This window comes from Dioscorea cayenensis, chromosome 13 (genome assembly GCF_009730915.1).
Source record: "Dioscorea cayenensis subsp. rotundata cultivar TDr96_F1 chromosome 13, TDr96_F1_v2_PseudoChromosome.rev07_lg8_w22 25.fasta, whole genome shotgun sequence".
Taxonomy (NCBI): Eukaryota; Viridiplantae; Streptophyta; class Magnoliopsida; order Dioscoreales; family Dioscoreaceae; genus Dioscorea; species Dioscorea cayenensis.
In genome coordinates, this window is record NC_052483.1 from 7408560 (window position 1) to 7480648 (window position 72089).

Here is a 72089-nt window from a genome sequence, read left to right on the forward strand (position 1 = left end):
CCATTTTCTTGGTGATTTAGTATAAATTCAAAACATATAATTATTTTAATAATCATTTTAACCACTTCAATAACTAAAGTAATTGTTTAATTTTTACATCAATTTTTGAAAGTTAATATAGCAAAATTTGAGCTAGGTATATATAGGACACCATCTACATTGTATAGATTTCAAGTTAAATGAAGAAAGTAAATGATATGTGCCAAGTTGCAACTAATTATGGCCATTTTATGAATAATGAAAATGAATAAGAAAAGTAAAATATACTGACGTATTAAACATTTTGAAAATAAATGGAGAAAAATGTAGAATATAATAATCTATATAAATAAAAAATGATTTACTCTTAAAACATTATGGCAAAAGAATATGTAAATTATCACGTGATCTTGTCTCGATATAAAGGTGAGATAAAATATTTCAATTAATGAAAAAGAAGTACAACCAACCATTAGATGTGGCACATGCTAATGAATGTACAGCACAAAATGAAACACAAGCCAACTACAAGAGCTACAATAAAAGGGGAAAACGCACACCAGGCTGGAACCCAGCCCAAACCCCACAAACTCAAGACAATCTAGACAATGAACTGGTCCCTCACCTCCTCGCCCAACAAGTCAACGCTAGCCTGCTCCGAGCGCTGGCCCAGCAGCTCCAAACTTCGTCTAATAGTCGAAACAGAATCTTCAAGCTTCTTCTTGCCACCTTCTGACTCTGCTGAATACCACGAAATAATCAAGCGATTACATTTCAACATAACGGTACCAGCAGGCACAACTTTATCATTGAAAATACGATCATTTACAGCAAGCCAAATATTCTACACAATAGCTTTTACCACCAAATCCCCCATTACCCTACACGGTTGTCTTACATGGGAGCGCCAAGTCCCCCAAATTTAACTCATGGGCAACGGAGGATCAGGTAGATAAAGCAAACGAATAAAAAATTCCGGCACAGAATTAGCGAATGGGCAGTGGAGAAAAAGATGATCAACATATTCAACTCCCCCATGACACATGACACAAGTTGCAATCGGCAACTTATTGCATCTTCTTTTTTCAAGATTTTCAAGAGTGAGAATCTTGTTTTTCCAGACCAGCCAATTGAAGAGGTTGACTTTCCTTGGACACCCTACCACTCTAGAACCATCTAGCAATCGGACAGCGAGACCCCGATCATTAAGAAAGTTATAGAAAGATTTCACCGAGAATACCCCATTCGAAGTAAGCAACCACCACTTCTTGTCTTTGTTACCCACATCAACAGAAAATAGCATGTCCGTAATTTGTCTCGTTTCAATGCATACCGAGAAAGGGGCTTCATCAAGCAGATGTACCGATTCCTTGAGCATGGTCTTATGATTCTGGCAATTACGAAACAAATCTGGCCACAGACACATCGGTGCCCTGCAATTAATCAACCTATCTTGCCAAAAGAGAGTCTCCTCACCATTGTGAACAATTTGACTGATACAACTCTGCAAAGCTGATAAATTGTTAGTTACTCCTTTCCAAAAGTATGAGATCCTCCCAGATTGCCTTAGGGATAAATTACAATTATCAGTGATAGAACCGTAGTTAAGTTGAATTACGGCAGCTCCGCTCCAACTTTGATCAGTTGTGAATTTCCACCACCATTTCCCCAGCAAAGCTTGATTGAAAATGCCTAAGTTCTATATACCCCACCCCCCTTGGTCTGCAGCACAACAAAGATTTCTCCAACTCACCAATCTGCACCTAGACCAGAGATCTGGTCCACACCAAAGGAAATCTCTCCTTAAATGATCTATGTTTCTGATGACCCAGCAAGGCAATTTAAACAAAGACATCCAGTAGGTTGATAGGGCCGATAGAACAAAATTTATCAGAGTGAGTTAACCTCCTAATGACAGATGTTGTGCTTTCCAAGAAGACAATCTCCTACTCACATTCTCTATTAGACCCTCCCAATCCTGCCTACGGGGCCTTCTCCTTGAAATAGGTATCCCTAGATAGGTCATTGGTAATTTTCCAACCTCACAATTTAACGTGGCCTCAGCCTCAAGACTAGGGAGCCTACCCAAAGAACTTGGGTACAGGCAAGTCTTGGAAAAATTAACTTCAAGTCCAGACATCCCTTGGAAGACAAAAAAGATTAGCTTAACGATATGAAGGTCCTCTAGACCCCCCGTCGTTAAAATTAGCAAGTCATCCGCATAATGTAGGTTACACTTGTTACCCAGATCTCCAAGAGGAACACCCACTAGAACCCTAGAACGCAAAGCATGTGAGAACATTTTGTAAAGTACATCCATTACCAGAACAAAAAATAGAGGAGATAACAGGTCTCCTTGATGAAGACCCCTCTGATAGCGAATGTAACCTTTCTGGAATCCATTGACAAGGATGGTAGCCTTTGAAGATAGCAAAATATTTTTAACCCAGCTCACCCATCTTCCCATAAATCCTCTCATGACGAGCAGGTCCAACAGAAATTCCCAATCTACCGTATCAAAAGCCTTCGCAAAATTCACTTTTAAAATATGCCCTAGTAGCTTCTATTTGTGAATACTAAAAATCAGTTCTTCTTCTATTCTAATGTTATCCAAAATACATCTCCCCTTTAGAAAAGCTAATTGTGTATTGTCAACCAACAAGTTCATCACCTTTCCCAACCTAGTTGCAAGCAATTTTGAGATGATTTTCAAAGAAGAATTTATAAGACTAATGGGACGATAGTCACCCGACTCCTCAGGATAAGGAACTTTAGTTATAAGGGCAATACAAGCCCAATTGATCCTTTCAAGATCAACACACCCAGAATAGAAATCCTCACAAAGCTTCAGAAGAACCCATTTTATCGTATCCCAATGGTTCTTGAAGAATTATATAGGAAAACCATCCTATCCTAGCTCTTTTTCACCACCCAGCCCAAAAACCATTTCCTTGATATCTTCCAAGGTGAAATGCCGATCCAATACAGACAGATCGACCGGCATTTTGTTCTCCAACAGCACCTCAAAACCAATCCTACAGTGGAAGTCCCTTTTCCCCAAACAGTTAACCAAACTTCGCAACAAAATGTTTCCAATGTCCTTTGGATCAGTAAAAATAACATCACCCATTGTTATCTTTGGTATGGAAATTCCGATTTTTACGTCCATTTGCAATCGCATAGAAAAATTAAGTATTTTCATCACCCTTTTTTAACCATTGCAATCTTAATCTTTGCTTCCAATAGATCTCTTCTGGACCTCGGATCTCTCCCAGTTTCTCTTGAATTTTGGCATCCTTTCTAGCCTCAACTGGAGAAAGACATCTAGATTCCTTAACATTGTCCAGCTCTTCTAACTCATGCAACAAAGCAAGCTTCTTGAGTTTAATAAAGCCAAAATTAAACTTAGCCCAATGCCGCAGTTTCTCCCTTAAGAAGGAAGGTTTTTTTTTTGAAAAAATGTACACCACACAACCCACCAACATAGGGTCCGACCACCACTGATACACTAAGTCCTTAAAGTCCTCAACCGTTGACCAAGCCAATTCAAACCTGAACTGTCTGGGAGAAGTCACATGGATACCCACTTCAAGACGGATTCGCCCATAATCAGAACCCAATCTAGGAAAACAATTTTAGATCATTCTAGAAAACTGATCCGCTCATTCGTTATTCACAATAAAGAGATCCAAATGGACCCAAATTAGGTCCATCTATCCATTCGTCGACGTAAACCTCTTCCCACCAAAGGTGGCTCCCTAAGCCGTAAGTCCTAGAGAAAAGCGTTAGCTTGTCTCAAGTCCTCCAAATTGGGTATCACGGATGCTTTATCTTCCGATGTGAAAATCGCATTAAAATTGCCACACAAAACCAAGGGTATGCCGGGCGTCGGCGCACATCCCCTCAGTTCCTCCCAGAACTCCCTTTTACGGGCTCTCACAATAGGTCCATACACAGCGGTACATCTCCAACAGAGCCCGTTTAAAGTCGAGCAAAAATCAATAGAAATGCTAAACACTCCAACACTGGCAAGACTACCCACGTTGACCTGGGAGTTCCAACCAAGAATTATTCCTCCTGCTGGACTCCTTGTAGGCAGAAAATGAAAATTGTTAATTCTAGATCCTCCTACCTCCCTCCAAGTTGATATCGAAATCTCTTCTAATTTGGATTCTTGTAAACAACAAACATCTGCAAAATGTAGAGCAAAAAAATCCTTAACAACACTACAACAAAATTGATGATTAGTGACAAATTTGGTTATGACATATTAGTTTTTTGTCACAAATAAATGACATTAAGTGACAAAAAAATATGGTTTTACGTAGCGCATTTCATTAGTTCGAGTATTTTAAGTGATAATATTTTTAAATCGTCATAGGGATGATGTCACCAAATATTTGATGTTGTATCTTCGACTAAATGGAGATGGAGAAATTTTTTTAGTGGCGACTTCAACATTGGGTGACAATTATATTAAGTCATTAATGCAATATTTTTTTGTGACGAATTCTAAAAATGTCTTGCTTGTAAAAAGATTAATATAATGTCACCAATATTAATATTTACTATCGGTGATAATTTAAATTTGGTCATGTATCTTAATTATTTTTTTATGACATACAAATTTAGTCACCTAAATATAAGTAATATTGACATTATATTATTACGTCACCTAAATGTAAGTAATATTGGCATTATATTATTTTCCCGAGATACATATGCCATTAAAGGATGATATTAGCAAATGTCACCATTTATTAATTAATTTAATGACATTAACTATACGTTACTAATAAATTTTTTTAGTAAAAATTATTAAATATTATTGTAACATTTCATAAAAGCTCATGAGTCACGAGAATCACCAAAAGGCGTGAGATATTTCACTCATTTGCTAGATTATTTAAAAAAACTACACATAATGTCAAAACATGAGATCATCAAAGATAGCATTCATTTTGGATGAAGGCACTAATGATGTGAGATTGACATGTTTGGCACTATGAGTACAAACACTTTTGAGAGTCGATAGCTTTGTTTTCCATGGAATATTTTTTTCCATGAAAAAAATTTTTTTGTGAAAAAAATGAAAAAAATAGTCGTTTGATTGGTATTATTTTTCTAGCTATTACTCTTATTTTTCCACGAAAAAAATGTAACATTTTCATGGAAAAAAAGCACTCGTTTCTTTGTTTGATTGCATCGATTTTTCCTAGAAAAAGTCACATTTTTCCATGGAACATTTTCTCCATAGAAATTGTATTTTTGGCTATATAAAATGCTATTTAATCCCAATCAATTGTTTTTTAAGATTTTGTAATAGATATTTTTTATGTACACAAGAATTCAATCTCAAAATTGTTTCAAATTTTTACCACGTGTTTCACCTGTAGTATATATATTAATTTGAGCGAGATTTTCATACTCACAAAAAAAAAGGCTTATTTTTATTTTTGTTCGCATAAGAGTAAAAGAGGAAAAAGAAAGGATAAGTCATGGGAGTAAAAAAAATTTTAAAAAAAGTGATAATATTCGGATATCCAAAATTTATTTGAAAATTTAAGAAAAAGAAAACAAAAGGATAATTTAAAAAATATATTCTAAGAAAAATATATAATCTCTAAATATTTTTTTAATTCGGATAAATAAAAAATATATATCCGTATGCAAAGATGGTTAGGATTAAAAAAAAAAGGAAAATCAGAATTTTATTTTTTTAAATAAATCCGGGATTTAAAAAAAATCAGATTTATTATAATAAAAAATAGTAAATAAATAAATATATACTAAAAAAAGTGAGGATAAAAAAATAATAAATAATAATAATGATCTTGATAATAATTCGGATTCCCAAAAAAATAAAAAAATAAATAAAATAATAGATATAAATCCGGATATTCAAGAAATGGAAAAAAATAAAAAAAAATTCAAATTAAAAAAATAATAAGAATGAAGAGATAATGATAAAAAAAATATGTATTTAAAAAAAACCTTATTGATTCCATATTCACACATCATCTCATAATTTCAAATAAACAAAAAAATTAAGCAAAATAAATAAATTAATTAATTTTTTTTTTTTTTAAAATATGATTGATTGATGGACTTAAAAAGCTCTCGTTCTTTTCATTTGGGAGAAACATGATTGATAATGCCATCCACGAATCCATTGATGGACTTAAGAAGCTCTCGTTCTTTTCAGTTTGAAGAGCAATAGATTCAGAGGAGAAATACCAGAAACTTTAGGGAACCTTAGTAAATTATCACTGCTTGATTTGTCTGAAAACAAATTCATTGGAGTGATTCCTGAGTCATTTAATCTTCTAACAAAACTCACTTCATTCAAATTAATTAATTAAAAAATATGAATATAAACCCAAACCAATATTTTTTGTTATCATAAACATTATTTTTTATTTTAAAAAATTGTTAAATTTATTACAATAATTTGATAAATAATTAAAATAAATTTAAGTTTACTTAGACTATACCTAAATATAAACGGCTTCAAAATTGGGATAATCATTTACTTTAGGTAATTTAATAAATAATTAATATAATTTGTGCGTAATCATTTACTTTAATTTGTTTAAATTGAATTATAAATAATGACTACATATAATTATATTATATTATATTATATGATATTATATAAATCGATTCTATCCTTTTATTTAACCATAATTTATGGTAGACATGATTTTAATTATAAAAATTAATACGTTCAAATTTACTAATGATTTAGAGATTATTATATATTTTTAAATTTTAATTTATCTAATTGCTTTTTGGCTATAATATTACTCAAATATTTCTATAAAAAAACAAATCTAGAAGAAAAAAACTCTATTATTCATACTAGTTATTTAAGAGTATTGGGTGTATACACAGCGGAAGATTTTGCACTTGTTGAATTTCTAAGGTAATTTTTAATTTATTGCATATATTTTTTTATATTCATGCAATTCATTTTTTTATATTTATTTAATAGTTGATTTAATATCAAGTAATAAAAAAATTGTTTATGTTAATTTGATATGTACCAAAAATTATTTTTCGACATATGTCTAAATAATGCAAGATTTCATATATTTTATTGACATAGGCACAAGTAGGGTGAGGCTTCAGGTGGGGGTTAGGGTTCCGGTGGGGAAGAGGGTGCCAGCCAGGTTAATTGTTATAGAAATATTTTGCCATTTTTCTTTGATTTTTGCATTAAAATTTTTAGTTTGGTGTTTTTAGGCGAGATATTTGTAAAATTTTTTTCTTTAGTTTTTATTTTTTTCTCTTAAAAAAATAATTCTAGCTTGCCTTTGTTCTATAGCCTTATTAATGAGGCGGATATTTGTAAATTTTTTTCTTTAGTTTTTATTTTTTTCTCCTTATTAGCGAGATATTTGTAAATTTTTTTTCTTTTAGTTTTTATTTTTCTCTTAAAAAAATAATTCTAGCTTGCATTTGTTCTATAGCCTTATTAATGATCTTAAAATTTTTTTGCATTATGTACCTATATTAAGCTTTTTTTTTTTTTGAATGGCCAATCCCACAACTTTAAACTTTGTTTTCTTCCCTTCCTCTTTGATATGGTTATATACCTTTCATAAAAGCAAAAAAACACTTGATTATTTTTTTAAAGGAATTTTATAATAACAACATATTCATTTTAGCTTTATTGGGCATCTAACATGTTTTGACAAAGCAAAACATATTGTACACCCTTGTTATATGCACCATTTTGTTGACCATTATAATGAAAACAAATAATCACTATTCTAATACTCATGTAAGTTTGTTGATTTGTACTGTATTCAGGTTATTAAGGTTATTATTGATTTCAATTGATTATTTTTTTAATTAGATGGAATAGGTACAAATGTATATCATGACTATATTTGTTTTTTCATTCATTCAAAAATAAAAATAAGGTGTGAAATCAACCAAAGGGTAAGACAAGCAGTAAAGTTTACTCATAATCAAGGATCGAGGGCATTTGTTGCAAGCCGCTATGCTTTGGTAAATTATTATTGTTTACGTATATTATTTAATTGTCAGTTTTTGTTTGAATGATTAATTCTATGTAATAATTACTGTTTATTAATTTTGGAACTATATTGCGTAAGGATGATCAAGAACCAAATAGTATGGATTTTTTCAAGTCGACTCACTATTCGAGAGAGTAAAGGATGGTCAACATCTCGAGGGCTCAAATAGCTTATGTAAGATCTTTCACAAGAAGAATTTATTTTTTTAAAAAAAGATTGCTTGTTAGTTAATATTCTTTTTAATTTTTAGGAAATGATGGAGAATAAATTAGCAATACTTGGTGAAGAAGGATCACAACCAGAAAACATTAATGCAATAGTTGATGAAGTATTTGGTACTACCTCAAGATACAATAAAGGACTTGGATATGGACCTAAGCCTATTGAAAAGGTTTCAAATGTAAGCTTTGCTAAGTTAAAAGAAACTCTTACAAAGACACAAAATGAACTCCAACAATATAAGTCAAATTATGAAGTGATTCGAAATCAAATGCAGCTATGACTCAAGCTTTATTAGCTGCTGGAATCCAAGTGCTCATTCCTCAATTTTCAGGTATATGCATAATTAAACTTCCTTGTCTACTTTAAAGTTCAACTTTTTTAATTTACCCTTGTTATGAATTAGTATTATCATTTGTTAAAAATAATTGATTTCAGGTCATAATAAGACAAGCTCTGATTCGACGAAAGTACCATCAACACAGGATTTAAATTAAGAGTTCAAATGAAGGCTACTGGAAATTATCTAATTTGATTTGCATCCTTAAAAGCTCTAAGATTTTAATGCCATTAGGACATTTGATGATATTTTAGTTTGTTAGTCTATGTTACTTATTGATTTTATTATTTTGAATAAAAATATTTATTTTATTTACTTATGGTACATTTGACAAATTACTTATAATAATGCAATGCCTCTAATATGTATTTGTATCATAGTATTATTTAATATTGACATTTTTATAAAAAAATAATTTTTTTAATAAATGACATTATAAAATATTAATTTGTGACATTTTCAAAACTACATGTGTCACAAAAACATAATAGTTTGTTAGATTAAAAAATTATCAAGAATAAGATGATATTCAATTAATTGTGACATCGCAAAAAAATTAATATGTGACATAATAAAAAGTGTCATGAATGATATTATAGTCAATTTTTTTATGACATTATATAACATTAATTTGTGACGAGTTTTTTTAATAACTATACATGTCATAAAATATTTATTTTCTTGTGACATTTATATTTTTGTCACGCTTGACCAAATAAAAAAATTGTATTTAATGACAAAAAAATATTTTTTTATTAGCGACAAACTGTAAGCATCACTAAAAATAACCTCCAAATTACTAACTATCATACTTTTTTTATGGCGCTTTTTGTTGTACAATATGTGACAAACATTTGTATCATTTATTATGTGATCATTAAAAAAAGTCACAAAATTTCAAAATTTTACTTCATATTTAGTGACAATGTATAACATTTTATTACGCTTTTGTAATACAATATGCGACAAACAATTTTGTCACGTATTATGTGATCAATGGAATAATGTCACAAAAATTTAAAAAAATTTAACTTCATATTTAGTGACAATTTATAGCATTTTTATGACGCTTTTTGTTGTACAATACGTGACAAACATTTTTCAGTTACTTATTATGTGAAAATTGGAATAACGTCACAAAAATTTAAAAAAATATAAATTCATATTTATTGACAATTTATAGCATTTTATGACTCTTTTGTAGTACAATCTGGGACAAAAAATTTCAAAAGTCACGTATCATGTGATGATAAGAAAAAAATGTCACAAAAATTCCAAATTTTTACTTCATATTTAGTGACAATTTATAACATTTTATGACAAATTATCATAATATTTTTGTGACAACAATAAATGTCACAAATAATTGTCGAATTTGTGACATGTCATAATTTTTGTCATATAAAAAGTTATGATTGCGTGACAAACATGCAAATTGTCACATTAACCCTTTAGCGACGGAGATTAGGCGGCGACACGTGGTGACGGCAAAAAACGTCACAAAAATATTTTTTTAGTGACAAAAAAATATGTTATTTAGTGACATTATTATGAATGTCCTTAATTGACAAATTTGTTGTAGTGCAAGAAAACGCTTTGCCGGTCTCCCTAGACCCCTAACATTCCAGGATATTATATTCATAAAAAAGAATTAGCACTCGCGGCCTCAGAAGAGGTTCCCTCCTGATGGACCTCCACTAGCGTCTCCGTTTGTCCCTCCACTGGGACGCCTTTTACCGATCCAAGGTTACGGATATAATTGATACAATCAACCAGATAAGATTCAGAATTAGTAAAAACAATACCACAAGCATTACAATAACTTGAAATTTGTGCATCTAACCAATCAAAAATAAGCAACGGGGTATAGGGCATACCTTCCAAAGTGCCTTCCTTTGCTGATTTCTTTTTCACTAATCGTGGAGGCGCAGCAACAAATCATGCGTCCTTGTTACATTTGGTGGAAGGCTTCTTCTGCCTCTCACTGAGTCTAGTACCCATTTTTTGGTCCGAGTGTACCGCAAAAGAACTCATGCAATCCTGGCATCAACTTCCTTAGATTCCTTTCAGACTCTGAAACTGAGTCATCCGACTCAAAGTCATCAACAGGTGAATCCCGTCCAAAGAATTGTTGCCTTTGTCGCCGTCCCTATCCTCAGACCTACCCCTGGTAGGGTCTGATGTGCCTTGCGGATCAATGTCCTTCGGGGCTTTTTTTTTCTATGATAAATCAATAAAAACAATGAAAAAATTAATTACAGAAATACTAATGGAGCAAAATATCATTTATAACTGGGATAGAATATGTCTTATATTATTTTAAAAAATTTTGCTAATATGTGATTAAATAATTAATAAAAGTAAAAAACAGTAACAAGCTCGATTATTAAAACTTTTCTTTTTGACTTGTTTGATCTATAAATTAAATAAGTTATACAATTATTGATTGGGAAAATAAATTATAAGTCTCTAAAAGTTTCAAAACATCTCAGATAGACCCTCTGACATTTAAATTTGCTAGTCCTCATTTTTCTGACATCTTATTTTTCAGTTAATGTAGCTCACTCCATTATTTTATTCTATCTTAAAATATATACTTTACTCTTAAAATGTATAGTTTTTGTTTAACATTATGTGTTTTTCGTGTAACTACATAAGTTTTCACTTAATATATAGTACTTTTTCTTTTAATATTTGACCTTTCCGTTTAATATCTGGCATTTTTCTTTAATATTATGTGTTTCCACTAAGAAAACTGAGAGACATTTCCGTCAATATCAGTTACCTTTATGACAGAAAAACAGAAAAGAATATTGTCAAAAAAATGAGGGACTTCTTGGAAATATCCAAATTTAGTTGGACAATTTGTGAATAAATGAAACTTAGAGGAATTTTAAAGGCATTTCGGATTATTGATTTCACATAAAATTTTCTTTTATCACTAGCCCAAAATGCAGACATTATTATTATTATTATTATTATTAAATAAGTTATACAATTATTGATTTGACAAAAAAAATGTTTTTATCACTAGCACAAAGTGCACACATTATTATTATTATTATTATTATTATTATTATTATTATTATTTTCCAGATAAGAAAAAATAGTCCCTATCAAATCTTGGAATCTTATAACTAATGAATAAATAGATACTTTTTTTGGAAAGCAATTGGACAGAAAAAACATTTCCATAAAAATCATTTTTACAAACAAGTCAGTGGTTAACTCAATTTCTTAACCTTTATTATAAAAATGTTTTAAGAATATCATGGGCAATTTTGGATTTATATACAAAATTCTAAAGTCCTTTTGCTTGTTGTATTTTACTGCAAAGTTTATTTTTATTCTTTGTATTTTTAAAATATTTAATATGACTACTGTATTTTATTTTTTATTATATTATTTCATTTAAAATAGTGACTTCGCTTGTGATTTGGCCTAAATAAGAAACATATATATATTTTTTAAACCACGACACTAATTATAGTAATTGTTTAGTTTTTACAATAATTTTGGAAATGTTAATATAGAAAACTTTGAGCAAGTACTATATATACGGCACCATTTGCATGGCTTTAGAATTTCAAGTCAAATGCAGAAACTAAATAAACTAATCTATTTTTTTTTTAGATTGTAAAAAAATATACAGATCATATTAAATATTTTAAAAGAAATTAGTTAAAATATTATTATACTATAATATATAAATCAAAGATGATTTTATTCTTAAAAGGAATATTATGTCGAATTACCTTCAAATTGAATCTATAATGTAAAATGACAACCTTTACTTATTTTATTTAAAATTTGATTAAAAGAAAATAATAAGTTGATGTTTAATCATATGTTAATATAAAATATTACTCGGGAAAATGTGGTTCTAGTTTTCAAGCATTCTGAGATATTATATCTCCACAAAGAATATGTGCAATATGAAATAATTATAATTAGATAAATTCTCTCACTCTACATCCATAGCCTTATTTTTCTTTTTATTTATTGTGAATAATTCGATCATTACATATAGTAACCAGGTAAAAATTAACATATTTGTTTTTTACTCCACGTAATTCTTCCTCACCCTGGCATGAGCAGAAGTAGAGTAACTACAAGTATTATTAGCATAGCAAAAATGTGTTTCTCATCATTGTCATTAATATGTTTACTCATCGTAATTGTGGCCTATAGAGAGAATCGATCACTGCATCTTTGATATCTATGTCATGGTATTTCATGATTGAAATTGAATCAAGGATGTTTACAATTTTGGAAGTTTTGAAACAATCTTGTTGGTATAACTTTTCAAGCAAAACAAAAAGTTGTTTTTTTTTTAAATCTCTATAATCGCTTTTGAAAGATTTCAAGGACATTTATTATGCAAACTAAAAAGTTGAATTAAAAATTTTCAGTTATTAATAATTTACTATAAATAAAAACTTAAATTCAATAAAAATTTTAAATTTGTTCTTTGTAACTCTCTGGGAGCAAATTATACATCTACTTTAATAGTATATATGTAGATAATAATGATGATGATGAAAACGAAACACAATAGGGAGAAAAAGCAGTAAAAAAAATTCCCATTATCGCATGATCTAATTATCCATGATAAATGATAAGAGCTTGAATATATATGCTTTTGTACCTCAAGTTAATGCACTTCACTTACCCTTTTGAGCAATGAGTGTTTTTTGTACTTAATTTATTTCTTTTTCATATTTAGTCTATAAAATATATGTTTGAAGCAAAAAAAGTGAACTTGGAGCAATTTCTAGCAAAAATCAACCAAGGATTGGGGCTCTAGGAGGCTAAAAGGACATCAATACAACCATGTACTATAGCATGATAATGTAGCAAGATGTCATAGAGATTACTATATCAATTTAAGAGAACAACATCACCATAAATAGGACCCTATGCTGAGACCATATTCATCGACATCAAGGTCGTGTTTCCTTCGAGAATTTGCAGGGTTCTTTGTTCAAGTGTAAGAACATGTCCAACAACATGCCTACATGTTTAACCTTTGTTTGGGCTGGGTCCTAAATCTGGACTATAGAAGATAAACACGATTTAGTTTGGAGACTTTGGGCAAAGCTCAGCAAATCTCCTAAAGGTTTGTTTGAAATGGTTTTTGGGTAGAACTTCAGTGAATCTCCTAGAGGTCGAAAGGGTTGCAGATAGGTGAAATCTTTGGAGGTGATAAGTGTACACTGTTCACGTATTTCATATCTATTTGTACACTCATTTGGCATACATTAGAACCATAATATGAAATTCAATGCTAAATATCATGTGTTTTGCATTAACAGGAATAGAGCAGTGCTTAAAGTCGAGAGAGATCCAAAAGAAGCAATTTAGACCGAAAATGATGAAGTTAGAGCTCTCTTAATATCATTAGAACAAGGACAAGGAAAACTGGGTGGCTTATGGGTAGCTTACAGTCCGTTTTATGATGGTAAGTATAGTATAGACCATGCGGGTATGCTTATGCCCGTAAGGAGAATTCAAAGTCAATTTTGAGGACCTTACGGGTAAGGCTTTTGCCCATAAGGATGCCCGTAAGGACCATCCAAAGAAGCTTACGACTATAGTGTACGCCCATGATAAGTGCTTGTGTGATATTAATGCGAAGCATTGCTCTTCTCGGGTTTTTACACTAATAAGTGTGTTTTTATGTTACTTTTATGCAGGTAGGGTTGTAAGGCCGAGTATGAAGGAAAGAAGCCAATGTGGATCATAATGCACCGATTTTGGAGGAAATCTTGCTAAGGTTCAAACGCGAAGACATAGGTCGGTGCGAGATGCTAGAGTGTATGCCAACCTCCTCGTATTTGAGTTAGCACAACCATTTGGAGGGGCACAAGGACAGTCACACTCAAGAATTCTGACTTATGCACATAGAACAAGATCTCCACCAATTTGTCCGTCAATAAAGAAGCAAGTGATCCACGACGTGAACGTGTGCCCGTTTGCGTTACCCCGATGAAAGCATGGATTCGGGAAGCTATTTAGGCAGATACTGTAGCTGGACACTGTAGCAGCACTGTTCACAGCCGGCCGAGAAAACAGGAATTCAGAGAACCCACACGGCTGTGTGGAAATTATACACGTCCGTGTGGAAATTCCACATAGGCGTGTGAAAAATCCACAGGCCCGTGTGGTCGCCCGATTCCAGCCCTATTTAAAGTCGATTCGGCCCCAATTTCAGCATTATTTTCTCCATCTTTTCCTCAACTTGAGAGAGAGAGCTTCGGCTAGGGTTTTCAGGGGTATTGGCTAAGGTTTTGGAGAGGTTCTACAGCTCCGACATCGTCATTCCTTAGGAAGAAGGTTTGTAGGGGAGCTTCCGTCGAGGCGTATCCTATACCGGACGAGGGAATCCTTGGACGACGAGTAGAGGACTTTCCACAAGACCATCGACACGACCATTGAAGGGGTTTTTTTATGGATTCATTACTTTTACATTCTATTTCTTTGATTGTACTTAGCTCCATGGAGAGCTAAACCCCTAGTGGGTGCTTGGGTATTTGTAAACCCTAGGGTGTATTTATTTGTTTCATTGAATCTCTTTATTATGCTTTCAATTAATTGATGTTTATTGTGAGTTCCAACCTTGAATGCTTGATTGTATGAACATTTCCCCTAGAGTGACACTAGGGTTGAGAGTTCTTGTTGGTAACCTTGGAGTGAGTGACACACCATGAGCATTAGACAAAAGCTAGGTTGGAGAGGGTTGAGAGGGTGAGTCGAGAGGGCACAGGGAGCGTCCCCTTTCCCTCCCGGTGTGATAGATTCTACCTCGTTCCTCGAGTTCTTTGCGGCCATAATAGAGTGAATGGTCTAAGGGATGACCCCTCAGCTGGGCTTAGTTGCGCGTGCAACGGAGTGAAGCGTTGAGGTGATCTTAGTATCTAGGGCTTAATCGTGGTTAGGGGACCTTCCACCGGAACAAAGGGTTAGGTCTATAATTAGGAAGAGATTTATCACTTGGAATCCCTAGAGCTCTTTGCAACTCTATTCGAAAGTGCGAGGTTGAGAGGGTTATCTAATCTCCTCCGGGACATGTATAGAGTTAGGCATAGTTGACCTTAGATTTGGGACTATGTAATTAAGGATTTCCACGACTCACCATTGCATTGATTAGGAAGCATAATAAAGGGTTCTTGCACTTGAAACAATTATCCTAGGCGAAGCATTATCCGAGTACCCCATCTTTATCGATTGCCTTACCTCTTCCTTTACTCGTTCTCTCTTACTTGTTGCTTTTACTTTTGAGAATTGAATCATTGTCACACTTATCACTATTGATCTTTCACATAGCTAAGAAGCGGATTAAGTGTTTTTATTCTCTACTCCCTGTGGAATCGATACCCGCTCATCCGGGATTATTACTTCGACAAACCCGTGCACTTGCGGGATATACGCAAGGGCACCTTGTCAGCCCATAAGGGCAGTAGAAAGAAGCAAACAGAGAATCTTATGATCCAACGTTTACGGCCATAAGCTGGATCGTAACATATTCAGAAGACCTTACGGATGAAGCTTACGGCCATAAGTGTGCCCATAAGGCTCACAACTATCTTCCCCACTTACCTTACAGCCTTACCCTTACGCTCGTAAACAGCCCATAAATAGTCAGGTATAAATAGAACTTAAGAAGAATTTTAGGGCATCATCTATTCTATCTCTCTATTCTTTGGGTGCGATTCTTGGAGGTGATATTGAGGAAGAAAAGGGCCGAATCTCCATTATCTTAGGAAAGATTTGGAGAGGGATTTGGCCCGATTTTCAAGGGGATTGGAGATCATAGTTGTCAAGCTCATTTTGATGGCATGCGTGGAAGCTACCTCGATGACTCTGCATCCTATGGATTAACAAGTGGGTTTTCATGGATCCTATGTCTAGTCCTATTCTTTGTATCTTGAATGCTTGCCCTCCATTAATGGAGGGCTAATTTGTAGATGTTTGGGCATAGTTGAACTCTAGGGTTCACTTTTATGACTTTGGTTGTTGGATCTTTGATGCTTTAATTGATCTCTTATTTGTAATCATATCTATTTGAATGTAATTGCTTGTTTGAATGCTTGGTTGCTAACAAGGCGAAAGCCTACTAGCTATCATGTTTGATGTGCTACGTGACGAGTAGAAATACCCACCTAGCATAGACATGCCATGATTAGAAGGAATTGTGAGTAAGCCTGGGTATAGGGTACTTTGGAGACTCCATCTCCCTCAATTCTCCCGAGTGAGTTGTTGATAATCTCTGTGCTTTTTGCAATCAAGTGGAGTGGATTTAAAGAGAAATCGCATTTCTACTCTATATTCGGATTAGGGGTAATCTCTCTTTCTTTGGGGTAGATTATCTACTTAAGAGATTGTCATTAGTCCATAGTGATATTTCATAGAGTGTTAATGTGATTGTGTGGATATCTGTATCAACTCTGCACCTATTCAGTTACTCTTCTCTCGAGAAATTGGGGTTTAGTGTAATTTTGGAAACCTCTCGATTCAAATAGAATTGCATACCTAGACAACCTTTGTCCTATAATTCATAACCCTCAATAGATACTATGCTCAGACATCGTCTCTTCCCTTGATTTCTTTCTGGTTTTATTTCTATATTTCTTAGTTTTCTTTTTGGTTTTGTTTACACACACCACTTCACTTGTTAGGCTAATTTTCAGATTTAAAGTTATTACTAGTATTCACCTCCATCCCTGTGGGCTGACACTCTGTACTTCAAGCACATTTTATTACGCGATCGGCATATACACTTGAGTGCATCCCCATCAGGAGGCTATTTGGAGGAGATATCGGTAATATAATGTTGGGAATTATATTCCCACCTATAATCGAGAGATAAAGAATAAAGGCAAAAATCAATCACACAAAGACAAGATTTACATGATTTGGGAAGATTGCCTACGTCCAAGGCCGTACTAGGGTTTCCTTTCAATATCATAAGCCAATTACATCTTACAAGAAACTGGCTATATACAGAAGAAATTTGAGGTATATCTGGATTAGAACTCTGACGCATATCTGGATTAGAACTCTAAGGCATATTTGGAAGAGGGTAAATCATATCTGGATCCTAACTCTATATGGATCCTAAACTTATCCAGATCCTAAACCTATCTGGATACAAATCCTATCCGCATACAATTTTACAAGATTATCAAATTGTAATCCTAACCAGATACAAATTATCCTTGTATCCTACTGTGGGGCATACCCCCCGCACCCCAAACCTATTATACCAATGCTTCCTTGCACCCCTGCCAACTCAGCGTGGAGTTGGATCTGCGCCTTAGGGGGTGTCACACAATCAAGGCTCCACATACCTAACAATCTCCCACTTGGAGACTGATTTTCTTATATAAGCAACTCTCTTATAACCCTCATCTCTGTAGATCAGATAATGCTCTTAGTGTGCTGCCTTTTCTTCATCAAGTAACTTGGAGCCCAATCGAGACCATGCATAGCCACAGTTTCTGGATTATTACACTCTTTGTCAACATGTATGCTTGATTCTCTGCACCAAGTACCTTCTTCAATGGTATTGTCCCATTCTCAATCAACCGCTAAAATGCCATCACCACTAATCGGTTCTTGTACCTTTTATTACCATCATGCTCATCCTTGACATGGTATACCCACTTGTTCTGTAAGAGTTTCTTTCCATTTGGTAGCTTAGTCAACACCCAAGACTGATTCTTCTCTAGGGAGTTCATCTCCTCTTTTATGGCTAACTCCTACTTGAAAGAATCTTCCACTTGCATAGCTTCTACATAGTACTCTGGCTCACCAACATTGTCTGTTCTTAGACTCTTCACACTCAAGCCAGTTTGATTTTCCACCTCTACTTTCACTTATTAAAAGTAGTAAACACATTAGATTTATTCTTAAGAAAATAAACCATACCTTTCTAGTGGAATCATCAATGAAGGTGATATATAAGTAGTATGAGCCTCAAGAGATCGTATTGGAGCTAGCCCCTATACATCACTATTCATCAACTGTAGCTTTTCTGCCTTTGATACTTTTGCAAACTTTGAGAAACTGACCCTTTAATGCTTCTCATAAATACAGTCTTCACAAAGACCTACATCAACCGACTTCAAATATGGTAACTTTCCTTTTGATGCTAACAGTTTCATCCCTTTCTCGCTCATGTGCCTAAGTCTTCTATGCCATAACTTTGAGTCAACTAAAGAATCTGTAATTGATATTGTATCTCTGCTCTCTGAAGTCATGTATAATGTTCCCATCTTCTTGCATTGTACAATAGTCATTGCACCCTTGGTTACTTTTCATGATCCTCCTCTAAACACGGTAGTGTATCCGTCAATCTAACTCATGAAAATCAAGTTCCTTTTTAGGCCTGGGACATGCCTGACTTCTTAGAGCTTCCACTGTGTTCCATTGGCAGTCCTTATGTGAACTTTACCCTTCCACGCAATCTCCAAAGGTTCATTATTAGTGAGATAAACCTTTCCATAATTTCCTGTAGCATAATTGTGTAGCAATTCTCTATGGGGTGTTGAGTGAAACGACGCACTTAACTCTAGAATCCATGACTCAATAGGACTATCAACACAGTAAACAAGAGCATCATCAACACTTCATTGGTTAAATTTGCAGAATCATCATCTTTTGATTGATTCTTCTTATTCTTCTTTGATGGCTTACATAGATTACTTAAGTGGCCTTTCTTTTCACAATTCCAGTAGGCAATATCTTTAAGAACCTTTTTCTTACCCTTATGTTGACTTCTTTCTCTACTTTATATGCTCAAAGCTAATCCAAATGACTCTTCTGATTCTTTTTTGTGAATATCTTCACTCAGAATCAAATCTCGGATATCATCCATCTTTAATTTTGCACTTCCTAACGAATTGCTCATTGCAGTTACCGTCACAGACCAACTCTCCGATAGGGATGATAGCAAAAGCATCTTCTTTACCTCATCTTTAAACATGATCTCCACTGAACTCAACTGAGTCATAATCACATTGAATTCATTGATGTGATTTATAACAGACGCCTCTTCCAACATCTTCAAGTTAAATAAATGACTCATCAAATAGACCTTATTCGATGTAGGATTTCTCGTACATATTTGATAGCGCCTTCATCAGATCCAAGGTTGTCTTCTCTTTAACGATGTTGAAAGCTATGTTCCACACCAATGTTAGATGAACCACTCCAAGCGCTTGGCGATCAAGCAGATCCCAATCTGCCTGTATCATCTTCTTGGACTTCTTCTTTGATAGCAGTTCGTGAAACTTCTTCTGGTAGAGATAATCCTTTATCTACGTCTTCCAGAATCTAAAGTCCTTGCCATCGAATTTCTTAATTTGAACCTTGCCTTCTTCCACCATTGCTCCCACTCTTCTCCTCAACCCTAGGCTCTAGTAACAATTGTTGGGAATCATATTCCATTGATGATCAAGAGAGAAAGAACAAAGGTAAAAATCAATTAAAAAAAGAAAAGATTTACGTGATTCGACAAGATTGCCTACGCCCATGGCCGTACTAGAGTTTCGTTTCAATATCATAAGCCAATTACATCTTCCAAGGAACTGTCTATATATAGAAGAAATTTGAGGTATATCTGGATTAGAACTCTGAGGCATATCTGGAAGAAGGTAAATCATATTTGTATCCCAAACTTATCTAGATCTTACACCTATCTGGATACAAATCTTATCTAGATATAATTTTACAAGATTATCAAATCATAATCCTAACCATATACAAACTACCTTTGTATCCTGAGGGATGTTGCCCCCACACCCCTAACCTATCATACCGATGTTCCCCAGCACCCCCGTCAACTCAGCATGGAGTTCAATTCACACCTTTGAGGATGTCACATAATCAGGGCTCCACATACCCAGGACATAGCACTAGAAATGAAGAAGGGGTCAAGTCTCCTTTGAAGAGACTCCATTATTTAAGAGAAGCGTGGAGTGCGAGGGAGTTTTTATTATTTTTTTTTATTTTTATTTTGTTTATCTTGATTTGAATTGTGAACTTTCATAAGATAAGGAACTAAGCATCCTAGGGTATTCGGACATAAATAAATCCTAGAATTTGATTTGAATTTTTCCTTTGAATATCAGTACTATAATGAGTTTATTTTGATTGAGATTTAATTGCATGTTACAAAATGCCATGTTTCTCTTATAGCAAGAGTTGGATTCAATATTTAATACATATGTGAGTGAATGAGAAATCCTTATGTATAAATATACCGCAATTGAAGAGATAGTGAGTGAACCTAGAGTTAAGGAATTAATACCACAATTCTTCCAATTAGAATTAATCTTATCTTCAAATTTCATTGAGTGCTCATGCAATCATAGAGGCCTAGATTGGAGAGAATTCTCAATTTAGCTTAAATTCATATAGGATTAGTTGCTAGTTGTCTTGAGAAAGGGACTACCATAAATAAGGAAGCCCAAGTTTAATCCTCTTTTTGGGGTTTATGGAGTGTTAACGCAATCGTAGGGAGTCAAGATTAGAAAAAAAAATATCAATCTAGTTCTATATATGATTAGTTGCTCATTGTCTTAAGAAAAGAATGAACATATTTAAGGAACACTTGCGGTTCAATTTACTCAATGTCAATTTGATATCCTCGTCTAGAGCTTCATAGAAAATTCTAAAGGGATTCCTTGTCTAAATATCTCTTTATTATGATTGATTGCCTTACCAACAATACCTATTGTCCCTATAGTTCTTGATTTATTCTCCCTCAATTTATTACTTTTGATATCGATTGGCTAGATAATAGACGAGTAGTTAGTACTAGTACTTTAAGTCCTCGTAGAATTGACAACCATGTGTTTATCTCACACTTTATCGCTTGATACGATACATGTACTTGTGCTAAATGGCCATTACATACATTGCGAATCAATAAACCAATATAAACCAATAATAACGATGAAAAAAATTAATGACCAAAATACGAACAAGCAAACTAGCATTTATGTTTTGGATAGTATTTTAGGAGAATAAATTTTATATTACCTTAGGAAATCCGTTAAAATATGATTAAGACCTAAAAAAAAGGAATAAAATCAATAATTAAAATATTTTTTGAATAGTTTTATTTTTTAAATAGGCACCAATCACTGAGTAAGTTATATAATTATGAGTAAACAACCAAAATGGTCCTTTAACTTTGGGTGTGTTACTATTTCGGTCCCCCAGTTTTAAAAATTTATGATTGATTACTTATCTTTATTTTTGTTACGATTTAGTCACTCGAGTGAACGTCATTAACGGTGAGCAGACGTGGCCTATGACGTATCACATTTTTCCAATTTAGTAACATCATATTCTATCTTGGACGCCCAGGTGGATGCCAAGTCAATCATCTTCAAGCTCTAAAATCCTTTAACCACCTCCATGGCCATCCTTCCAAGCTCCTCCATCTTCTCCCTTGTTCTCTTCCCCTTCTCTCCCATCATTGATTCTCTCACTCCCTCCTTTATCTCCTTCCTCTTTACTACCCACCTACACCCACTTTCCTCAGCCTCAAACCAGCTTCAAGTTCATCAGCGATCATCTTCTCATTTAGTACATGATCAACAATCATCGGTCATGTCAACATCGGCACGACAATGACCATGCTCTCTAGTACTGAGTTCAACCCACAGTGACTAACAAGCTCTCCTACTGCTTCATGCTGAAGCCTGACACATTGTGGTGCCCCATCAGATTATCTTTCCTCTCTTTCTAGTTATCCTCTCTAGTGGTCGCATGAGCGTCTCTCACCACCCAAAGGTACCCACACTTCGCCACCTCCTTACATTGCTCCGTGCGTCAAGTGTGTTTAAGTCCCAAACACCATGTAAACCATGGAGTTTATTTCCTTGTTTAGCAATCGGAGACAGTCACCCTCGTCGGTGAGACTGGCCAAAGAAAATAGAAATAAATGAGCCATGCAAGAGCTCCTTTATGGAAGAATGATTCAAAGAATTTATATACTCACATTCAATATGCTCGGCTACTACTGCTTGTGTTGTGTTCTGTGAGGAAGAGAGTTGTAGGGTCATTAGGGTTATTGGAGTTAAGAAAGATGGTTGGGACTTGGTGGCAAGAGATGAGAAGAGAAAGAGGAGCACAAAGGATGTGGAAGAACTCGTTGGAGGAGGTGAAGGACTTGGTGACCAGAAAGATGTTAGAGATTGAAGATAACTGACTTGGCATCCACATGGGTGTCCAAGATCGGTTATGAGGTTGCTGACTTGGAATAAATGTGACACGTCATGGGCCATGTCTGCTCACTGTTAAAGGGCGTTCAATCAGGTGACTAAATTGTAACAAAAAATAAAGATAAGAAACCAAATCATAACTTTTTAAAACTGAGGGACCTAAATAGAAACACATCCAAAGTTAAACGATCATTTTAGTTGTTTACCCTAAATTATTGATGCCACATGAAAAAAGCTCTTATCACTATCCTAAGGTACAGGTTATAGCCAAGAATGGAACCTAAGACCTATTGCTCATGTATTGAAGCTCTTACCAACTGATGAGGTTTAAATTCTTATGGTAAAAATTTTAACAATTCATCATTTAATATTACAATCCTTTTATAAATATTTTTCGTTTCTATTATTAATATTTTTATAGAAAGATATTATATGAATCAAAATAATTTCAATGGTGTGTAATGGTCTAAATGTTAATTAAAAAAACTATAATTCTTTTCTACAATATTTTTTTATGTATTTTTTTAATAAAAATATTTGAAATCTTGTGTTTTTGGGTTTGAAAACAATTAATTTAAAAATTTTTATTAAATTAATAAAAACACTTTTTACTCCAACATAATTTAAAAATTATTATAAATTTTTTTATAAATCTTCATGTTAATAATATATTTTAATGAAAGAAAACTAAATTACGATAAAAAATATTCATCATAACATATAGTTAAACAACGGTAAAAAAACATTATTATTTTATTTTTTAAAGTTTCTCAGTTATATGTTTAATTGCTTTTTATGGAGAAATAAATTTCATATATAATAAGTTTTTTTCAATTTGATCGTCTCATGTTCTCTTTTAATCAAATCTATGATTTTTGAAGAGATTTAGATTTAATCCTACACTAACTAGTATCATCTTTTGAAAACATTATCAAAATATTCAATAATAAGTATTTAACAAAAAATAAATTAATAATAATAAAAGTTTTTAATTTTCATGATTTATTTAAAATTATGTTAAATAGTTTTTAATATTTTAAAAATTATATTTGATTTAAAACAAAAAAAAACAATTGTGACTACCTATAAAACCAGTCATACCCACTTTTTGTTTGTTCTTACTTGTTTAGTTGTTTTGGACATTTTGTTTTATATTTAAAATTATATTTATAAATTTATTTAAAATGTTTAAGATTTTGTAAAACCTGACGGGCCAGCCTGTGAAAGAGCGGGTTTCGGGCTGGGCCGTTGGTTTGGCACTATGCCCCGGGTCGGGTCCGGGTCACCCTCCTATGACCAGCGACCCGCTGGGTCGTCCCGAACCAGCCCATGCCCATGCAGAGCATCACAAACAAAGGGCTTGTTTTGAGTATTAAAATAATTATAATGATAACATAAAAAATAATTTTACAATGATGTCTCTCATATGCTTTGAATTAATGAATCAAATGCAAAATATATAATTTAGATTTAAATTAATAAGTTCAAAAAATTCAAATTCAATAATAATAAGTCCTTTCATGATACTTTATAAATCATAGTTATATGGTGGTAAAAATAAGTTGGAAATAAATTTTAAAACTGAATTTATTTTTATAAAAAATATTTACTTAAATAATATGTAAATAGTGAGAGGTTTGACATTTCATTTTTGTCGTCAACAATAGTCGAAGAATATCTATACTTAAATGATACCTCGTTAGTAAGAGATTTGGCATTTCATTTTTCTCCTCAATAATAGCAGAAGAATATCTATATTGTTAAAACATAAAAATTGAACACTAAAGTTTCGAGAGTTTTGCTCAAGTAACCTGAGTCAGTGAGTCACACTAACCAGTGTAACAACTTTTTAATTTAAATCATATTCATAGAATTAAACTTCAAAATTAATTAACTAGTAAAAATCCAATATAATCAACACTAAATAAATACAAATTTAAATATATCTTTCTGAATTATTGCCATTCTAAATTACCTCCACGGAGCACTACCTTTTCAAACCTATTGTTCACATCTCCACCAAAGACAGACAATTATTGCCCCTCGACCATCTATGATCTGTCCATCCATAAGAAAAATGAGTTTCGTCAGATGTCACATGCATACTTGGATGATCTTTATTGACAGTAGCATATAATAATATAAAAAAAACATAACCAAACCCTACTGCCACAACATTATAAATACCTCCTCAAGTCTGTGCACTTGAAGCATCCCATCAGCCATCTTTTTGTCTGTGTGTGTGTGTGAGAGAGAGAGAGAGAGAGAGAGAGAGAGAGAGAGTGAGTGTATAATCAATATAAGAGAAAAGAGAAGATGATGAACATAGTGAATTCCCTAATTCCAGGGAAGAACAAAGGAGTGGAAGTGAAAGGCACGGTCGTGCTTATGCAAAAGAATGTGCTGGATTTCAATGACTTCACTTCCACTGCCATAGATGCTGCCTCTGAGTTGTTAGGCCAAGGAGTCTCTCTTCAATTTGTTAGCGCCACCGTTGGTGATCCTAGTGAGCTCCTCCTAATCTTCTCTCGCACTCACATGATCCCTATAATAATATATGCTCCAACTGCTCTCTCTCTCAATCACTTTTTTTTTTAATATATATCTAATAAAATGGATAATAAAATAAAATATATAAATGATAAAAATACAAAATGCTAATTTTGGCCCCTCCCACTTATATGAATCATGTGCCATGTATATATATTAAATGGCGACAAGCATCTGTCTCTACATATGACGCGTGAGTGAGTTATGACATCACTCATGAACTAATTCTTTTAATGAGAATTCGAACCCTTACTACTCCGCACGCCACACGACAGACTTATTTTCAGTGCCGCTAACCATGGTTTTGGTAGTTAAAACAAATAAATAAATTTATATATTCCTTCTGTTTTTTTTCTTTTTAGTTGTCATATTTTAGAGCTCTTATATGTACCTTTTTATTTGTCACATTAGAAATTTTGTACAATATTAATTTTTTCTTCCAATTTATCCTTAATTTAATTTAATATATTGGTACAATTTTCAATAATCACAATCAATTACTCTCTCCGTTCTTTTTATCTGTCGTGGTTAACCGAATCTCATATACCAAGAAGCTTAGTTATTTCACAAAATTTTATAAAAAATTAATTATCTTTCCAAAATTACCTCTAATTTATACTTTTATATTTAATTACCATATCCAAATAAATATATTTTTATTGAAAAAAATTAGAATAAATAATCTTTAAATTTAAGTCAATTATACTTTTAAATTATATATATATACACATCTTACGAGTAATATTTACTTATATATATCTGCAAATTATCTATAGTATCTAATAATAACTTGTTATTCCTCCCAATTCCCATCACCTCTCTCACACACACACACACACACACACACACACACACACACTCACACACACATTCTTGCAAATTAAAAAAATTATAAAATTTATGATACATATATATACTCCTGTTCTCAAAACCCATCTATTTTTATTTTTTTTTTTCAAATTATTTTATAGACAATGGAAACCGGGGATTAATTGGAGAAACAGCTTATCTTCAACCAATTATCACTATTTTACCATCGATCACTGCTGGAGATACCAAGTTCAGCATTGTCTTTAAATGGGATGAAAGTTATGGTATTCCTGGCGCTATCATTATAAAAAATCATCATACATCAGAGTTCTTTCTCAAGTCTCTCATCATCAATGATTTTTTCGGCAAAGGCCGTGTTCATTTTGTGTGTAATTCATGGGTCTACCCTACAAACAAATATAAGTACGATCATATCTTTTTTACAAATGATGTAAGTTATGTCTTCATATATTATCTCTTATACCATTTAGAATATTTGATGATTGATTAATTATATTATTGTACTCTTTATAGACGTACTTGCCAGAAAAGATGCCAGGACCTTTGATCCCATACAGGGATGAGGAACTCTTGCACTTAAAAGGGGATAATGTCACTGGAAAATTCCAAGAATGGGATCGTATTTACAACTATGCTTACTACAATGATCTCGGAAGTCCTGATCTTGGTTCTAAATTGGTCCGGCCTATTCTTCGAGGATCAGAAGAGTTCCCTTATCCTCATCGAGGAAAAACTGGCCGAGGACCTACTTTAACAGGTAAATTTTATACTCCTCCGGTTATTTTTATTGGTTTATTTTAACCAATTCAAACACATTATAACAATCAGTTAAAATTAATTATTGTTTTAAATTATAACTATATTTGGTTAATTTCTTATTATAATTTAATTGTATTTTGATTATCTCAATATAGTGTTTTAGTTTCCAAAAAAATACTGAAAAATGTAATAGTATATAAAAAAATAAGGGTAAACTACCCAGATAGTCCCTAAACTATGGGGTTGTTCCTATTTTGGTCACTGAAGTTTGAAAAATTTCAATTGCATCCCTAAACTATCTATTTCCTTTCAATCAAGTCCTCCTGACGAACGGCATTAACGGCAAGCTGACGTGGCGAGCCACGTCACTGGCAACTTTCCACGTCAGCTTGCCCATAGTTAATTCATTGGCAATTTTATAATCTTGAGTGACCAAAATAGGAACAATCCCATAGTTTTTATAAACTTGAGTGACCAAAATAGAACAACCCAATAGTTTAGGGATGAAATTAAAATTTTCAAAACTTTACTTGCCAACACAAGTCATAGGCTGATAGCACAGATTTTTGTTTGAAAATATATATTTATATTAGCAAAACATAACTTCAAACATTCAAAAATTGATAGTATAATGTGATCTGTTTCCACCTATTTAATACATAACCTTCGTAATTGTAGTTTAATAAAAAAACAAACAAAAAAACAACAAAATCACTTAAGCATTGTAATCCAAAGATTAACCAAAGCTTCCACATCGTGTACAACCTCCCCAGTAGCAGTCCTTTTGCTCATGTGCACCCTTGGACAAATCTTTCTTGGCCTGTTGTTGAGCATTTTCAACAGATTTACACATCTTTCTTTTTCCCAGCCCTAACTTTGCAGTTTGAGATAACCCTTCCATATATCTTGAAGGCACTTGTCTCCATTGCAGCTTTTGTTGTTGCCTTGGTGGATTTGTAACCTGGCTTTGTTGTGTATTCATAGTTTCAGAAGTGCCCTATACAACCCCGAATATCACAAATCATCAAAGCAGAAAAGCCATTGAAAGGAAAATTTGTTAATGATTAATAACAAATCATACTTACATCAGGCATCCATCTCACAGTTATTGTATGATCTTGAGTGGATATATTTTGCCCAACTGGACTTGGCATCTGACTTGTTGAAATACAGAATTAGTATCTTACACAATTTAAAAAAACTCTATGAAAGTAATACAGATTTTTTACCTCATGATTAATATTCTGACTTTGTGGTTGAAATGAGTTATCTTCTAGCTGAGAGGAGTTATTTTGTACAGCTGGACATGGACCCTGATTGAGAAAAAAAAAAATTAGTGTATCACAAATGTGAACCATGAAACAAGACTATATTTACCTCTTGCACATTAACCTGATGCAACATTTCAGACCTCTCTTGGGTTAAAGCTTGAGAATGACCCTATAAATTAATTACACAGCTTGAGAATATCATATTATTATCCCATGAGACTTGATTTTCATAGAGTAGTAGGCATACCTCTTGGCTTGCACTTAGTTGAACCCTTCGAGATCCATGTTCAGTTACAGTTTGTGAAGAACCCTATATACAAGCCCAAAAATCAATAATCACCTATTTAAGAATCATTACAGCAAAAACATAAAGGGCTTAAAACAACAAACTCACATCAGGCATCCACCTAACAGTAGTTATAGAACTTGGTTTGTTTTCCCTTCTCAAAGGAGCCCTCTGATTTGCAAAAATAAAATTGAATATTAAATTATCATAACCAATTAATTAGAGATCTACAATTAATGTTTACCCTTTCATTGCCAGGTTTCTATGTAGTCTGTCCTGTATTGCTTCCACCAACTCTGTTATTCTACAAAGGATGATAGCAACATATCGAAGCTCTAGCAATTAGTATAACATAATACGTACTGGAGTAGCTCTAAAAATGAAGTATAAAATACTTACAGACTTTTTTTTAAGTCTACTATTAGCACCAACTTCACCCTTGCATGTCCTAACATTGTGCCCTGTTTTCCCACATTTTGCACATGTCAATTGCACTCCTCGCTTAGATATCTTTGATTGTCTTCCACTTGTTTCATCTGCTTCCTTCCTTCTGTTCTTTTGTGGCCTACCTGGAGGCCTTCTCAACATGGGAGGTAGAATAGGCTCCATGTTCTCCACATGACTCCACTGTTTAGCCCTTTTAATTGGTTGGATGTAATGAGAATAAATTTGCAGTTGTGTTTCCTTGTAATAACATGAGTTAACAAATTTCTCAGGTCTCTCTTCTATACTGGCCATTGCTGCCACAGCATGAATACAAGGAATGCCATGAGATCCCATTTTCGACAAGAGCAACTATGGGCCTCCAAATCAATCACATGTTGGTCTATTGGTCCACAACTGACTTGGTACTTTGCACTGCCAGCATGCTTAGCCCAACATTTATTGGACTCTTCAATGATCTTGTCAAGCTTCCTTTGAATTTTAGGGCATAGAATTCCTGTGTACTTTTCAGCTGCCTGCCTTTTCATTGCAACCCTCTCCATCAATTTGGTCCTTATAGTCTCCATTATAGTTAACACAGGCTTCCCCCTTGCCTCCAAAATATACTTGTTGAAGCACTCACATAGATTATTCAACAACATATCGCACTTACACATTGTAGAGAAATGTGCCTTGGACCAGTGCTTTGGGTCTTTCCCTTCCAACCATTTGTAGGCAGCCTCAGATAAACTCCTCAGCTCCCTCATTGCATCTTCGTACTCTTGTAGGTATGTAGCTCTAGCAGATTTCCACAAACAATCTTTCAATGCTTTCCCTTTGTTGGTTGGTTGGGACTTGAAGTTGCTATACAGATGCCTCACACAATTCCTGTGTTCAGCATCAGGCACTAACTCCATTAAAGCATCCACAAGTCCTTGCATAGTTCCACAACTGAATAAGTAATAGAATCACCAACATCTAAGTTAAGGTTACATAATAATTAAAACATAAGCAAAAGAAAATACCTTTTGTTTGTCTGACATGAAAGACCAATTGTAAGAATTCACTATCTCAAAATCTTGTATCAACAACTGAATGAACCAACACCATGATTGAAAATTTTCACTTTCAACAGTAGCAAAGGCGAGGGGATACATGCAATCATTGGCATCAATGCCAACTGCCACCATAAGATGTCCTCCATAATAACCTTTCAAAAAACATGCATCAAGACTAATGATTGGTCTGCAACCAGATTTAAACCCATCTTTGCATGCTTGCAAGCAAACATACATCCTTAAGAATAACCTACAATCCAAGTGGCAAATTGTTGTAGTTCCTATATTCGTTTGCCTAAGCTCTTGCAAATAATCATAAATCTTTGCATATTGCTCTGTTGCATTCCCACAAACCTTTTCTAGTGCCATTATTTTAGCCCGGTAACATTTACTCAATGGGACCAACAAATTAAAATCTCTCCTCACATCTTGTTGTAGTGAGCTGATGGAATAATTTTGATCACTAGTAAATTTGTGCAGGTAGTGAGAGGCCATCCATTTTGAGGTGACATTCCTCTTCTTGATAACCTTGGAGCATGTGTGCTGACTAACATAGGTTTGTATTTGCCATGTGCTATCCAAATTATCTCTTGGATTCATTTTCGATCCCCAAACTGCCCATGGACAATCCTGCTTACATATAGCTTTAATTCTGTCTTTATCATTCTTGACAAACTTGACATTGTATCTGTTCCTTCTACCATACTGCCTCACTGCTTCTTTTAGTGTCTCTCTACTAGAAAAAAATATCCCTTTTTCTAGTTTTGCTATTTCCATATCAGTGTCATTGTTAAACTCCGGCCATCTTCTCTTTGAACATGCACCTACATCATTAGGATCATCCACACTATGCAAGGAATGTGAACTATCATCCTCTGAGTTTTCAATTTCATGCATTCCTTCTGTCACAACACCAAGTAAGGAATCTGATTTGTCATTTTCCTGCACATCATCCATATCCCTTTCTATCCCAAGATCAACATTAATATCATACACTTGGTCATCATCATCCTCCATGTCAAAATCACTTTCATTAAATTCAGAGTCAGAACTATCAATGTGAGACCCAATCTCTTGATCGAAAACTACATTACACTCATCTTCTTCACAATTAGACAGTCTCTTTCGTCAAACCCAAAAGCAAGCGTAAATTACCCTCCGGGACGAGTTAGCATCAACCTGCAATTTTTTTAATCATATGCCACTATCATGCATTGAAAGAATAAAGTTTAGTAAATTTAAGTACATGTATTAACATTCTAAGACATATAAGAATATAAGCATAAAAAATTTAGTAAATTTAATTACTTATAAGTACAGGTATGTAATCTAAACACCCTCATTATTTTTTTATTTGGTAATACATAAAGTTGGGTGACACTCTGACACATGGAGCATTAACATTCACAATCACTGCATCTTATGAATTAGTAGCAAGATTTTGATAGACTAATGGATGAACTAAAACCTACCAATATTTGACCGATGAACTATCTATGCATCAATGCCATTCACTAAACAATTACCATATCCCCAATAATATTGAGAAAACATACAAAATATAGGCAACTAGATTAGAAATTTCTTTCCACAATAAAAATTTTCTCTGAATTTGGCTACAGGACTCTCATAAAAATACCTAGATTTTTATTACATTACATAGAGCAAACAAAAAGGCATGCAGTGGTCACCTCCAAGCTTGATTTCATGAGACAAAAATCAACACTTAAATCACCTTGTTCTTCATGTTTTCAAAACAACTTGACAAAAATCAACACCAAAATCAGACAACAATGTTATTCTAGGGCAGGGAAAGAGAAAAAGAAGGGCTAGCTTCGGGGAAGGGCACCTACCTCAATATTATTCTCCTCCGTCACACCACTCCGGCGATTGCTCCGTCTCTTCCCTGGTGCCATGCTCATCGAGTCCTTCTTTCGTGGATGAATGAAAAAGAAAGTGAGATAAAAGGGAAAGTAAAAAAGGCTCACTGTAGAGGTGAAAGAGATGAAGGCATGTGGCAACTATGGGCAAGCTGACGTGGAAAGTTGCCAGTGACGTGGCACGCCACGTCAGCTTGCCGTTAACGCCGTTCGTCAGGAGGACTTGATTGAAAGGAAATAGATAGTTTAGGGATGCAATTGAAATTTTTCAAACTTCAGTGACCAAAATAGGAACAACCTCATAGTTTAGGGACTATCTGGGTAGTTTACCCAAAAAATAAAGGGTAAAGTTAGAAAAACGATTTAATATTTCAAAGCTTTCTAAATGAACATGTAGAAAAATAAAAAAAAACTTATAAATAAAAAAAAATAATAGGATCCGAGGGAGTAAATAATATAATTTTTTATTTAAAAACCAATGGGTCTTTAATTTTTTTTTAATAATTTTGACATGATATTATTAGATCCAAACTCAGAAAGCAGACTACTACTAATCAACAGTTTGGACATTTACGTTCCACGAGATGAGAAATTTGGACATCTTAAAAAGTCAGATTTCCTTGGATATGCAATCAATATCTTGGCGAATTCGGTGTTTCCAGTACTCAACTCCGTTTTTGCTGCAAATGAATTGAACTCTTTCCAAGATGTGTTGGACTTGTATGAAGGTGGATTGAAGATTCCTCAATTGATTCTATCATAATATTTTTTGGAACAGTTTCTCCTTATAATGTACATCATTGAAAATGATTTGTATACATGATTTTAATGATATATATATAATATCTCATTAACATATATATTTTTACTCAATTTAAAATATTAAAAATACTTTAGAAAAATACATCCATTCACTTACAAGTAGAGGTGGGCGCGAGCTGTCCGGCAACCCAGCCCGGCCCATGCCCGCCCAGGACCAGCTTGCCGGATCACTGACCCAGCGGGCCGGGCCAACAAACCGTAACGGGTTGGGCTTGTCCCAACTTGTGGCACGGCTTAGAACCGGGTGCAACCCGGCCCGGCTCGCCGGACCCAACCCGTTTTTTGAATTTTCTGAATTTTATCTTTTTTTTTCTGAATTTTCTGAATTTTTTAATTTTTTTTTAATCGGGTGGGCCAACCCAGCTCGGCCAGCTGGCCAAACCGGTCGGGTTGACCCACCGGCCCAACCCGCCCGACCAGCCCAGCCTGCCAGGTCAACATGGAAGCCGAGCCGGTTCCGAGCCCAGTTTCCTATGACCCTGACTCGCGCGGTTCGACGGGCCAACCCGGCTCGGCAGGTTCTACACCCAACCGGGCCAGGTCTGTGTCGATGGTCCGGTGAACTACAACCGGGCGGGTCAGGCCCGCCGGGCCGGTTAACCGGTCGATGCCCACCTCTACTTACAAGTATATAAAAAATGCAATTCATTGTTTTTCTTTTATGAAAAAGATTTATTGTATTTTGCACCGTTACAAGTTCAACTGTCGTTTTGCATGTGTTGCTATTCAAGCATTTAATTATGTGACTATTTATTTTTTAAAATAATATTTTAAAATTTTAGCAAATAAAAATAAAAGAAAAGGGCTTAGAGTCTATTGCTATATTACACACAGGATGAATGGGCATGGAGGACTGATGAGGAGTTTTGCAGAGAGATGTTAGCAGGAACGAACCTAGTCATCATTCAACTTCTCATGGCATATCAATCTAACCTTTCATATATATATATATATATATATATCTATATATTAAGTTTTTATATCTTTATTTAATGACTTATTTGGGTAATATTTGCAGGAATTTCCCCCAGCTAGCAAGCTTGATCCTGACATATATGGAGATCAAAGCAGCAAAATAACAGCTTCTCACATTGAAAAGAATTTGAATGGCCTTTCTGTTGATGAGGTACAAATGAAATAATGTAACAATCACCACATTAATTTTTTATGAACTAATTAATAACAAAATGGTAAATTGTTCTTTAATAAATCATATATATATATATATATTTCCTGCTTAATTTCAGGGGTTAAAGAAAAAGGCTTTTAATTGTCAACCTATTTTAAGTTTTCTTTCAGTTGTCACCCTTGAATTAAAATTATTTAATTCTTTTATGTGTAAAAAATATTTATGTAACCAGCTGAGTTAACTCGTGTGCTATATATATATATATATACGCATACAGGCATTGAGCAACAAGAGACTCTTCATCTTGGATCACCATGACATGTTAATGCCCTATGTCAACAAAATCAATTCAATTGTGGGCACTAAAATATATGCAACAAGAACTCTTCTCTTCTTGCAAGATGATGGCAATCTGAAACCATTAGCAATTGAGCTAAGCCTGCCAGAATCTCCCAGAAAAATCTACACTCCTGCTCAAAATGGCATAGAAGGAGCTATTTGGCAACTGGCTAAAGCTTATGTTTTAGTGAATGACTCTGGTGTTCATCAGATCATTAGCCACTGGTATCTATATTTTGCATTTATTGTTTGGATTAAATAATTTTTATCAATCCTTAAAGTACTTTATAATTTTACTTTTAATTTTTTTTTTAGGTTGAACACTCATGAGGTTATGGAGCCATTTGTCATTGCGATAAATCGACAACTTAGTGTGGTTCATGATAACTTAAAAGAAGAGATGAAGAAAACCTGCACACTTTATTCATAATCATTGAAGCCTTTTAAAGGCAAAATTCTAAAAAGATAATCTCTACTAATTTGAGTTTTAATCAACACACAACTAACTTAAATATTTAAATCAAAGATATCTTAACCAAACTAAAATAAACATCATTATCTTAACACCCTCCCTTAAACTTATGTTTATCTCATAAGTTTAAAGTTATCTTCCTTGCATGAATGCTTTCATTTTTGAATTGAAGTTCTTCAATAATATTTCTCAACCACCGTACTTGAGAGGCACATGTTGTTGCTGCTACAAATTCAACCTCAGTAGTTGAAAGAATACCATTATGTTGCTTTTTTGATGACCATGAGATAGCTCCAAAATCCATCATAAATACATAACCGGATGTACTTTTCCGATCATCTAAATCTCCTGCAAAATTAGTATATGTAAATGTAATCAAATCTGACATCTCTCCTTTCTTTAATTTTGTTTTGTATGCCCACTTTAAACCAATTGTTTTTTGCCCTTTGGGAAGTTCAGTCAACTCCCATGTTTTATTTTTTTTTAATAGATGCAATTTCATTATCTATAGCTTTTTTCCACTTTGAATGCTGGATCGCTTTTTCAAAAGATAAAGGATCACAATTTAAAAATAAAGCAAAGTGAGTAGCAAGGTCTTCAGATTGGTTGAAATCTGTTACTTCATAATCTGCTTTGAACATATACCTTGAAGCTTTTAAATGCACTAAAAGCTTCTGATTTCTCCTGTAAAAAATAAACCCAAGTTTTCCGAGAATAATCATCAGTGAAAGTAATAAAATATCTTTTACCTCCATTAGAAGTAGGATTTATTGGTCCACAAATAGCAGAGTGAACAAGTTCTAAAACATCTTTTGCTCTCCAAGACTTTCCTTGAGAGAAAGCAGTACGATGTTGTTTGCCAACAACACACTCTTCACAAACTTGGGAGGGAATAGTGATTTTAGGAAGCCCTATCACCATATCCTTTTCTTGGAGTGTCTTCAATCCACCAAAGCTCAAGTGACCATACCGATAATGCCATAGCCATGAAGGGTCATTTGTTTTAGCCATCAAACAAGGTTGAGCACATTCAATCTTTATAGGAAACAACCTATTTGAACTCATTGGCACAATTGCAATTGCACCTCTACAAGGATCATATATTTCACAAGTACCCTTTTGAATAGTAATTGTATATCCCTTTTCTTGCAACTGACCAGTACTTAGTAAGTTACTTTTCAAGTCAGGAATATAAAAAATATTAGGAATTTTTTCTATAAAACCATTCTTGGTTTTATATTAATATCACCCTTTCCCATCACACTTACCATAGAGCAATCTCCAAAGCTAATAGTAGAGTAAAAATCTTCATTTAAGTAAGAAAAGAAGGACTTACTTCCACACATATGGTTGCTACAACCAGTGTCGACAAACCAAATATCTGACTTATGAGATTCCTGACTATCTTTAATTGCCATTAGCAAAGTCTCCGCTTCTTTATTTTCTACAAAATTTGACTTTTCTCCTTTGTCTTTGTCATTATGTAGCTTGGTATAACATTTAGAACGGTAATGACTAAATCGATGACATCTAAAACACTAAATTTTAGATTCATCAAATTGTTGACTTCGTCCTCTTCCTTTACTTTGTAGGTAAGCATCATCAGTATTTTTGTTGCCACTTCTGTAGCCTCTATCTACTCTTCCTCTTCCTCTACTTCCACTTGTTCATGAACTAATAAAGAGCTTTGAAGTTCATCAATTGAGAGTGCATCTATGTCCTTTGATTCTTCAATTGAACAAACTATGTAATCAAATTTTGCTGTCAAAGATCGCAATATCTTTTCAACAATAGTGACATCATCCATCTTCTCCCCATGAAACCGCATATTATTGGCCAATCCCATGGTTCTTGCAAAATAATTGTTAACAGATTCTCCATCCTTCATCTGTAGATTTTCAAAACCCCTTCTCAAGGCTTGAAGTTGTGCACGCTTCACCCTTGATGAGCCTTGATATTTTTTCTTCATCGAATCCCATATATCCTTGGAGGTTTCTTTGCAAAGAATCGTCTCCAAAATAGATCGATCAATGGCCTAAAATAAGTAATTCTTCGCCTTCAAGTATTTCAACTTTGATGCCTCAAGTTCCTTCCACTGTGCATCTGTAGGTACTACTCCAACATTCGGTTTTGCCACTCCGAATTTAACAATATTATAATACTCCTTGGATTTTAAGAAATTTTCCATCAACATGCTCCAATGATCGTAGTGACCATCAAAACGTGGAATGGATGGTTGCACAAAGTTGTCTGCAGACATTGTGAATTTCTTCACTACAAAAAAAACTCTCCCTTTTGTTGAAAAACCTCGGCTCTTGATACCACTGATAACTTAAAAGAAGAGATGAAGAAAACTGCACACTTTATTCATAATCATTGAAGCCTTTATAAAGGCAAAATTCTAAAAAGATAATCTCTACTAATTTGAGTTTTAATCAACACACAACTAACTTAAATCAAAGATATCCTAACCAAACTAAAATAAACATCATTATCTTAATAGTTCATCCGATTTATAAGCTATTATATTCTCATTATCGTGATACAATGAACATCAACGCTTTGGCGCGCCAATCTCTCATTAATGCTAGTGGTGTTCTTGAGTCCAATCTTTTGCTGGAAAATATACAATGGAGATGTCTGCTGTAGTTTATAAAAGCTGGAATTTCATGGAACAATCTCTTCCTCGGATCTCATCAAAAGGTGCACACATTTATTTATTTATTTTAAATTTTCCAAGACATCTGAGATGAATATTTAAATACTTTTATTATGTTTTAAAAATTTAGATATAGTTTTTAAGTGTTATTTGCATCTTAATCTTTATGACTGGCAAATCATCAACAATTGTAGTATATATGGAAACATTAATTATTTGTCAGTAGCTAACAGAGTAATCATAGAAATCTATGTGACAAATTAACATATGGGATAAGAAAAACAGATATTTATTTATTTCTTTGATTGTTTATTTTTATCATATTGCTGACATAATTCAATGCAACTTTGGCACTTATATATCCTACGACAAGTTAGCTTTCATTTATAAATTTCCATGTCGATGTAGCGTGCATTCATTTTGGATACGTAAGTTGGCCATGAATTTTAAATCCCCACAGTTTTAAATATACTCTGTTTCTTATGATATCCTATTCCTTAAATTAAATATGTTCAAAGGAGTTGCAATGGAGGATCCAAGCAACCCTAATAATGTCCAACTACTCATAAAGGACTACGCATATGCTGTAGATGGCCTGGCAATATGGTCAGTAATCCACACATGTCTCACTGAATACTGCAAGATTTACGACCCAGGCGATGCAATATTACAAGCAAACGTACAAGTCGAAGCATGGTGGAAAGAGGTACATGAAGTTGGCCATGGTGACAAGAAGCATGAAACATGGTGGCCTTCCATGAGGCTCGTCAGTGAACTAATTCACACATACACCACCATCATTTGGATCGGATCAGCATTGCATGCCTCCATTAACTTCGATCAATACCCGTACGCCGGTTACTTGCCAAACAAGCCAACCATCAGCCGCCAGTTTATACCCGAACCCGGTTCACCGGAATACGAAATGCTTAAAACCGACCCGGATAAGGTTTTCTGAAAACTATCACCAGTGAGCTACAAACACTGGAGGGGATTTCAGTGCTTGAGATATAATCTAAGCATGCTTCTGATGAGGTTTATTTGGGACAGAGAGACATAGAGGAGTGGACTAGTGATGAAGAGCCTTTGGAGGCGTTTAGAAGGTTTGGGAAAAGACTTGAAGAGATTAGGAAGGAAATAGTGGCAAGGAATGAGGACCCTAATCTTAAGAATAGGAATGGCCCTGTGAAAATGCCTTATTCCTTGCTTTATCCTACTAGTGATCCTGGTCTCACTGCCAAGGGAGTTCCTAATAGTATTTCCATTTGATGACGAGATGGGAATGCTAGCAATGTGCATCTGATTCCCTGCTTGTATGGGTAGAATAAGTTGTTGATGCACTAGGTCTTTAATTTTTCTCCTGAATAAATAATTAAATAAAGAGTGTAGCTTGAAATGGTTTAATTGAATAAGACCTAGTAGTTATGTTGTTTATGATAATTGATTCTCTTGATTATTAATATGATGCCATAAATTTATACTAGGAGGTTAATTATGCAAATAAATATATTATATTTATCATTAGTTATAATATATTATAATTTTTGGAGATTCTATCAAATGAGAGATTAAACACTAGTCATTAAAGAGTGGATTCATTAATAATTTGATTGATACTTAACAAACACAATACATAACACATATAAATAGACTGACATTACATGAAGACAAAGCTTCATGCAAACAATGTTTCATACACTCATTCTTTGAGTAACTGCATGAAACCACCCACTATAAGTTACATATAATAACTGACACATAAACTGACTCCAAATCAGCAACATAACACATCACTTGCCACATAGGCAAGCTTTTAATTAATATCAACACACCCCCTTAATTAGAAGCTTCTTACACTTAGAACTAATCTGAAATATATAAACTTCTGAATTAACAAACTTTTGTAATTAAATAAATTAGCTGGTTGCTCATGGTACTGCAATACTTCAAAAGAATCAAACCATTTGAAATAAGTTCTCTTATGAAGTGAAACTGAATATCTATGTGCTTCACATGCCCATGCATGGCTAGGTTCTTTCCTATGGAAATTGTGGGTTTATTATCTCAAAAAATTGAAGTTCCTTTCTACTGTGCTTGACCCATATCAGATACCAACCTCCTTAACCATATTGCTTGGCATGCTACAGATGTTTCAGCCATATACTCAGCTTCTGTCATGGAGAATGTTGTTATCTCTTGCTTCTTTAATTAAACTCCAATTAATAGAACCGGACCCTAGAGTGAAAAAGCTTCTAGATGTACTCCTTCGATCATCAAGAGATCCTCTCCAATCAGAGTCCATGTAACCAGATAAGATGAAGTCTTGAACACATTCATATAACATCCCAAAGTTTGTTGTATTAGCAACATTAAAAAAAAATGCTCTTCACTGCACCCATATGATGTCTCGAGGGTGAATTCATAAACTTGGACACAACTCCGACAAAGAATGCTATATCAGGACAGGCATGAGAAAGATACAATAAACCCCCGACTATACTTCGATATCTTCTAGCATCTACTTTGCTTGTATCTTCATTGAGTTGTAGTTTTTCATTAATGTTCACTTTGTTAAATCTCCAACCCAAGGAAATAGTGCACGAGACCTAAATCTAACATTTCAAAGGCACACATCATCTCCAACTTGGATTCATTCACCATTGATTGAGAATTCCCCATGTAGATGATGTCATCTATGTAAAGACAAACCAGTAAGATTTCAAAATCACCATTTAACCTTTTGTACAATGTGGGTTCACTTTCACTCCTTTCAAACCCATGTTGAATGAAATACTTGTCCACCATACTATACCAAGCACGAGGGGCTTGTCGTAGGACTTATAAAGCCTTCTTAAGCTTGTACACCTTGTCTTCATTATTATGCACTTTGTAACCTTCAGGCTATTCGATGTGAACTTCCTTACGAAGCTCCCATTAAGGAACACGCATCACCTTCAAGAGTCAAGATATTGAAGGAGTTGTATGAGATGTGCAACTTTGCACTTGTTGTTGTTGATCCGAGTAACATATGAAGAAGCGACATAAAAGTATGACTTAATGTTGGGGTTGTTTTGTCCATTTACATCGCCTTTTGTTGGACTAGTTGATGATGAAGAATTAAAAGGTACACTTGATGTTGTTGTGTTGGTTAGAGATGACTCTTCATAAGGCTCTAATGGAATGTCCCTTTGTTCACCAAAAAACACCATTCCAATTCCATCTTCCTTCTTCATCAAAGATTACATTTCTACTAATAATCACCTTGCAGCTAATAAGGTTATAAAGTTTGTATGCCTTTGATTCAAAACTACACCCAATAAATATGCATTGTTCTGACTTTGCATCTAGCTTCTTGCTTTGTTGCGAGTTGAGTAAATGGTAAGTTATGCACCCAAATATACTAAGGTGTGACACAGAGGGATGCGTACCTTTCCAAGCCTCAAACGAAGTCTGATTTTTTCACAGCTTTAGTAGGAGATAAATTCAGTTGATATGCAGCTGTTGCAATGGCTTTTGCCCAAAAATAGTTGGGAAGGTCTTTTGCTTTCAATAAACTTTGGGCCATTTCCACCACCATTTGATTGTTCCACTCGACATTGCAATTTTGCTCAGGGGTATAAGGCGTTGTAATCTCATGGAAGAAAGAAATTCCCCTCCTCAGTCTGTAAGTAACACCTTGATGAAGTATCCACTTTGTTTCTCAACAAGAAGCTTGAATTTCTTGAAATTTTCAAACACTTGAGATTTGTACTTGAGGAAATACACCCATGACATGTGGGTGCATTCATCTGTGAACATAAGGAAGTAGAAGTTCTCTCCAAGTGACTCGATTTGCATTGGACCACAAACATCTGCATATACGAGTTCAAGAGGTTGAGATGCACACCAAGCTCTTCTAATAGGAAATAACATCTAAGATTGTTTCCCATTGATGCAACCTTCACAAATGCTGATTTGAATGATGTGAGGTAGTCCCTTCACAATAGCTTTGTGGTTGAGTGTCTACAAACTTTTGATATTTAAGTGGCCATACCTTAGATGCCATAGCACAGAGGTTTGTAACTTGCTTGCAGTCAGATTGACATATTCAACATTAGTTGTATTTAGCAAAAACAACTTGTTTTTTGTTATCTAAATTCTAGTCATCTCCTTCCTTATTTCTGGAGCTTTGATTCTACATTCTTCATCTTGAAATGTGATAGTATAACCAGAAGAGAGTTGTTGCCCAACACTGAGCAAGTTATGGGCTAAAGTAGGGATATATTTTACAACATTTAAAGCCCTCACATTTCTAGAAGAGACTTTGAGTGCCACTATCCCTTTTTCGGCCACTTGAATCTCCTTGTCATATCTTAACTTCACCATCAACTTCTCTGTTTCACCTATGTTTGTGAACAAATCTTTCATCCTTATTATATGGTTGGAGCAGCCACTATCGACAAGCCAAATGTTTTCATACAAATATTTTATATAATAGTGTGCCATGAAGTGGTGGCCCACTTTGCTTTCTTCAACTACATTAGCTTCTTTGTCTTTAAACCTGCAGTTTACCTTCATATGCCTATACCTTTTGTAGTGGAAGCATTGTATGTTTCCCTTGTAATGCCTTTGATCATCAGGTTGAATTATGTGCTCAATATTTGATGAGTATAATTTGCACTTAATATATAGACCTTCTTTAACTCATAATGAATTAAATTTGAATTATTTTAAACCAATTTTACTCCTAATGTTAGTATTATTGCATTGTAGGAAAGAAAGAGAATGATTCGAAGGAAGAACATGTAAAGGCACAAGATTGGAGAATGAAGAGCAAAGTTTCAACAAAGAGGGAACAAGCAAAACAGAAAATCTAGCACCTAGGCGCTAGCATGTAGCGCTTAGGCGCTACAACATTAAGAGGTACAAAACAGAAACTATACAGTCTTTGGCGCCTAGGCGCTACCCCGATTTTTATGTTATAAAAGAGGATAGGGTTGAGACGAAAAGAGGGGAGGAATTTCGGAGATGAAGAGAGTGGGAGCAAAGATTCGGTGCAGATTAATTGCCAGGCTTTAGTTTTTAGTTTTTCTTTGTTCATTTGATTATGAACCTTATTAATATGTCAAACTTTGCAATTATTATGTTCTAAATACTTTTTCTAGGGCTACGATGTACCCAGATTATGAAACCCTAGATTCATCTTTGTTTAATTTAATTGATGCTTGTTTCAAGACTATGTTGGATATTTTAATCTATGCTTAATGCTTGTGATTGCTTAATCACCAATTGCATGATTATTAATTTGATTTGAGACCGAGAGGTGATAATTGAATTAGGTCTTGGTTGAAATATTGTACAATCATCATAAGATAGAGATATTTATGAGGTTGTATGCATCATTATAAATTTCTAGAGCTTAATGAGTTTCATAGGTTCACAGTCATCTCAGAGATGATGTTAACTTATCTAGTGGAATATGCTATTGGTGCTTGAGAAAGATCAATATGTAATTTAGGGAAATTTGATGACAACATAAGAAACAAACATTGATTGATTGAATTAGATGATCTAGGTGAAATTAGTCTAGGTGAACTCGGAAACCCTAGAATCTCTTGACATTGATTTCTCCTTATCTCTATCTCTCTCTCTAGTCCTTGAATTAGATTTTCTAAATTAAACTTCTTCAATTTCATTAATCAAGTAGAATTAGGGTTAGTAATTTTGGTAATTAATAAGCTCAATCCTCGTGGGAACGATACTCTCTTATCATTATATTACTTGTTTACGATAGCGTATACTTGCGTTATATAAATCATAATCAACAAGTTTTTCCTTCCTTTGCCTCTTCGATATGTCTTCCTCTAAGCATGTTCCTTCCTCTTCCTCGTCCTCTGCTTGAATATGTGTTACCTTCTTTGGCATCAAATGCTTCACCTTTTACCTATAAACCTTCTCTTCAATCTTCTCTGCCGATCGATTGAGTCACACTTCATGTGCTTGAAGAGAGCCACTAAGCTCATCAAGAGTAAGTGTGGTTAGATCTTTTGACTCCTCAATGGTGGAAACAATATGATCAAACCGAGTTGTTAAACTTCGCAACACCTTTGATGAGAGATTAGATCACCATACATCTTCATTTGATTCACAACTCCAGTCATTCGAGTGATAAAATCCTACACCGACTCATTGCCTTTCATATATATTGTTATAAACTCATGCCAGAGACTTTGTAGCTTCACCGCCATCATCCTTGATGAACCCTTGAGCTCAGTCTACAGAATTTTCCATGCATGCCTAGATGTAGTTGCTGCTGCGATACATGAAAAAATTGACTTGTGCACTACTTGCTGGATGTAAAATAGTGCCTTCGAATCACTCTTTTTATTCACCTTCAATTGGGCTGCTTCATCAGAATGGCCATAGCCATTTTCCACCAAGTCCCAAAGATCGTGAGACTTGAACAACGTCTGCCTTTTTGTACTCTAGAATTCAAAGCACTCCCCTTTGAAAATGGGTAAAGAAGGTTGTGTAACGCTCATGGAAATGTTTGTGGGAAATGCCATGGGGAGAAGAAGGGTTTCAAAAATCTCTAATACCAGTTTATATTGGAGATTCTATCAGATGAGAGATTAAACGCTGGTGTTTAAAGAGTCGATTTAGTAATAATCTGATTGATACTTTACAAACATAATACGTGACACATATAAATAGACTGACATTGCATGAAGACAATGCTTCATGCAGATAATGTTCCATACACTCATTCTTTGAGCAACTACATGAAACTACCCACTATAACTTACATATAATAACTAACACATCACTTTCCACATAAGCTAGCTTTTAATTAACATCAGCAATAATTGTAATTGTCTTATTTTAAAGTTAGAATCTTCATCCCTTATTTTCCTCTCCAACTAGAAAATTAATCATAAAAGTTGACTTATACTAATCCTCAAGTTTATGAGATTAATATTAAATAGTCCAAATACCATAATCGCTCAAAAATCTCATTTTTAACCCTTCAAATTCAACATGTCAACTTTCAGTTCATGATATGAACTATGCAAAGAATTGCATAAAAATTCCAGTCCTTTAACTTATCCATAATGTTAATTATTCAATACGAAAAATCTATTCAACTACTCTATTATTGAGCTAAACCATATAAATTGAAACGATGGTACGGTGATATATGATAAATGACTCTGTGCTTTGTCAAAGAGATCGATGATTAAGTGATAAAGGTTAGCACATACTCCATTTATTTTTTTTAAGTTTTTACAAGTTCAACCTATACCTAATTGATTCTCAAAGTTAAATTTAAATTCATGCTTATGTGACAATAAAATCATTTAATAATTTTGTCAAAATAATAATAATAATAATAAACTATATATGAAATTTATGAACATGTGACTTATTATTTTGGTCCATCTTCGTAAACAACAACATAAAATTAATTACAATGATAATCCTAATTATTAGATCATTTTTGGAGATCATATTTGTCGAATAAAATTTGGATTTTCTTCACTTACATATAACCTTACTAATTAAAACTCAAAATTACACATTGGTTTGAAATGACTTGATAGAGTGTGTGGTCGCAATCATGGGTGTCACAAGAGTTTAGATCACTTGCAAGTAGTGTTTCCAAAATGATCAAATTAAAAATAAATAAAATAATTATTCGATACTCTTCAACTAGTTGTTTTGAAACAAGGCGGTTATGCCTATGTTTAAATTTGTTAATTCTAAATTATGTCACAAAATTAAACCTTTAGAACATTTTGTCTAACTCACAATATAGCAAAGAAAACACTATATTAAATATACATATACTTATCATGTAATTTATTAATCATACAGCATAAGGCATATGACAAAATCCTCATGTTAAATTTTAGATGAACTCTTAAATTTGTTTTATGAGGTAATTACTATCAAGTATAATCTAGGACTTGAATAACTTAATTTATTTCATACTTGGTCTAATCTAAACATTAAAATGATGAAGTCTTCAATTCTAGATTCTAGGATTGTTTTTGAAAATTTTTGACATTGGCAGTAAAATTCTCAGCTCCTTGGTAAGAACAAAGCGTTTCAATCAGATCTGTGTAGTGGACAACCAACTTTTGGAGCATTTGGATTTGGCCATAAAGGTGCAGCCAATGACAAATTTAGCGATTGGAACTGCCTACTATCCATAAAGGAGCTTGTTTGCTGATATGTGCATAACTGAACGTATTTTAATATTATTTCATACACTTAATTGGCGTTTTTTGTGGAATTTATTTAGAAAATGATGTTTAACATGGTGTAAAAATTTATTTCAGGTCATAGGTAATGCGTAATGAGTAAGAGGGAGCTAAAAGGAGCAATGATGAACTGAAATAAGGAAGAAAAAGCTCTCTCGACATCAAGAATAAGGGAATAGACTAGACAGAACACCTTACGGTGCCCTTATGGCCACAACTTATGACCGTAAGCCTCACCCAGAGAACTTTGTGGGCATGTTTTTGCCATTAAATTGAAGCATAACTGCCAGACAGAGGGTCTTACTGGTAAGACTTACGCCCGTAAGATGGGGCATAAAGTTTATCCATAAGAATTTACTGGGGGTACATACGCTCGTAAGGAAGGTTGCAAGCACCATTCAAATAAGTTGATGGTCCAACACTTACACCCGTAAGCTAGACCGTAACAGCAACACAGAAGACCTTATAAGCAGAGCTTATAGCCATAATATGCTCGTAAGGCATGTGACCCATCATCTCCAGCTCCTTATTGCCTTATTCTTAGCTCGTAAGTTGCCCATAAGGAATTAGCTATAAAATATTTTATTGAGGGTTTTTGGGGAGACTTTTGGCGACCAAGCAAAGGAAGAAAAGGAGATAGGATGTCAGGCCTTTCTCTAGTAATATAGAAACTTGGAGAGCTTTATCCATGATCTAGGGCATCATTGGAGTCGTCGAGATGAGTTCTTAATGTTGTTTGTGGAAGATTGGTGGGAGATTCACCTACACCCTGAGGTAGCGAAGAGTAAAGAGAGTTTTGATGTTTTCATTTATTTTCTTTGCATTGATTGTATTTTATGATTGTTTTCCTTTAATGAAGAACTAAACTTCTCAGTGTTTGGGTATGGATAGAACCTACGGTTTACTTTTTGATGACATTGGTTGTAGACTATGAAGCATGTATCAATTGATCTATTGCAATACATTTATGTTAAATTCAATTGTGTGTCATTATTTGTTTTAAAATCTATTGTAGCAAAAGCCGAGAGTTCATGATTGATATACTTGTGTAACAAATCGAGAGATCTACCTAGTATAGACATATCACAATTGAAAGGAATCACGAGTCTGCCTAGATATAGGGTCACTTCGGAATTGAGATTTCTCTCCCTCGAGATTCTTCTGAATGAGTTGATATAAGATTCCAATTGTAATTTAATTATAGAGAGTGAGTATTAGGGAAAGATCCCAATCTAGCTTTGCTTTGGGATTAGGGTCAATAGCCTTAAGAGAGGGATTGACTTCTCATTGAATTAGTGTCTTCTCTAGATAGAGTTCACAAAGTGTAATGCAGTTATAAGGTGGTCTATAGCAGTGCCGTATGAGACTAGTTATTGCTCACTTTGAGAAAGTGGACAATATGATTTAAGAACTCTCTCAGTTCAACTATATTTTAAAATCTTATGCAACCTTATCCAGGACTCAACCAAACCGTAGTGGAAGTCTATGCTCGAACATCCTTCTTACATGCTTAACTTGACATGATTTTACTTCTGCTCTTGTTCTTAGTTTTTGTTTTTAGATTTCATACCCATAATTTTGTTTAGGCTAATTGACGACTTGAGAATTAGTACTAATACTCTCTAGTTCCTCATGGATCGATAACCTTGCTTTTAGCAACCTATACTACTTGATCGGCACATGCATTTGAGTTTCATAGATAATATTAGTCCTTACCATTTGCCATAACACTACTCTTGAGGTCCTCAACACCTTTAAGTAGATCATAACCAGGAGGTATGTAAGGTTCAAGAGATTTAGTTTTAGCTATTCAGCTAGCATCGATGCCTTAGCTACATCCAGTTTGAGTTGATGGGTTTATATAACAACGACTTCACCACTACTAATCAATATAATGGGTTGCTGATCAATCTTTCATTAGGCACATAGAAAAATACATGGGGTAATTAGCCATTCGATTGCCTTTCAGGCAAACAACATAGGCATTGTGGGCCACAAGAGCTCTATTTCCTTTACATCTTGACTAAGCGCCTCCCTATCCATCTCAACCATGCACTCACATGCTACATTGTACACTAAGGCCATCTTGTGCTCTTATGAGCCATTTTAGTCAGACTATACATCACACGAGTAATTTGAGCCATGTGACTTATCATGCAGCTTAAAGGGCACAGAGATAGTGGGTGGCATGGTACTCCTAGAGATCATGATCCTCCTTCTAATGAGGGATGATCATGTGGAGAGGCTTTGGATATATCCTTTCCCTTAGCACCATAGAGCATCCATTTGACAGTGGCGAGGACAAGCCCAAGGGGATTTTTGACATCATGAGCTATTCACAATCACTATCTCCACTGTTGGCTGCACATTCGCAGTTCTTATTAGTAGCTCTAGCACCACGCAGATAGTACCACTACCTCTAAATTCTTGATGGGCCTATTGAGGTACCTTGAGCCGATCAGCTCACAATAAGGGCCTATAAAAAGGCTATCCTTAAGGCCTAGAGCTGGATGCAGGCCAACCTTGTACGGGCCTTTGACATTCTCTCTCGCCTCTTTCCTCCACCTCCACCAACAGGCTCGAAGGACTAAGACAACAATGATCAACATTTTTATTTCTTTTTCATTATCTTCATTATACATTTTATTTATGTTATCATTGTATTTTATATCAGCTAGTAAGATTTTACCCTGCTAAACTTGTATCTTTTATTTTCCTTAAGTGAATTTTATTTTGTTCTTTTTTTCTTGTTATTTTTTATTTGTTGAGTTATAACAGATCCCTATTGTCTAGTAGGATTTGCGGGCATAAAGGTTGACTCCCTTCAGTTTGGGTGTCGCATACTCAGCCAACTCATTGGTGTTGGGTATGCACTCCACCATGCCGGTGGGATAAGAGCGAACTATACCCGGTTTTGTGGTTTAAAGGCTTTTCATCACTTCCAATTAGCCAGGTAAGTACCAAGCATACTTGAAGGTTTAGTAGGAGTTTCGCAATATAGGAGTGAACATGTGTTGATTATTCATTTGGTCTTGCTTTATTCTTAGTCTATTCACTCACATTTGAGGAATAAGCACACTAATTCTATATTATAGCCCTCTAGATACTCTGAATGTTTGATGCATTAAAACTCTTAAGCTAGAAAAAAAACAAAGTCAAATATAAGGAAATGAAAGGAGGACGAAAAAGCTATCTCCCTTGAAGTGCGAAGCTACACCTGGAAAGTTGAATACTAAGTATGCCCTACTGGGAGAAAGAGGTACCTTTTGGGATGAGTGAATGCCACTATCCTAGTAAGATAATGGAAAGAGCTATTAGTCCTAAAGTGTGAAAGCCACTCTTGGGGCCAAAGAGAAAGGGCTACCTAACGAGATGTATATAGTTACCACTTAAAAGAGAGAATGTGTATACATCAAAAGTCCAATAAGTTTCTACTACACAAGTTTATTTGCGTGGAGAGCATGAAGTAGAGAGTGTTGTACACACACACTGAGACTTTGAATAGAGCTTTACTATTCTCTCTATTAGAACAAGAAAATTTTGTATTCGATACTAGAGACTCTTCCTTGTACTCTTAAGACTCCCCAATCTTGAGGTCAAGCACATATCTTCTTTGATTTTTACTGCTTTCTTTACTTAAAGGATAAGAAAAAGTTCAAGTGTGAGGCAATTTGAGTGTGTGAGTGTGCTTGTATTGTAGCTATTATTTTTTACACTTAGAATGATTGTTAGATGATTAGTAGGCAAACTAGTGCTTATATTGTAAAATGAGGGTATAACTGGAGTATATGGAGCATAAGGGAAAAGTTTAGGTTATTATTGTGCAATTCAAGACATTCTAGACAACTATATGTGTTTCTTACTCCCATAAGGATGAAGATAAGGCTACCTTGATAGAATAACAAGAAAATCGAGCCAACAGAAGACCTTATAACTAGATTAATAGCCTAGCTTATGGCCATAAGTCCTAAAGAGAAGAACTTGCTAGTGGACTTACGCTTGTAAGCCAGAGCATAAGAGCTAAATAGAGAAGCTTCCGAGATGGATTTATGCCCATTATAGGTATGGCTGATAGAGACGAAAGTGTACTTACCAATCGGTTAATTAAGTGCTAAAGAGAGGGATATTGGTCCATAGGGAAGAATGAGATTACTAGTTCTTACCCTAATTTTGAAAGTTAACCTAACCAACAGTAGTGATATGTGTGAACAAAAGAAATAGAAAACAAAAACAAAGAATATGAAAATAAGGAGGAGAAGTCAGGGAAAAAATGATGTCCGGGCATAACATCTCTCTAGGATTTTATAAGTTCAGGACAAAGGTAATCTAAGCATGTAATCCTATTTGAACCAAGATGTTTCCTAAATCATACTAAACCCTTCTTTCCTGGGTGAAGAGTAATTGAATCGGTGCAGGGCTGATGCAGTCACCACACAATTACATTAACACTTCGTAAAATCTCAATGTGAGTTAAGAAGAATTTCTTAAATACATAATCTTTCATTTGAAGAGAGATTACCCCTAATTCAAATACAGAATAGAGATGTGGTTTCTCCTAAAATATATTCCACATGATTGCAAATGGCATGGAAATTCTCATTAACACACTTAGGAGAATTGAGGGAGACGAGGTCTCCAAAGTACCATATTTCTAGGATTACTCACAATTCCTGTGGTATGTCTACACTAGGTGGGTATTTCTACTCGTCACAAAGCACATCAAGTATGATAACTAGGGCTATCACTACAAATAGTAATCAAGCATTCAAACAGGCAATTAGATTCAAATAACATGGATTGCAATTAGGAAAACAAGTAAATCACATAAATCCAAAACCAAAGTCAAAAGATAAACTCTAGAGTTCAACTATGCCCAAAAATCTAACAAATTAGCCCTCCATTAATTAAGGGCAAACATCCAAAATATAAGACACGACAAGAATGAATGTAAACATAGAAACTTTCTTCTCATTCATCCAGGAGATCGATCGCCGAAAAACTCCAAAGAACCTTTCGCGAACGCTGTCAAGGTGAGCTTAACGGCTATGATCTCTCTCTCTCTCCTTGATGTAGGATCTAAATCTCCTCCAAGAGTCACCTATGAAGCCCTTGAGATTCACTTTCTTTCTTCCTTCACCTCATCTCCAAGAAAAGAATCAAAGATTGAACAAAAGATGCCATAAAATTCTTATTAGGTCTATTTATACTCGGCTGCTTATAGGTTGCTAACAGGCATAAGGACGTGGCCGTAAAGAGCTAGAGAAGATGGGTTATGAGCTTTATGGGGACACTTACAGCTGTAAGTCCTATTCGTAAAGTCTTCTATTTATGTTATTACCAAACTTATGACCGTAAGTGCTGGACCGTAAGCTTCACTATTGATAGGGATGCAAGTGTATGTGTTAATCGTGTAATAAAGTGTGTATGAAAGAAAGATGCCGGTCCACAAGGAAGATTAAGAATACTAGTAGTAACCTTAGTTCCAAAATTTAGTCTAACTAGTCAAGTGTTGTGTGTTAACAAAAGAAAGTCAAAGCAAGAAGTACGAAATAATAAAAGATAGAAATCAGGAGAGGATACGATGTCCGAGCATAGCATCCCTCTAGGGTTTTGTAAAGTGTAGGATAAAGGTTGTCTAGGTATGCAATCCTATTTGAACCAAAAGATTTTCTGAATCATACTAAACCCCTCAGTAGATGGTCAAGAATAACTGAATCAGAGTAGAGCTGATACAATCATCCACACAATCGATTAACACTCTATGAAATCTCCCTGTTGTCTAATGAGAATCTCTTAAATAGGTAATCTCTATTATGAGGAGAGATTACCCCTAATTCAAATACAAAGTAGAGATACAATTTCTCCAAAAATATACTCCACATGATTACAAAGAGTATGGAGATACTCATTAAATAACTAGGGAGAATTTAGGGAGATGGGGTCTCCAAAGAACTCTATGCCTAGGCTTAATCACAATTCCCTCTAATCGCAACATATCTATGATAGGTGGGGATTTCTTCTCTTCACAAAGCACAACAAGTATGAAAACTAGCGCTTTCACCACAATAAAAATCAAGTATTCAAACATGCAATTAGATTTAAATAGAATGGATTGCAATAAGAAAAACAAGTAAATCTCATGAATTCAACAACCAATGCCAAAAGATAAATCCTAGAGTTCACTATGACCAAACATCTATCAAATTAGCTCTCCATTAATAGAGGGAAATCATTCAAACAACAAAACAGGATGAGAGACATTGAAAATATCAAAACCCCTTCTCAATAGCGGCAGAGATGAATCACCAAAGAAACCCTAGCAAAGCTTCCAAGAATGATATCAAGATGAGCTTGAAGGCTACAATCAACTCTTCCCTTGAATGTGGATCCCAATATCCTCCTAGATTAGGCCCTTGAGCCTTGGAGATTCGTCTCCATTCTCTCCTAGCTTCACCTCCAAGAAAAGAATCAAAGAAATCCAAAGTGTACCATAAAAATCCTCATCAGATATATTTATACTCAGCTACTTACGGAGTGCTTACGGGCATAAGGACATGACTGTAAGGAGCTGGAGAAGATGGGTCATAAGCCTAATGGGAACACTTATGGCTATAAGTTTGATCTATAAGGTCTTCTTTTTGTGTTACAGTCCATCTTACTACTGTAAGCGTTGGACCGTAAGCTTCATTGTGCTATCTCTTGGGATCTCCCATACGGGCATGTGCTCTGGTCGTAAGCTCCTTTAGATGGCCCTTACAAGTATTCTTACGGGCATAAGTCCTACACATAAGGTCCTCTGATTTGGCTCTGAACTCCCCTTAAAGGTATAAACATGCTCGTAAGGTTCTTTGGAAAGTGCTTACGGCTGTAAGCTGCCCGTAAGCCATCAATTTTACCTTGTACTTGTTCTATTGATGCCGAGAGAGCTCCAGCTTCTTCATTTAGGGTCTGAAATGCTTCTTTTAGTTCTCTCTCATCTTTACGTGCTACCCGAAGCCTAAGAATACAAAATACACTAAGTTTAGCACCGAATTCAATAATATGATCCTAACATAAGCCAAATGAGTGTATAAAATGACATGAAATAATAAAACACTGTACATTCATTAGCTATGCTACCCTTATGACCACCCTTATAGGTGTAAGCTCCTCTGGATGGTCCTTAAGGGCGTAAGTCCTCCCCATAAGGTCCTTTGTTTTGGCTCTGAACTCCTCCTTATGGGTATAAGCATGCCCGCAAGGATATCTAGAAGATGCTTATGGCCATAAGATAAGCCGTAAGCTGCTTATAAGCCATCCTATTTGCCTTGTCCTTTTCCAATTGATACTGAGAGAGCTCCATCTTCTTCATTTTAGATCTGGAGTGTTTCTTTTGGTTATCTCTCATCTTTAAGTGTTGCCTGAAGCCAAATAATGTAAGACACACTATGTTTATCACCGAATTTCACAATATAATTCTAATACATGCCTAATGAGTGTACAAAATGATATGAAATAAGTGAATATTGTAAACTCATCGAATTCCCCCACACTTAAACTTTTGCTTGCCATCAAACAAAAATAAAACATTACAAACCAATTGGAGAATGTGCAAGACTTTGAGTGCTCAAGAATTAGGAGGTTTCAAAAAATAGTCGGCCATACATAATACACGCATGATAAAAATCTTGAGTTCCAAAAATAGTAATCACTCTATTCATGGTTATTGATTGTGTGTATATTATAACTCTCTACTTCACTTTTTTTTGACCTACAAAACTTCAATAGCAAAAATTTCAGAAACAACTTCTTCTTTGCAAGATGGTAGCTTCACATAACTCCTAAAGTAGCCTTTTCTTGCGAGACCTCGTCAAGTGGCTTTCATACTTAAGAGCAGTAGCTCTTTCCATATCTTTTCCTAGAATATGGTAGGTTTCACTCTCCTAAAGTGGTAGCCCTTTCTCTTGTCAGGGCATATAGAGTATCTGACTTATCAAGAGTAGGTTCACACAACTACTAGGGGTAGCTTTTTCTGTTTTCCCACATTTTCTGTTTTTCAATCATATTCTTTTAAATTTGCAAAAAAATTTCTCTTTAAACCTATTAAATTAAAATAAAATAAATTATTGAAAATCATACGTGGTCTAAGTTGTTACAATAGAGAGGTTGTGTGCTCTAATTAGGTGAATAACCGGAAATAGAGGGCAAACTAAAAAAAAATAGTCTAAATAAGAAGCAAACTCGCATGTGTCCACATTAATACTATGAAACTCCCACTAAATTTCAAATGCACCATCATAAGTCATAACTTGGCAAGTACAATAGTAACAATGAATCTTAAACCCCTTCCCCACACTTAAATCATACACTTCCCTCAATGTGTGTAAAAGATGAATATGCAGGACAACGTAAACAAGAATAGGAGGAGAGTGGAAAATGAGTGCTTCCCCGGTTCATATTTGAAAGTTCATTGATCCTTGAAACCAGTCTAGTGTGCCTATTGAAGTGCCCAAGTATTGGGGATCACTCAAGGTCAAGAAAAGACCGAGTGACAATCCCCTTTACAATTGAAGATGGCGAGTGTTGCAATTAAGCTCCTGTGAATACAAGGGAAGATATTAAAGCTCAACAAAATAAAAGTAACAAAACAGAAAATAAAAATCCACAAAATGTATCAAAATAAGTACAAGCTAGGCAAGGCCAACCCTTGCCATCAAAGATGAATACAAATTTTAAAAATAAAAAATACAAGATAAAATGAAAATAAATTAAAACTAGGGCTCGGCGGTGTTAGATGGCGCTAAATCTGTCGGTGGATGAGGTGTCAAGGGAGGAATGGATGCTAGTGATGATGGGGGAGGAACCAACCTATATAGGATATCCAAAGCTCGGCCAAGATTGGACTGTAGCTGAGTATGGGTTGCTAAAATGGCCTACTTGCCCTACCGAATCTTCTAGAACTTAGCTCTGAGCTCTTGGATCTCTAATTAGTGTCTAGGAACTACTGGGCTGGCTATACTCATCGGTGTAGTGGCTAATGGCAGGAAGGACTCATGTCGGACTTCTTATCTGACTCCTTATCCACGTCCTCATCTTCCTCTAGTGGTTGTTCTGTGGGGGTCAGGATAAGTATCCATCGGGAGTCGTGGCAGCGTATACCATCCCCATTAGGTACAAAGTATCCATGCCTAGGAGAGCCGTGCCACCGACCACCTCCTACCCTTGGAGATGATCTACCAGTCCCATCCCTTTAATAAGATGGTTGTAGGGGTGAGCGAAGGTCTCACCGAGGCGTATGTGTTGGCCTTGATGAAAGATGAAGTATACCAACGCGTAATCAAGGTGGATGGAGTGATGCTTAACTAAGCTGTATAGATATAAGAGCTCTTGTCGCCCAGCCACTCCGGGCTGTCAGCTCGACCTGCAAAAGACTGAGCAATGGCAATGTGCACATACCTCAGAGCCGGGCATGTAACAAGTAATGCCTTGGTAAGGCTCAGCTCGTAGCTCCTCCCACTACTTAATTGCCGTAACATTCATTTAGGTGTGACGATCGATGGGAAACTGACGAGGAGTTGCTAGTACTGTGGGGTACTGGTGAAGTCCGTGTCATATAGCCTTGACACCAAAGCGAACCATGTATAGGTCATCGAGCGCTACTCCCCGAATAACTAGAATCAGATGGAGCCCTCCTGATCAAAGCCTTCCAACCCTTGGTCCAACTTGAATGTGCTAAAGACCTCAAGGGTGGTGACGCGATACATCCACTCCTCATATGTAAATATTCGGCTTCAGGAGCTGGTCTATAGTATCTCTTGGACCTCATCCTCGAGCCCTAACTACGTGAGGATTGGTCAGTCCATCGTACGGGGCTGGCCAAACTGCTTCGTCTTCAAAAAGCGAACCGCTCTCAGAACCGAGTGTCAGAAAAATATGGGGGCTAAAGGGACTAGTGGAGTTGAAGTCTCCTCCTTGGTTACCGAATCCGAGGTAGATACCTTGAGTCTCTTCCTCTTTACTAGCCCAGAAGTGGTCTTCTTTGCTCGAGTCATCCTATATGAAAAATATGAAGTTTAGTATACAAGAATATAAAATTTGCTTGAAATAGGAGAGCTTATAGCCTTCTTATGGGTAGACTTATGGCCGTAAGCCTCGGAGAAACTCACCTTTACGGTGAGCCTTACTGTCATAAGACTCGGGCTCAAACCCTAAGGACCCCTCGTGTACATGTAATCTCCAAAATTTACAAATTTCAAACTAAAATTGACATAGAAGCATACATAAACATTTAGGAAATCAGTACCATACATTTGAATGACTAAATAGCCAAGATATTATAACAAATACTATACCTTTGAGCAAGAAGAAAACCAAAATTTGGATGGAAGAGAGCAAGAAAACGGTGTCCAAACTTGTTCGAGACACTCAAAAACAAAAAAGGAGAACAAGGGGAGTTGAATGGGAGGAGAAAAGCCCACCGGTGACCAAGATTCGGTGAAGAACAAATAGAAATGAAGATCACATGTCACCAACGGCACCTAAACCCTAGGTTCTTAGGGGAGTAAGCTGCAACCGTAACCCTCTTGATGAGTGCATTTTATATAGATATTTATATACCCTGTTGTGTGTTTTACTTGTCCTTTTAGCACATTTTTATGATAAATCGATGCTACTTGAGCTATGTTTGCTAAATGTTGCAAATACTTGGGGTTCATACCAAAAGTAATGAAAAGAAAACAATTCTGATGCAAAAGAGCATTGGAATACAAGTTTCAAGACAAGCAGGGTCCGAAGCACACCCATGCTCGGAAGCACAGTCAGAAGCATGGGCGTGCTGAGCCTCCATGCATTTTACTAGAGTTTACACAGAACTGAGAAACACGCATTTGCTGCCCCTAGCACCATCATACTGAGGGAGCGCGGTCGCTAAGCACGAGAGTGCTTACCCCCGTGCATTTTATTGGAAATCTCACGAGAATATCAACATGGTCACTGTGCTCCTAGCACGAGCGTGCTCTCCAAGAATGGGCAGTAAGCATAGGCATGCTTACCCCATGTTATTTACTGGTTTTGTGCCGAAATTAATTCCTAGGATTTGGATCAAAGCACGGTCATTAGCATGGCCAGAAGCAGAGGTGTGCTTACATTGGGAAAGGGTTATTTAAGCCCTAAATTTAGATTTTGAAGGGATCTTCTTATCTCTTTGTGGAGGTGCGGGTTAGAGCAACTGTTAACACCATTTAGAGCAGGATCTAGAGAGGAGGCAAGCGTGGAAAAGGAAGATCGTCAGTGATAACTATTGTCAAGCTTTCTCTGATGTGATTGTGAATCAAGAAGGGAGTTTAATGGACAAATTCTATTTCTATTATTTATTTCCTATGATTGTTTATGAGACTATGAGGGGCTAACCATCTTTCGATGCTTGGATTATGAACCTTGACTTACAATGCTTTAATTTTAATGATATTGATTATTGAGTTTCCTTGTGGTATTTCTTTTGTTCATATTGTTTATCTTTCAATGTGTTGATTACCTTGATGCTTGTATGTTGCTAACTTAATAAGGGACATACTGATAGCCGCGTTTGCGTTGATTTTCCTTTGCTATTTCTTCCATTTGTTGCCATTGCATTTTAAGTTGCTATTCAACCTTAGTTTGATTCGCTGTCTAGAGGATAATCTCTACTCATCTAACTAGGGCACACATCAGGATAGGGGTTGAGTCCGCTCCGAGCCTTGGGCAAGGACGTATGTTATCAAACCCTTCGCAGGTGTTCACCATGGTCCATGAAGAACTCTTAAATCATTTCTTAGTCATTGCATTTATCAAGGGGATAAATCCGGAGCACTATCCTTACCAATGCTATTTCTTTAACCCAAAACCCTGTCTCTTCTTCTTTCCCTGTTCTTCTATTCTTTAGTAGTGTTAATTAATTTAATCCAATCTTTAAACAGGCTAGATATTAGAAAATGAGCGAGTATCAAGAGTTATACCAATCCTTGTGGATTCAACTACCCGATCCTATTGGGTACACTTTTCTACTTGTACGACATGTGTACCTGCGGATACGCAAGGGACGTATCTTCTCTTGGCATAAATAATTATGGTTCGGTAAAGTCTTTACACTGTACCCTGTAAAGTTCTCTGAATTGCTCTTATGGCCTTGCTTATAGGAGTAATGTGCTCATAAGGAACCTAGATTACATCCCATGGAGTTTACAGGCTATAAGGCTTTTTAGGTATGAGCGTATAGTGCTCCAGATGACCCTTACACTCCCTTACGTGCGCTTTGCGCCTGTAAGGTACCTTTAAACGTTGTTCTTCATGACTTACGGGCCTTAAGGGCACTTATAAGATTCTCTGGAACCTCTTTTGTGGGGTGGCTTACCGGCATAAAAATACCCTTAAAGCTCTCTATTAAGGCATTATGATCGGGCATACAGTTATAAGTAACCTGTAAATAGTCCTAAAAATTTGAGCAGAGTTTCCCCTGTTCTAACAAGAAAGCTCAAGTACAAATATAACTTGGTGAGCCCAAAATTTAATGTCTAAAGCGACAACCAACCAATCAAACCTAGAAAAGCTAAGGCACATCAAGCATTTTATTTCTAACTCAAACAAAAACAAACTACAACTAGAATGCAAACTAATCAAGTATATGAAAAATGCTTGGGTTGTGTCCCAAGAAGCACTTATTTTACATCACGAGCTTGACGTACTTGATATGCGCATGTCAAGGAGGTACCAAATAGGAATACTCCTCAAACCCAATGTGAGTGTCTCCAAAATAGTGCCCATATGAAAAATCGGAGAAAATAGGAAACTTATCTATTAGCTTCACCGACTAGGACGTTGCCTCTTGATAGGCTCCAACTTGGTGAAGAAGGAGATCTAAATGATGGCCCGATCTTCACGGTGTAGGATCTAGGTTAAGTGATAACTAGCTGCGAACAACTGGGGATGGACGTGACCCCTACCTTGGGTAGAAATGATCTGAAGCTTCAAGAATGTCGACCCGCTGTCCAAACAATCGCAGTACCACAAACCAAAAACTAATCCACACAAAATGGCCAGAAGCGTAGAGCACAAATTAGGAGAAAGTCAAAACTTTCCTCTCACGAATCTGGGAGAACTCACAAGAACAATGGTAGTAAGATAACTCTTATTTCATGAATAATAATCAAAGTTCCATGTTCTAAAGGAGAAGGTACAAGGCTACTTGTAGCCGACTTAAACTTGAGATACAAGAAAACTATCTTATTAAAATTAGCTAGGGAATCAATCTAAAAATAGTAAATTAAAATTTGCTAGGAAAAACAATCTAAAAAAATAGGAAAAATAAAATTGGCTAGAAAAATCTATCTAAATATAGGAATAGTATCCAGCGAGTTAGTGTAGCACATGAATATGGCAGGTGCAATCTCTCATCCTTAAACTTTGAATACTTGATTTCCTGGTTGATTGGGATTTGATTTTGTTTCTTTCCAGAAATTGGTTTGGTTTAGGAAAGATATTTTGAGTTGATTTGTTATAAAAGGAAACTACATCTCATTCTATTTGCACAGGGTCAGCAAAGATAGGCACAGTTTCCTTCATGGATGTGCACGTGAGTGTGAGGCCTATATGTGGCGTAGCTCCAAATGCTTCTTTCTTGTTATCCTATTGTTTGACTAAGTCTGGAATTATGCCCTCACTTCCGGTACACCTAAGCCTAATTAAGGTAGAAGAAATTAGAACCACCACCATTTCAATATAATTTAAGAATAAGCTTAAGTTAGCGTTCACATGGTTTTGGATTTGTTTAGCACGGTTTTGTGTAATTGGTTCTTAATATGCTTACTTTTCTATACAAGCTGAAGTATTACCATTCATAGATGGTGTAGTTGGCATAGAAGTGATGTCCTCATCATCTCTTTGGGTAAAAGTTTTCTTTTGCCTTTCTTGGGGGAAGTGACTTTTCTCTAATGCTTCTTGCACGTGCATTTCTCAATTAATTTTTTTTTAAGCAAAGGGGCTGTCTTCTCTTCTTGAGGGTTATCCAATGACTCCTTGAAAGGCTCATTGTACACCATTTCCTGCACAAATTCATCAATGATAAAGTTATTTTACCATTTCTCACATCGATAAGGGCTTGGGAGGTGGCTAGAAAAAGCTGACCTAAAATGAGGGGTACCTCAACATACTCATCAACGTCTAAGATCACAAAATCAATTGGGAAGATGAATTTATCAACCTTAAACAAAACATCCTTAGTGATACCCCTAGGATGCCAAATGGAGTGGTCCACTAACTGAAGGGTTGTCCTAGTGGGTTTGAGGTCATTAAGTCCAAGTCTCATTCACAAAATCACCAATGTTACAATAAATAGTAAAACTCTTTGGATCTTTTTTTTTTTCCTAGGTAGCTAATTCTGTAGCAATGACGAACTTACTTCACTCTATGCTACCGTAGGCACCTCTAAAAATTTCTACTTGTTTGTTAATAGGCCTTTAAGAAACTCTGCATACTTCAACATTTGGGAAAATGTGTCAATAAATGGTACATTGATGTGCAATTACTTGAGCAAATTGCAAAACCTCTTGAATTGCTAGCAGTAATGATCATTCTTCAACCTGGAGGGATAGGAGAGTTGTGGTATATACTACTTCACCGGTGGTGGTGCAATCTTCTCAACAATTGGAGTAGCTCCTCCCTTTTTCGTCAGCTTTTCGGAAACTTTGATTGCCGGCTCTTTCTCCTTCTCCATCATCTTGTCTCTACTCATGCACACTTCTTTACCACTACTAAGACTGAACGCCTTGAGGTGCTCGCAAGGGTTTCCCTTGTTGTTACTCAGTAGACTGCCCTGTTGTCACTCAGATAATAATTTCATAGTTTGGCCACCTTGATTCTCCAAGTTTTGAAGAGAAGCATGTTGATTCCTCATCGTAGACTCGTTGCTCTAAAATTTAGCATTTGACTGCTGAAATTTTGTATATGTGGTCTGTATGAACCGAGTAAGGATATCTTCAAGAGTGGGTTTTCTATCCGATTATGGGTGAGGAGGAAATCTAGTTGGGGGCTTCTACCGCTGTCTTTGATTTCCCCAAGAGGAATTGGGATCATTCCTCTAACCTAGGTTGTACATGTTGTTGTAGGTGTTCCCTTGCGGTCGGAGGGCACTACCAATGAAGTTAACTTGGTTAGTAGGTCCGTGCACCGCACCTATAATGGGACAATCGGTTGATGAATGTCCTTCCTCACACGTATCACAAGCCATATCTGCAGCTGATTTCTGGGTGGATAAGTTGTCAATCTTTCGACTCAAAGCATCCACCTGATTGGTTAACCTCTAACATCCTGGCTAGCTTTTCAACTGACTTTCCCCTAGAATTCTATTGGTAGTTATTTATGGCGATCTCCTCAATCAACTACTTGGCCGCTCTATAGTCTTACTGCCAAGTGCTCCTACTGCCGAATCAATTAACTGCATTGTATTCTGGTTGAGGCCTTGATGTAAGATATGTACTTGCATTTATTATGGAAGATTATGGTATGGGCACCTTCTCAATAAATCCTTGAATCTCTCCTATGCCTTAAAAAGTAACTCCGAGTCCAATTGTGTAAAAGAAATTATCTCCTAACATAGCATGGTCATCATCCCCCGTTGAAAGTAATTTGTCTTCAACATATCACAGACCTCGAGGAAGGGCCTGTAGCCACTGCTTGGCACTACCCTTCAAGGAGAAAGGGCATGTAGCCACTTCTTGGCTCTATCTTTCAAGGAGAAAGGGAATAGTCAAAGTCTGATAGCGTCGTTAGAGACATTGTTGATCTTCAACATATCACAGACCTTGAAAAACCATAAAACTGCACTAACTATTGGATAATTTGCACAAACACTTGCTTGAGCTCAAAATTATTCACAGCTACTAATGGGCGAATGATGTTGAATTGCGAACCATCGAGAGTATGGCGAGGATAATTTAACGAGGTTCTTTGTCGATCCCACTAATCTAGCATGGTGTTGAACAGTTCTCCTTCAACTTTCACTATCAATGAACATGTTTCAGACAATGATGTTATTCTCAGTTTAGTTCTAATAACTCTGTCTACACTGCCTTCGCCTTCCACTAGTTGTGTCGATTTGCCTTTGGGTGGCATACACTGCAATCAAACAAAATAAAAGAAACCAAGAAAAAAAAAATAAAGGAAAAAAGAAAGAGTATGAAGAAAATAAATGGCTAAAGTGACAAAAACATAAACTGTTCCTAATATCTCAATTCCTCCCTAGCAATGGCGCCAAAAACTTGATAGGGACATAAGTGTACGTGTCAATTGCGTAATAAAGTGCTAAAGAGCTAGATGTCAATCCACAGGGAAGAATGAGATTACTGGTATTTACGTTAATTCCAAAAGTTATCCAAATCAACGGTAGTGATGTGTGTGAACAAAAGAAATAGAAAACAGAAGCAAAGAATACAAAAATAAAGAGAAGTCAGGAGAAGAAATGATGTCTTGGCATAGCATCCCTCTAAGGTTTTGTAAGTTCAGGACAAAAGTCATCTAAGCATGCAATCCTATTTGAATTGAGAGATTTTCTAAATCATACTAAACCCCTCTTTCAAGGGTGAAGAGTAACGGAAATGGTGCAATGCTAATGCAGTCACCACACAGTCGCATTAACACTGCGTAAAACCTCAATGTAGGTTAACAAGAATTTTTTAAATAGGTAATCTCTCTTATGAAGAGAGTTTACCCCTAATCCGAATATAGAATAGAGATGCGGTTTTTTGTACAATCTATTCCACATGATTGCAAGGAGCACAAAAATTCTCATTAACACATTTGGGAGAATTAAGGAAGGTGAGGTCTCCAAAGTAATGTATTCCTAGGCTTACTCACAATTGCCTCTACTCTAGGTGGGTATTTTTACTCGTCACAAAGCACGTCAAGTATGATAACTAAGACTTTAGACACAATAGCAATCAAGTATTAAAACACACAATTAGATTCATATATCATGGATTGCAATTAGGAAAACAAGTAAATCACATAAATCCACAACCAAAGTCAAAAAATAAACCCTAGAGTTCAACTATGCCCAAACTTCTAACAAATTAACCCTTCATTTATGGAGGGCAAGTATCCAAAATACAAGACACGACGAGAATGAATGTAAATATAGAAACCCCCTTCTCAATCGTACTAGAGATAGATAGCTGGAAAACTCTAAAGAACATTCCTCAAAATGCCAAGGTGAGCTTGACGGCTATGATCTTTCTATCCTTAATGTAGGATCCAAATCTCCTCCAAAAGTCACCTATTAAGCCATAAAGAATTTCCTCCTTCTTCCCTCACCTCGTCTCTTAGAAAAGAATCAAAAATCGAACAAAAGATGCCCTAAAATCCTTATCATGTCTATTTATACTCAGCTACTTATAGGCTTCTTGCCGGTATAGGGATGTGGCCAAAAGGAACCGGACAAGATGGATCACTAGCCTTATAGAAACACTTACGGCCTTAAGTCCTATCCGTAAGGTCTTACTGTATTGCCCTTGCGACCACCCTTACATGCATAAGCTCATCTAGATGGTCCTTACTGGCATTCTTACCAGTGTAAGTCCTTCCAGTAAGGCCCTCTAGTTTGGCTCTGAACTCCCCCTTACGAGCATAAGCATGCCCGCAAGGTTCTCTAGAAGATGCTTATTACCATAAAACAGGGTGTAAGCTATCCGTAAGCCATCTTGTTTGCCTTGCCCTTATTTAATTGATACTGAGAGATCTCCATCTTCTTCATTTTGGATTTGGAGTGCTTCTTTTTGTCTCTCTCGTCTTTAAGTGCTGCCCGAAGCCATTGAATGAAATACACAATATGTTTAGAACCGAATTCCATAATATTATTCTAATACATTTCTAATGAGTGTACAAAATGATGTGAAATAATAGAATATTGTACACTCATTAATGGCTATAAGGACCATGCAGTGGAGTCTACAGGCTAGGGTTGAGGGGTCACGACCTTTGCAAGTGCTAGAAAGATAACCTTATTGTCTAGGACATACACTTGTAAGATACACTGGAAGACTTGGGGTTATACCCATAAAAAGTTCCTTTAAGAGAAAGAATATAAATAGGCTATTCAAGCATTTTCAAGGGGACTTTTGCCAGCTAGGAAAAATGGAAGAAGAGTAGAGGTTTGGAAAAGCTTTTCTTCATCAATCTAGGGCACAAAGAAGCTAACTAAGGTTATGCCATCAAATAGAGATCACATCAGCGTCTGTGGATGTTCCTTGGGAGTTCATTTCAAACCTGGGGGATTAAAAACTTTAGAGAGTCTTTAATGTTTTATAAAATGTTTTTTATTCTCTCATAGATAGGATCGTTATTCCCCAATAATGGGGAAAAATTTATTAGGTGTTTAGGCATGGATGAACCCTAGGACTTATAACTTTTGAGACTTGGATGTAATTTTTCGTAATCTTTCGTCAACTTTTATAATGCAATTCTTTGGTTATGATTCAATTATGTGTAATATCTTGTTTTGATTTTTATTGTAATGAGAGTCAAGAAACCCATGTATGATTTACATGAGTGAAGATCGAGAGATCTACCATTTGTAGATTGATTACAATTGAAAAGAGTTGCAATTCCACCTATAGGTAGGGCACTTTGGGATTGCTAGGAAATCCCCAGAATTCTCCTAAGTGAAATGAACATAGTTAAGGTTCCTTGATCACTAATGCAATTGTATTGAGTGTCAATTAGGAAAAGATTCCAATCATTCTTCTTATGAGATTAGAGTTGATTACATTTAGAAAAGAGTCAGCTAATCCGGAAACTCATGTTTGATTTCTAGATTGAATTCATAGAGTGTTAACGCAATCATGGGATGTCAGTATCAACTCTGTATAAGACTAGGTGCTATTTGCCTCGAGAAAGGGGATAGTAAGGACTTACTTTTTCATTCTAATCTGTATAGCATGATTATATTACATCCTTATCCAGTTCATGTTTCTAGTACTAGGAGAGTTTGTGCCCAGCCACCTCTTCTTACATGCTTGGTTTGTCCTTAGGAGCTAGTGTCATTAGTCAAGTTCTTCTATTACTAATTTCTTTAAGTTTTTATTGACCATCACTTTGATTAAGCTAGATAATAGGGCGAATAGTCAGTACTAGTAATTCCAAGTTCCTCATGGATCGATAGCCCTGCTTTCATACGTATTATATTACTTGATCATGCATTTGCGGTTAGTGGTGACATTAGTCCCCATCATGCCCCATTAGATATTGTTGGAGGTTTGTCCTACTAGTTTGCTATAAGTAGTTCTGAAGTAGTTCTCGGAGTGGAGTTAGTGTATTATTCCCTACTTTTCATTGGCTTCATCTAAGTGATGAACAAGTTTGGATTCTACAATTTTCTTTCATACTTGCTAGATTCACTAATCTTAGGGAGCAAGTTCATTCTCCACGTTCTAGGGAACTAGTAATTAAGTCAAAACCTTCTTGGCTAGCTCGTACCTTTTCTTTTATCCATTATCTATGACATTTTTCCTTTATAATCTAGTTTTTGCACAACTTGTTCCTAACCCTCTTAGAACTCTCTGTAGCTTGATTATCTAGTTTATTTTGGTTAGTTATAAACCTTTTCTTCCACTATTTTTGTGTTGGTCTCATTAATCATTCTCAATGGAAGCTCCTTCTAACAACTACTCAAAGTTGAGTTTCTTTTTTTTTATTTCTTCAAAGTCCAAATAGAGTCCTAATCTCCTGATGTTCCAAGGCCTAATAGCTCTTTCAAGACCAATATATCCTTCCCTAAGAATGAGAAAGCTAGCATAATATTCTAAGCCTAGGATTACCCAACATTAGACTCTCTAGCATTGGTTGAGAACTTACATATAGATCGAGTTCACTTCTTTGGCAAGTAGGATTCTTATACTACTCTTACACATCTTTCTTTCACAATTATCTACTGGTTTTATTTTTATATTTTTAAATAGAAGTGACATGGACTAGTGCCTTAAGACCAAAGAGTGAAAAAACTGGAAAGGTCCAGCCCATCAGCTCCTTCAGTATTACTAGAAGAGGTTACCCTAATAGAGAAAAGAGTTAAGAAGTTATGAGGAAGCTTTGATTCCTTAGTCGCTCCTGAGATCAAGAAGTTAGCAATCTCTAGCGACTTAGTCACAATAAGTTGTGTCACAAGATGATCCTCCATTTAAGCTAATACAACTGCTTTGGTGGATGCTACTATTTCAACAAAGGCCAAGAGTTCTATTTTATTGAGTTGTGATCTCCCTAGGAACGGAGTTTTCCTTCAATGAGCGGCGATCTCTTTATAAAAGAAGCTATTAAGGGGAAGTCTCTCATCATTGATCTAATGGCAATGGGAAAGTATCTCAAGGAAATCACTTTTGACTTAGACCACTCTACTTTAGATAGTCCCTACTTTTATGAGTAAATAAAAAAGAAAAACTTTTCATTTTCAAAATAAATTGCCACATACAGTATTTGTTATAACCAACTCAAGCAATATGTATACAATAGTTCAACAATTATATGTAATAGTTTAAAGAAAAAAATAAAAGGGATGCCTAGCTATTTAACTCGTCAGCCAATAGGATCAATGACTATACAGTCCTAGATTATAGGCCACCAATTATTGTTTCCAACCAATATTGTCATGCTAGCTCCGTATGGGATCCAATTATATTTTGCCATGCCAATCTAACATTATATGGTTTAGTGGCTAAGAGTATTTTTAATGTATAGAAAAATAGACAAAATCATATAAATTTGCTATGTATATTATTTCCATGCCTTAAAAAGATTTGAAAGCTTGTGATATATATATATATATATATATATATGTTTGAATATAAAATGAAAAAAAGATAATTAATTAATTAAAATAAAATATTTTGAAACTAAAATTTATTTTTTAATTGAAGATATTTTATTAATATTAAGATCTCACAACCAAAATTGCAAAATATATGTATTTCAATATTAACTCTTGTATCTAAAAAAGATTTTGTTAAGTTAATATTAGTATATGATTGTTTGGAACCTTTGAGTTATTCTAGGTAATTATAATTACAATCAAATTCCTATTACCTTATTAACCTTATGCCACCAATAAAACACTAAGTTTTGTCTAGGGTACTGTAAATGATACACCTCTACTCACAAGCTACTCCGGCTCGTCTAGTGGAAAACTCAAACTTGACTCAATTGACTTGAGGTGAGCTCGAGCTTGAGTAGCACAAGCAGTTGATTAATCTTAGTTTGAGTATTTTGATGCTTGACTCAAGTGCTCACAAGCCTAATCAAGTATATATATATATATATATTAGATTTTTATAAAATTAGCATTTTATCACTTGAAAATTAAAAAAAATATTGCAGTAGGCTGAGTCCTCAGTTCACCACCATCATCATAGAAAAGTCCATATTTGAAAATCAAAGTCCAAAGCACTTTATTATTTACACAAATACAACTTTCAAACCATCATATACAATTAAACACCTTTCAACCACATACGAGTGATATTAGTTCATAAATGAATCACAAGGATATTATTTGCTAGCCTAAATATAAAATATGACATAAAATCAAAACAAATTATAAATATCATAACCCATACATAAGTGTAGGGAACAAGGAGAAATTGATTTAAAGAGAGGTAGAGCAAGAATAAAATTATTAGAGGCTAGTAAAAAACCATTTTAAAAATAATTTTGAAAGGGAATCATCCGCTCACAGCTTAAACCGATATTTAGGGAAATTTGAGCAAGGCTCTTCCTTTGCAAGCCCCTTGCCTTTAGCTGATGATTTTCCACCTATAAACAAAACTAACTTGATATGAAGTTTGACTCTAAAAACATTTATGCAAGAGAAAATGCAAGTCTTAGAACTATATGCAATGCATGGGAGATAAGGGTTCAGTTAGGCTTTGATTTCGATTCAAATCCAGCCCAAAACTATCTTTACAATTCAGTTTGAACCTACCTAACACCAAAACATATGCAAGCTCAACAATTCAATCTTTGCTAGTGTATGCTGACCATAAAACTATTTTCCTTATACAACACCCCAAGTTAAACTTTCTCATTCACCACTCTATAATAAAGCAATGCTTCTAAACAAAAAATACAGATAATTGACCATGCATAATATCATCACATAAGATATACTATGCTCTATATATTACTTTTTACATCCTTAAAAGTCTCATCATACATGAAATGTAATGCATTCATTTTCCCCTCAAAATCCATAATCAACCATGCAAACAACAATAAGTGATATAAGTGCACATAGCATACTCTCTGACATTCACTTCACAAGCAGACTGGTTACATATCTAAAACAACAATAAGTGATATAAATGCACATAGCATACTCTCTGACATTCACTTCACAAGAAGACTTGTTACATATCTAAACCCATCATGAAATACATACCAAATCAGAGCATCACTTATGCATGAACAAATCTCAACATTAACCTCCAACATACACAACTTCCTTTCTACAGCCTCTACAAGTGCCAAACTAAGCAACAACCACATAATCACCCCATTTATACATAAATCCTCAACTTCAAATTTTCACAAGTCGACAGTTCATAGATTCATCTCCACCACCTTCATTCCCTACATACACATATATTCCTCTTCCACATCAAGTATGCTCAAACCTTTAAATCCAACCCACACAAATAACAATTAAACACAATCCAAGAGTTGGTCTTTCAGGCTAGACGATGGTTTGCCAACCCCAATCTCCAATGATCTCCAAGCCCATGATTTTCAAACTCTTTTCTTGATTTGCTTCTTCTTCTTATTTACTATTTTATTTGTTTCAAGGCTCAATTATTGAATGAAAATTCATCCTATAGACTGACCTGGTTTTACACACCTTTTTTTAATTTTTTTTCTAAAAATTATATTCCAGTCCTTGATATTACAAACCTTTACAAAAAAACAAAAAAAAAACCCTTAAACTTCACCAATAGTCTCTACTTTTTAAATTGTTTATTCCAATGTGATAATACCCTCTTAACAAATGAAGAGTTTTGCTTAACAACTTACTACCAGCCCCTTTCTCCTTGTTGGCCATCTAAAAACTTTTTTGGGTGCTACAATACCCTTGTTACAACCTAATAGTAATGGACCGGGTTAAATATTTAGTTTATGCAATCCAACATGAAATTGACACTGAAAAATAAAATAAAAAACTAAGTATTACAACTGGTCTTGTGACATAGGCTAAAGATTTGCGTAGTGGGACTATAACATCTACTTGGATTTACTATTGATGCCTTCACCATGATCTAATCCTTTGTGATGCCTTCATGTTTGATTCTTGATAAACTTGGCTTTAACTTAGCATTTTCATTCCCATGATTTGGTATAAACTTTACTAGTGCATTGTTTTACAACTATATATATATATATATATATATAATATTTTCATACACTACTTAGTGGTCACTCTTAATTGGCCTCCATCTACTACAAGAAATTACTTTACACACCTTTTTTTAATTATTTTTTATTATTATAATGAAATTACTTTTTAGTCCCTCTCCTTCTAAAAAACTTACCAGAACTACTACTATTTTTCCCCCCTATTTGAATTCTTTCTAAAGCGTTTTCTTGATCATGTTTAGATGGATATTATGGTTTGAATTTGATTTTAGCTGCACATGATGAGTGTTTGATAAATTAATCAAAACCCAATTTGATTGATTTAGTTAAGTTAATTATTTTTAATATTTTTACAAAAATATGTTCTGATTTATTAATTCAGGTCTCTTGCGATTTATTACTTTAATTAAATATAGTATTAATTTTTAGATTAGTTTCTAATACCTTTCCTTTAAAATGGATTAGAAAGTGAATATTTTTCTGAGCAATAATATTTAAATAAAATATTAATTTTTAGATCCATTTAGTCCATTTCATTAGGAAATGATGGATTAAAAAGACGAATTTTCTAATATTTAATAATACTTTCAATAAAATATTAATAGATACATTTCTAGTCCTTTCTGTTAGAAACCGGATTAGAAAGGATCTAATATTTAATAATACTTAAATAAAATATTGATAGATCGTTTCTAGATCCTTTTTATTTAGACTGGATTAGGAGCAGGATACTTCTCTAACCTATTAGTAATATTTGATAAAATGTTACATTTTTATATCCGTTTCTAGTCCCTTTACAGTAGAAATGGCTTTAGAAATGGATGCTTTTTCTAATATTTAATAATATTTAAATAATATTAATGGTAATAGATACATGTCTATACATTGAGAAAGCGGTTAGAGAAGCAGGCATATTTTCAAATATTTAAATAAAATATTAATATTTAGATCCGTTTGTAGTCTATTTCTATTAGAAACGGATTAGAAACAGATTTTTTTCTAATATTTAATAATACTTAAATAAAATATTAGTTTTTAGATCTGTTTCTAGTCCCTTTTATTAGAAACAGATTAGGAACGGATCTTCTTTAATATTTACTAATAGTTAAATAAAATATTAATTTTTATATCCATTTCTAGTCCCTATCTATTAGAAATGGATTAGAAACGGATCTTTTCTAATATTTCATAATATTTAAATAAAATATTAATTTTTAGATATGTTTCTAGTTCTTTTCTATTAGAAGCGGATTAGAAATAGATATTTTCTAATATTTAAATAAAATATTGATATTTAGATCCGTTTGTAGTCAATTTCTATTCGAAACCAATTAGAAACGGATATTTTCTACTATTTAATAATATTTAAATAAAATATTAATTTTTAGATTCGTTTCTAGTCCCTTTCTATTAGAAACAGATATTTCTAATATTTAAATAAATGATATTTTAAATTGGTCATTTGTAAGCCGTTGTTATTAAGATTATATTTAAAACGATTGTTTGTCCGTTGCTAATCGGTTGCAAGTGAAAACAAAATAAATTATGTTTGTAATATGCCGCTTTTAAAGAGTAACTTTCTTGTAGTGGCAGCTTTTATATATAATTCTATATATTTAGTTATAGAACTCAACATCGATCTTTAAATAATTATTTTTAATAACTAAATTCTTTTAGTCATGTTTTGGGCTAGTTTGCAGCTGTAATCAATCATCACGTTTCATGCACGTCCAGTATATTTTTTTTATTAACAAAAAGAGAATTGATCCAACATTGATAAAATTCTAGAAAAGTCCCCTAAAAGACCACTTTCATCCCTCACCGATTACTAAAGCCCACATTAGCATTTCTTTCATCCTCTAACCGACACGTGGTAATGCTCACACACAATGCAAAACAAGATCATGTTACGTGGCTACTCAATTATGAAGTATAAATTAAGTTAATTGACTTTGCTAAAAATTGGTAGATAGCTCTATTAGAATGTTCTGATTTATTTATGAATAAAAAAATAAAATAAACATACTTAGTGATTTTTTAAAGCGTAATGACCATACATGGACAGCATCACAAAGTTTCTGAAATAAAAAACTATCCATAAAATTCGGGATAATAGAAAACCTAAAGTAAATAATTAAAATTTTAAAAGGTTTTCAAAGTTTGTCAAAAGTTTCTGAAATAAAAAATTATCCATAAAATTCAGGATAGTAAATTTTTTCTGTTAATAATTTTTATTTAAATAAATGATAAAAAAATAGTTGAGGTCATTTTTAGCCCTTAAATATAATGTTTTAAATTGAATATATATAGCGGCCAATATAAAAATCAATCGCTACAAATTTGACGGGTGTTAATCTATAGTAATGATTAAGAAAATCGGTCGTTATAGAGATTTACAACATCAAATTTATATATTTACACCTAAATTTAGCCGCTATAGCCCAATATTCTTGTAGTGATCTTACTCCTAGTTATTTTGATATGACAACGTACTCATTAACCATTATATAGTTTTAATGTTTTAGATTCCACCTTTAGCTACAATATAAATTTAGATATCTTGACATCAAACTTTTATATTACTACTTTCAATTTAATTTAAAAGTTTAATTAGCTTTCTACTTATTATTTCCTTGAAGAAGACCCATTATTATTAGCCTAACCATATCTGTTTTAAAAAACATGTGCAACTAATGTTGGTTTATTATGCTTTGAAATCTCATCTCATAAACACATGATTTCATCTAAATATCCTGGACACTGTACTAACCATGTCAAAGAACTATCCCAAATTACTTTCTTGTTAAATTGTTCAAATCTTTTATAATGCTCCTTATGATTATTTTCATTTTTTATTTTTATTTTATGAAATTATGTTGAGATCAATGAATATTTATGTATATCTAGTGTTGAGGTTGGGGAGAGAGAATAATAAGATAGTTCATTTTTTAAATTTTTTTTAGAATATCTATCTAATCAAGATAAAATTGAGATAAATGATTATTATAATATATCTAGTGTTTAATTTGGATGGATCCAATATGATCAACTAATGTAGAACCAATGGGATCAAATGAAAAGCACTTATGTTATGAATATCTTGTGCATTAATTTTTCTATATGACCTAATGAAGATTCTATAGCCTATGA

At 34.7% G+C, this 72089-nt stretch overlaps 1 pseudogene; it reads left to right on the forward strand.

Annotated features, from left to right (window-relative positions):
• The first annotated feature begins 25127 nt into the window (after window positions 1-25127).
• Window positions 25128-38569, forward strand: LOC120274448 (annotated as a pseudogene).
• Window positions 38570-72089: the final 33520 nt, after the last annotated feature.